General features: G+C 46.0%; 3 protein-coding genes across 5 annotated transcripts; 1 reads left to right on the plus strand and 2 right to left on the minus strand.

Moving 5' to 3' along the window:
* The first annotated feature begins 3312 nt into the window (after nucleotides 1–3312).
* DLGAP5 (DLG associated protein 5) lies at nucleotides 3313–23576 on the plus strand. Of its 2 annotated transcripts, none has more exons than XM_027704072.1 (20): nucleotides 3313–3406; nucleotides 4027–4074; nucleotides 6005–6254; nucleotides 7302–7510; nucleotides 7969–8073; nucleotides 8903–8987; nucleotides 10863–10967; nucleotides 11728–11798; nucleotides 13425–13717; nucleotides 14114–14235; nucleotides 14321–14438; nucleotides 14830–14915; nucleotides 15492–15652; nucleotides 16759–16851; nucleotides 18273–18468; nucleotides 19513–19741; nucleotides 20104–20164; nucleotides 21239–21404; nucleotides 21653–21702; nucleotides 22367–23576. In XM_027704072.1, the coding sequence occupies exons 3-20, from the start codon at nucleotides 6014–6016 to the stop codon at nucleotides 22487–22489; spliced, it is 2514 nt and encodes an 837-aa protein (XP_027559873.1). In that variant the 5' UTR covers nucleotides 3313–3406; nucleotides 4027–4074; nucleotides 6005–6013; the 3' UTR covers nucleotides 22490–23576. The 2 variants fall into 2 exon arrangements, with proteins under 2 accessions (XP_027559873.1, XP_027559872.1); XM_027704071.1 differs by having other exon boundaries at nucleotides 3314–3406; nucleotides 14318–14438.
* A 995-nt stretch (nucleotides 23577–24571) lies between these two features.
* On the minus strand, nucleotides 24572–29376 carry LGALS3 (galectin 3). Its single transcript, XM_027704034.1, has 7 exons — nucleotides 29321–29376; nucleotides 27031–27084; nucleotides 26892–26914; nucleotides 26142–26582; nucleotides 25893–25981; nucleotides 25461–25629; nucleotides 24572–24826 (listed from the first exon to the last, which is right to left on the minus strand). Exons 3-7 carry the CDS (start codon nucleotides 26907–26909, stop codon nucleotides 24671–24673), a joined length of 873 nt encoding a protein of 290 aa, XP_027559835.1. The 5' UTR covers nucleotides 26910–26914; nucleotides 27031–27084; nucleotides 29321–29376; the 3' UTR covers nucleotides 24572–24670.
* Nucleotides 29377–40382: 11006 nt separating this feature from the next.
* MAPK1IP1L (mitogen-activated protein kinase 1 interacting protein 1 like) lies at nucleotides 40383–52669 on the minus strand. 2 transcript variants are annotated; one of them, XM_027704030.1, is made up of 4 exons: nucleotides 52569–52669; nucleotides 44854–44881; nucleotides 43601–44314; nucleotides 40383–43154 (listed from the first exon to the last, which is right to left on the minus strand). In XM_027704030.1, exons 2-4 carry the CDS (start codon nucleotides 44875–44877, stop codon nucleotides 43143–43145), a joined length of 750 nt encoding a protein of 249 aa, XP_027559831.1. In that variant the 5' UTR covers nucleotides 44878–44881; nucleotides 52569–52669; the 3' UTR covers nucleotides 40383–43142. The 2 variants fall into 2 exon arrangements, with proteins under 2 accessions (XP_027559831.1, XP_027559832.1); XM_027704031.1 differs by lacking the exon at nucleotides 52569–52669 and adding an exon at nucleotides 45840–48363.
* Nucleotides 52670–70232: the final 17563 nt, after the last annotated feature.

The raw sequence follows: 70232 nt of genomic DNA on the forward strand, positions 1-70232 counted from the left end.
TATGTGCTGATCTAGGTGGTAGAGAAATACCCAGGAAAGGGAAGACTCTCTCCAAACCCATCCAGGTGAGAGTCCAAATGTCTCTCTACCTGCTTGGACCATGCCCTCCTCCAGGCTGAGGCATTGAGGGTTTGCTGGGTGGTTACCTCACACTCCTGGTAAAAATGGGCTGCAGCAAAAAAATAAACCTCAAAGAACACAGCAAGAGGCTTAACTGTGTTTCCTATTTGTCGTAAGACAGGAATTTCGCTTCTATTCGCCCCTACAATTTGTTCTGCTTTTTAAACTAGCGACCATTTCAGGTGAAAAGCCTGAGCAAAAGTGGGGACAGCAGCCAATGCATCATAATGATTCTGCTGTTCAATCCTTGATTGAGAGGTTATCAATAAAATTTGGCAGGAGGACACTCTGTGCCCTCTGCAGCATCACAGTTTGCCTACAGAGGATTTTCTTTGACTCCATGCAAGTGGCTGCGGGCTACAGCTTTATAATTCCATTTGCCTGAACTTTCACCAAAAATACATTCAGAAAATGTAATTATTTCAGGGTTAAATTTAGGGATAGGTTTCCCTACACCTTCCATATTGATTTTCATTTGTGCAAGAGTGGGAAGAATCACCCTCACAAAGAACAATATCCCATGTGAAGGAATGAAGAGCAGAAAGAACAAGTTAGCAGATTGCCACATAATGATCTCCTCAGTACAAAATGTATCTGGTAATGACAGTTATATTGCCAAGGAACAGAGAAATTCAAATTGGTTCTCAAAGCTTCAATGGCTAAAATGTGGGGATATTATCATAAAATCATCAGGTCTGTATGAGAATGAGGAGTTTAACCTTCCAGGCATGTCTAATATCTGCACAGGATAATGAGTTCAGAAATTTATATCACTTGTTTACCTCTATTTAATGCTATTATGTTTATTCCTCTTAGCACAATATTTCTCTTAACACAATAAAATCAGTTGCAGTCAGGAATTTGGGTGAAAAACACCTGATTAACGTGTTATATCTTAAAGTGACATTGCGATACTTTAAAATCTTGGCATTACCCAAACACACCGAGACCCGTGCGGTGACCTAAATATTGTCAGTGGAAGGTGTCACTGCAGCATGTTAAGGAAACCCATTCTGGCTGTAACTTACCTGGCTCAGGTAACACCTGCAAAGCTGCACAGCAAACCCTGAGCCTGCCAAGGACCGAAGTAGATAGTCAGGTTGCCTCAAAGGGCACACAGATGTGTTATCGCTGATGTTGTTATTTGAGGTCATGAGATTAAGCCCAGGCTGTACCACAGCTTCCTAAATTCAGCATCGACATCCACGTGAGTGGAAAGTAGCAAATGTGCCAGTTTGGATGCTCAGAGGAGCAAATAAGTATTGTTTCAGCGTGAAGATGGAGGTATGCAGTAAGAAAAAAAATGATTTGGGGTTGGAAGGACACTCCTAAACTTGCTTTTTCTTTAGAACTTGTGTATCAGCACGGCTCTCATCATTGGACTATATCATGATATAAGGTAGAACTTCTGAATGACCTCAGATTTCACTGCCATGGAGGGAAAAGTGGAGTAACAAAAATCAACAAACACTGAGAACTGCATTGGATTGAAGTCTGGACAGTCTCTAAATCTGAGCTCCTGTAGTTCTGTTGTTTAATTGGATCTTTTGCAAGCCACTGGGAAACCTGGCAGCACTCAGTAAACTCCATGCTGATTTTTTTATTATCCATAGCAAATAAATGATTGTAGGATGAGCATTGGTCAATGTCTGTGGCTGTGCTGTAACCTTTGTCAGTCTGTACAGAAACAGGGAGTGACATTTCTCCAACTGCTGCATCCTGGGATGTGCAGGCACTGACTTTCCAGTAATCACTGCCGTGGGGAAACAGCTCTGTGCTCTGACAGAATGGCCTTTAATCCATTTATTGCTGCACTAAAATCGTGTTTATAGGCAGAATTATTGATATATTTCTGTAACTCCAGGCGGAGGTCCCGCATTTTCAGGCTGTTGGAAGGGCATGGCTGTCCTCTGCCGCTGACCATCGCTCCTGCTGCTCAGCAGTTTCCCGTTTGCCAGCACTTCTTTTATCCCCACGCCGTCCACATTTTTGCAGTGCCACCAAGCGGATGGTTCCTCCGTTACCGTTTTAGTTTCACACGTTATCATTTATAAACAAACGCAGAACTGTCCAGTAGCTGAGAGTGGTGATGAGCACAACCCACCCCAGCAAAGCTGCAGGGTCAGTACGATGTGGTATGGGAGGAAATACAGGGTCTTTAATGAAAACCCTTTAATAATGTGTTTGTGATGCTTTGAGGCCTGTAGAAACGTGTCTCTGGCTCCTCAGGAGGCAGCACAGCACAGTCACTGAGGTGTGGACATGCACCTTCTGGGCTCCTCAGTGCAAGAAAGACATGGAACTCCTGGAGTGGGACCAGGGGAGGGCAATGAGGATGATTAAAGGACTGGAGCCTCTCTTAGGAGGAAAGGCTGAGGGAGCTGGGCCTGTTCAGCCTTGAGATGACTGAGAGGGGACCTCATCATTAAGTATAAATATCTAAAGAAGGGGTGCCAGAAGATGGACCAGACTCCGCTCTGTGGTGCCAAGCAACACAAGAGGCAATGGGCAGAAACTGATGCACTGGAAGTTATACCTGAATATGAGGAAGAACTTTATCGTGTGGGTGACCAAGCACTGAACACGCTGCCCAGAGAGGCTGTGGAGTCTCCCCCACTGGAGATATTCCAGAACCGTTTGGATACAACCCCGTGCCATGTGCTCTGGCATGACCCTGCTTGAGCAGGGAGGGGGGCACCAGACGACCCACTGTGGTCCCTTCCAGCCTCACCCGGTCTGTGATTCTGTGGGTGACGGGAAGGCAGCGCGAGGTCTGAGGGCTCATCACACTGTCCCTGGGTCGCGGTGGGGAGTGAGGGCTCCGTGACCCGGACCACCGCCAGGTGACCCCTGGGGCCAGGTAATCCCTGTACCCAGGTAACCGCCAGGCCCAAGGAACCCCCAAGCCCAGGGAACCCCCGGGTACAGAAAAATCGCGGGCACACCTCCCCCAGCCGCCATCTTGGTGTGCCCCCCCCTCCCTACAGCCGGGCGGGGCCTCAGGGCCAGGCCTCGCCCCCGCGCGCTCGGCGAGTTCACCCCCCTCACCCCGCCAGCCAATGAGCGGCAAGCGAGGGCGGGGAAACGCTGGGAACAGCCAATGAAAATTAAACGGCAGCCATCGGGCGGCCAATAAGCGGCCCGCTCCGGGATATGGGCCCTGCCCATCAACGGCCGATTGGAGGTCGCGGGCGGGCGGGCGGGCCGGGAGTGGCCAATGAGCGTTGGCGGGTGAGATTTGAAAGCGAGGCGGGGCGGCGCGCGCAGGGGGCTGAGGGCTGCGCAGGTAATGGAGGGGACGGGGGCGGAATCCGGGGAGTCTCGGGGGGATTTGTGGGCCCTAAAAGGACTTTAAGGCGCCGGGAATGGGCTTCGTGACGGGGGGGGGGTCGTGCCTGAGGAGGGGGCTGTGGTAGCGGTGCCTCCCCGCTGAGCTGGGCTGGGAACGCCCTGAGGCGCTGAGGGGACAGCCCTGTTGGCGACCCCTCACAGCGGGGTCTGGGGGTGCCCGGCAGCTCGTCCCGACCCCCGGGGTCCGTCCCGAAACCGTTGAGTCCAGGCCTTATTCAGCGTTAGACTTGCTGCGATTAAACATAGCGGTGTTTGCTCTGCCTGCTCTGATTTCTCGCTGTTCGGGCTAAAAGTGCCGACTGAGCACCTAAATGTTTTTATATCTTTTTATTATTATCCAGTTATTATTGCCCTTTGGTTCTTGTGGTGTTCCTGGTCAAAAGTGGCTCTTTTCCCTCACTTTTATTTTTAAAAATAAATTTTCAGCTTTAGTTTTCGGTAGTTATATGTTAGTCACTCACAAATCTTTTGTATAAGCCTTCTGTCCCTTTCCTGATAACGGTCTTTATTTGAATTTATGCCAATTTAAATCCCAACTAATCTTTTAGGCTCCAGTTTGGGCGAGGTACCACACAGGAACAGTAACCTGGAGAGAAGAGACAGGTATGTTTGTTCTAAATATAACTAAGATATTGAGCATGTCGTACATTTTTAATGAGAGATCATTGGTAACTTCCTGCACTGCTTTTACTGACCTGAGAAGTGAGTTGGGAATACCTTTGTGAGAAGCTCTCTGCGTGTCTCTGCTTATATTATATTTGCCTTCTTCAAGTTTCAGTTTAATTTTTATGCAGGATTTCTTACTGAGGTGTTGATCAGTTGTTCATGAGTCTTTTTCGTGGGAGAAGGTCCTAAGTTCTAGGAGGTAGACAGAAGGAATGTATTCCCAGTGTCTTCTTTATGGCTTTCTGTAATTACAAACAAGATCTGTAATTAGTAACAATTCTGTAATTACTGATTCTGTAGTTACTAATAAGATCAGTTAAAATATGATAGTTGGAGATTCTCATGAGTTAACCTCAATCAATTAAATGTAAAGCAGGGTAACCATTTAGGTTTCTGACTCCTGCATTATCTCCAGTATCTATTCTAAGAGCTTTCAAGTGGTTGTGCAGATGCTGTGCAAGGTACTCCCTAAAAGAACACTGCCATGGAATTAGGAATAAGGAGGTGCCACTGCCAGCACTGGTGGTGTCTGAACAGGCTTGGTCTGTATTCCTTCTTCCAGCAACTCAGGTTCTCTCCATGCCTGCTTTTTCCATGAGAATATACAGTTTATTTCTGTACTCCTTCTATTTTGGTGCATTTTTCTTCTGACATTTGGGGTTTCCAGTTAGGCTGCTGGTTGTGTTTTTGGGTTCTGGTAACAAATGGATGGGGAGGGGATGGACTTCAAGAAATCCCCTATACCTGTTGTCAAGGCTGATCTTTTCAGTCCAGTTCACTGATCATTCCTTTAGTTTAATCAGAGCTTGCTGTCTTGAAATGAAGAACCTCACTAAATGACCAATTTATCAATAAATTAGTAACTGTTGGGTGTTTAGTTTAGCTCTATCACCCTGCTTACTGTAGAGCTGTTTCCTGGAAGTGGTGGAAGATGAGGTGTCTGAAAGACCCTGCTTGAGGTGGAAAACCCTCAACGAGACAGGCTTCAGTGGGATGCAGGGGATAATAGAATCCCAGAACGGTTTGGGTTGGAAGGGACCTTAAAGATGATCCAGTTCCAACCCCCTGCCATGGGCAGGGACACCTTCCACTATCCCAGGTTGCTCCAAGCCCTGTCCTGCCTCGCCTTGAACACTTCCAGGGACTGGGCAGCCACAGATTCTCTGGGAAACCCGTGTCAGGGCCTCACCACCCTCACAGCAAACACTTTTTTCCTATTATCCCATATAATCCTGCCTTCTCCCTTATCCAAAGCCCCTCCCCACCTCTCCTGCAGCCCCTTTAGTTACTATTAGCACAACACGTACAAACCAACTGACATTTGCCTTAAGTCTCCCTCAGGTTTAAAAAGCAGGGAGAAATCCTGCTTGAAATAACCACTATTGTATTGCAGTTGCATCCTGGAAACTCGGTTGGGGAATGGTGCCAAGTACTCTGATGCAGGACAAAAATTCCTTGCCATCAGATAGGGTGTAATCCAAATGCTCGGTGGCAACTTCCAAGTTGCTTCCAAGTATTGTCCTACAGCCTTGTCATGGTCATCTTCTCCCTCATCTCCTTAACGTGGAAAACAGCTGTGGTGGGAATGGACCTGCTGGCCAATCTCAGGTGGGGCTGCAGTGTCCCCTCCTAGTTCTGTGTCAGACTTGTTGACCACTCAACAACCGAAGTAGCCCCTGGAATTAATAAAATAATGAGAAATTACTGAAAGGGTCATTGCTGAAATTATAATTTGAGTGTTTTTCTGGTACGTGTACAGAAACAAAGAACTTGGGGCTTTGCTCGTAACGTTAAAACTTTTATGAAAAAGGAAAGAAAACATGACAGTTTCCCCCTAATCCCCTAATCATTGTGATCTTTCTCTCAGGTCCTCAGGATGGCTGCTACCTCCCAGTTTGCCAGTCGATACAAGAAGGATTTGAGCACGGAAGCCCTGAGGGCCAAAGTTGCCCGCAGGAGATCGACCCTTCAGAAGGAGAACAGGCACAAGCAGTTTGAGAAGGGCCGGCAGCTCGGGCTGGCAGATCTCAATGTTCAGCTCTCCAAAGAGAAGGGAGTTTCTCAACTCAAGGAAACAAAGGAAACATGCTCTCAAGAGAGCAGCAGCATAAAACAAAGTAAAGACTCGTTATAGACCTTTTTTTAAATGTTAAAAATGTCTTTAAGTCAATTTAATAACATTATCAAATGGACCTAATTGCAGTCAATGTTTTAATTTGAAGAAAAGGTTTAAGATTTAAAACCCCATAATTACCAGTCCTTCTAACTGTTAAAATCAAGAAAATAAAATCTTAATACAGGTGTATCCTCTTCCCTGCTCTGGTGGTGCAAGTGAGGTTTTGCTCTGATTTGGATGGAGCAGCTAAAGGAAAAATGCATTTTGCTATTAAGACTCAGTGGGAAGTCTCTTAATGATTGCTTTGTTCTTCAAGATGTGAAAAACTCTGACCTAAAATCTCATCTAACATACAACTGGTGTCTGTCATGTCCTTGAAGTGTGCTTAGAAATGGGCAATTGTATATTATAATTATATATACAATTACTAATGGGTAAATGTGTAGCATAATTTTTTTATTTTAAGAATTGCTAGCTTTTGACAACTCATCTTTCCCCTCAGAAAATTAGGCCTGCATATATACTGAATTTTACCTCCCTGGCTCTCCTGAATGCTTGTGTTTTAAGAAATTAAGTTATCCTTTTAAAAAGTTAACAGATTTCTTCAGAAATATTTTTACCTTCAATATTTTGATAGCAGAAGATTGTTGGAGGATAGACACTTATTGGAAGATAAGTGCAATTTGTATTTAATAATATCAAGTATGAAATTTAATAAATTTATCTTTATTATCTTTAATAAATTTCAACTTTAAGTGGATATCAATTTTTCAGGTAAGCATAAAATTCAAGTTTGGCATCATTTTAAGGTTTTAATATTTCATATAATTTCTACCTCATTTATTCTCAGCCAGAGGCAGACTTCAGTATCTAAAGCTGACCTAAAGTTCAAAAAAATTCAGAGATTCCAGACAGTTTTCTGCTCTTTGACTTAAGATGTTCCTCTTCCAGCTTGGAAAAATTTATTGCAAGTTCCTGACTTGCTTGTTGTTGGCTCAAAAATACCTTTGTGGTTTTAAAACACGTCTGTCTTCCCTCTTTGCTCCAGAACAACCTGTAAGTGCAGCCACCAAGAGGATGAACGAGCGCAGGGAGATGCTCCAGCGCTACAAAGAACAGAAGGAGCTTCGGAAGCTGGTGGAGCAGAGAGAGAAAGCCAAGAAGGGAGTGTTCAAAGTTGGGTTGTACAAACCAGCTGCACCTGGATTTCTTGCACTTGCACCTGAGGATCCAGCGGTAGCAAAGCCAAAAGAAAAGGTAAGAAGAGTAATATTTAATATCTAAGTTAATTACATCAGTAAACTCTACTAGAATTTCTGCTTGTGTACAAAATCTGTGTGCTGTTCCAAATAAACAGTTTATTTTGAAAATGCTTCACTGATGTTTCTGTTATGGGAAGGAACAATGAAGGAGTAATTTGGCTCATTTTTTTAAAACAAAACTAGAAGTACTACTAGTGATATGCGGATTTTTGTATTTATGACTCTGTTCAGTTCAAAAACTGGAATGATTCAAATGAAACAGCTAAAAACTATTTTAGAACTAATAACTTGCTCCTCTCTCATCCACTTGACTTTGCAAGTTTTTCAGGTTACACACTTGACCCATTTTGCATGGACATGTTGTTTTTCCACATTTATGCCTCTTGCTCACTCTCACAGTGATGAGAGGGAAAATGAGTATATTAACCCTTGTTTCCTTGGGGATGTTTCCAGGCAGCTCCTGCTTTCTCTGGAAGGTTGACTCGATCAAAGGCCAAGATGCAAGAAGGGAAATCTCTGATACCAACTCTGATACCAACAGCACCAAAGTCTTCTACGGTTTGATTTTTTTATATATGTATATATAAACCTCAGTGAATAAATTTAGAGAGAAGGATGCCATTTCAGACCATAACTCAGGGTTGTATCTTTACAAGTTCTGGATCAGTTTTCCAATCAAATTTTTCAAGATACTGTAGCCAGCCAGGACTGCAAATGTGTAGAGGTGGTGGTGAGACTGAAGTTACAGACTTTGGTTTTGGCTTGGGGAACCCAGTGCAATCTCCTTGAATGCACAAACTGTCACGAATGCAGATGATAACAATCAGTTAATTCTTCACACATGCCAGCACTAAAGTAATTTTTATTTTTACTGTGGAGCATGGCAGTCCCTTGTGCTATTAATTTTATAAAAAAAGTAGGTTCTGTCGAGGAATTTCACCAGCAGGAATCTGTAAAAGAAGCTGCATTTTGAATCTTGCCTTACAAAACTTCAGTGTATTTGAAGGAATTCCAGTTGTAACTTTACAAAGGGACAACTGAGTTAATATTGATTTTTTTTTTTAAAACTGATTTTTGAAACACAATGTGTATTAAGATGTGGCAGTAATTGGCACCTCATCTCATAATAAATATTTTAAATATTTTTCTTCATTCTTTTTCTGACAATTTCTTAACTAGTTGGATAACGGATGTTAACACATGTCTAAACCAATCTGGTTTAGTTATCAGTAGTGTCTCTTTACCTTTTAAAGCCCTCTATGCCAAATTATTTGACTTTCTGTTTTACTGTGAGCTAGAATAGAGAGATGAGGAAGGAAATTGGGCTGCTGAATTTCTGGAAATCTGATATTTCATGAAGGAATGTTGTGGTTTTTTTTCCTTGTAGGTCAGTGCCCACGGGCAGAGCGCGCGCCCCACACAAGCAGGACGTAAACAGATGGGTACAACCAAAGGGGCTGAGAAGGAGAAAGGTATGGAAGTAGCATGATCCCTACATCTGAGCCTGTGAAAGGATGCTGCTGGTTTGGTTTTGGGTGTAGGAAATGAGGAGTTTTCAAGGATGGCCATTCCTACCAGCTGGCAGATCATCCAGGGATCTCATGTGCTTGTTGCCTCCATAGGCTGGAGGAAATGGAATGCAGGGTACTGACATTCCTGGTTACTGATTATTCACCCCAGGAGAGGGAAAAGAAACAGCTCAGTGGGCAGGATTGCATGACTGCCAGCTGCCTTAGCTCCTGGAGCTGTGCAGAGCTTTCTGTTTGCCTCTGAGAGGAATATCACAGGTAGCAACTGCTGCTGTCACAGAAGAGCAGGAGACTTCATCTGGAAAGATGGAAAGTAGCTGACATAAGGAAAATACTATTTTTCCTTGGTACTGTGGATAGCCTGAAAAATAGCTGTTTGTATGAGCTGTGAATATTTTCACTGGGATCTGTCTTCTGTCTGTACAGTGATGTCAGATCTCTCAGTGCAAATACTGGTGTAATTCAGCATTGGAAAAGGTTTGGAAAAGGGCAGCCTGCTGGTAAAGCACATCAGCATAAGATGTTGGAGCCAGGAACCCAAACTGCTGGTGCACACCAGGGCAACTGAGTGAATGTGTGATTGTCTTCTTCAAAAAACAACAAGTACAATCTTACATTTTCGTATTTTGAAACAGTCCTTTCTGTATCTGTCACTTTCTGTGTGACAATTAAATATATTTCTTAAGGAAAGAACAGCTAAAAAAATCCATGCCACCTTTAGGGGAGTAGAATAGCTTTGATTAGAAATTCTGCCTCACAGCCCAGTGATATCTGTGCCTTAAGTAGACACAGCCAAGTCATGTGGAATATTGATGTTAATGCAAGATATTCACTAATTCAGAGTGAAATGACTTTCACATCATTAATCTAATTAAATCAGCAAGCAGCAGACCTTTATTTAAATAAATTTCAGTAGTGCCTTCAGTGAACACTGAAAAGATCTATTATCACTGTTTGTTCTAACAATTAAAATGTTTAAATTTGGAAAAATTGTCATCCACTAGAATTGATTATTCCTTTTGTGCTGAATCAAGGATATTCAATATATGTATTTAAACTCCTCTGCCCATGACAGGGGGGTTGGAAAAAGATGATCTTTAATGTCCCTTCTAACTCAAACCATTCTGTGATTCTATGAAACACCAGTATAAAAACGTTCGTGAAGTGAATGTTTGATAAATCAAATATTATAATTATTTATCTAGTAATTTTTTTCCCCAACTTGTCATTTTAGCTTCTGCAGAATGGCAGCTGGACATTAAAGACATGAATAGCAGGAACCAAGTGGGGCTACTGGATTTCAGGCAGAGTGTGGAATAAAGAGCCCCCATGAAATTTTTCTGTGCAGGAAAATGCTGTCATTTTTAAAGGCTACTAGAAACAGTACTAAAACACAAAGATGAAAATGATTAAGATGGGCAATATGGTGCATGAACTTCTCATATTTTACAAAGTATTTCAGAGGCAATTAGTCTTAAGAATACTTTGTTAGCTTACATTAAATTCTGACTTTGGAAATCTGTCATATAATAGCCAGGGCATCACTTTGTTACACTGATGGTTTGCTTAAGCTTCCAGCTGTGCAAATAACCATGGCAAAGTTATTATTCTAGAAAGCTTCATCTGTACAACAGGGATGGCATTGACTCTGATTGCAGGGAACATGGAGAAGGACAAACAAACCCAGCCCTTTTCATTCTGGCAAACCAATGCAACTGATAATTGCTTGTGTGCTTTTCTGATGTCTTCAAAATTTGAACTTTCAGTTATTACTTGAGTGCAGCTTCCTGAAAGCTCTGGAATTATTGTCTCTTACAGTGTTGCAGGCTGCAGCCCAGCCAGCCTCAAATGTGAGGATCACCAGAGCAGCTGCCTCTGCAGCCAGGCAGGTGCTGAAACCAACAGCTACTGCTGCTCCTGCAGGTAAGTGAGGCAGTGAGTTGTGTGGCTCAACTGTACTTAGACCGTGCCTAAATCCTGCCAAATTGTCAAGTAAGAAAAGGACTGAACAGTCTATCACTTAGACTCTCATCTGGAACTCTGTTCCAATATTTAAACCAAGATGTTGAAACCAGCGTTGGACAGTTTCCCATAAAATCCATCACTGTGGAGCATCAGTGTCCATGTGGTAATTACAGACTCACAGAACAAAGCCAGAGCTGGTCAAGATTTGCCACTTTGGTGCATTGCTGTTTATGGACATATGATTATTAAATGTGGGATCAGGAACAGATACCTCTGGGTGAGATGAGAGCCTTTGTTCCTCAGGTCAGGAATTGCTCTTTGTCCATGTTTGCCTGTTTGCTAGAATTTAATTCACCAACAGAAATCCATATAGAAATGAAAAATCTGAACTTGAATTGGCCTGACATTCTCTCTTCAACCTTTAAGGCAATAAAGTGACTTTTATATTTAGTATATGACAACATCTAAAGACTAATGACTTAATAAATCTGTTTGTCTTTCTTGATAATGCATCTCTTACTAGACTATTAAATCCTAGGCCAGATTTTCTTTTGAATGAACTTTCCCAATGTTCTTTCTTCCCTCCAGCCACCTCCCACTTAAGAAGAAAAGCAATCTCTCCCTGTCTTTAGCAATTGGATTTTTATAGCAGTCTTTTGGTGAAAGATTTACCTTAATCAGGTGCCTTTTTGACCTCTGGGACTTTCTCTTGTTCTAGGTAACCAGTCACAGAGAAAGACAACAAATGTAGGGAAGCAGAAGCAAGCTGTCAGACCCAATACCACGAAGGTAGGTTGTTTAATATCTGAAATGGAAAAGCAGTAAAACTGATTTAAGAGCCAATAACAGTCAGTGTCATTGTAGCTGAAATAAATGTTCAAGCATAGATGTAATAAGTTCACTAATAAGCTAGATTTTGGGAAGAAGCTGTATGTGTTTATTGAAAATTAAGCTCAAATTTAGTGCTTATATAGAATTATAGAATACCATGAGTGGGGAGAGACCCACAGGGATCATCAGAGTCCATCTCCTGGCCCTGCACAGCACAGTGCTAAGAATCCCACCATGTACATGGGTGTGATTGATGAATGACTTGACTACTAATCAAGATCTGGACAATGATTTAAAAGAGACAAGAAGTTCTTACATGGCATATCTCACATTCGATGTTTTAACTAGTAAAAAAAAAGAAAAAGACTCTTTTGCTGATTTAATCAAGCAGTTGTGAATTTTGTGCAGTTGATTCCTTTTTGAAGCATGCCTTGAATCCCTTCCATCTTGGGTAACAATCTGAGACTCTAGAAGCTAAGAAATAAACACATTTTTAGGTTTTGAGCCATCAAAAAATAAAGCTGAAAATGCTATTCTCTGCAAGGCAGACAAGATTTATAACTCAAGGCAGTCATTGTGGTTCCTGGTGTCATCACTATGACAATGTTTCTGCCTCTATCAATGATTTTTCTCCTTTGCACTCCACTGTTCCCTCTCACACATCCCATCTCTGTTCCTGTTTCCATAACTGCACCTGTGTGTGCTCTAGTGTTCTCTTGAAATTGTGCAATCACACATGAACAGGAGGTAAGAGCACTTATATCTTCCTTAGGCAAGTGCCTCTTCCCAGGCAGGAGTCCCTGCCAGTTGGTAAACTGGTGCTGTAACCACAAAGTCATCTCCTTTGAAAAAGTGTGTTAAAAGCAGAATTCAAGGTTTAAATTCCTACCAGGGGTCACTGAAGTAAAACAAGACTTTCAATGGATTGAAGATGCCTATTTTCTTCAAAAACAGTCAAAGTTCTTTTGGCTGATTTGAGCTACCAATCTCTCAATTGGGTATCTCAGAAGTGTGTTCTGTGTGACCATCTGTCCACACATCTCATAAGAATGTGGATTCAACTTACTGTTTAATTTTTTTCTCCTCTAATGACATTCTGTGGAACCAACTGCACTTGTCTTGGGCTACATTCCTCAGCTATCAGCCTATTTCAGCTTGTTTTTCAGCCTCTGGATTGCAGTATGTGGGTAAACTGTGATTATTCAACAGGCCAGTTGGATTTGGAGCCAATAATTCTCCTCTTGAGGAGTTTATCACCTTACAGCATTTTTTCTAGCAGTGGGAGCAAGCATTTTCTAATTGTAATTATTGTTTTGGTAGGTGAGGTTGTTCTGCTTTAGCCCCTTGAGTGGATTGTTGCATTCCTTGTAGGGAAGTGCTACTCCTGTCTCTAGAATGATTTGCAGGTGTCAAAAATGTTGGTAAATCTTCACTTCTGTAGAGGTGTGCTGTTGTAGAAGGTGACCTACCTGAAACTGTTCCCTTCCTGGTGGCTTTCAGACAGTCATGTTATAATTCATGTTATAATTTCCTATAGCAAACGATTGATGTGATAATTGGATTTGCCTATTTATGCTGTTACAGGTAATTCCTTCTAAACGTGAAGTGGAGAAAAATGCTCAAGTGGATCCAGGGGTGAAAGGTCCTGCAGCTGATTCCAAACATTCAACACCAGTAGAATTGGAGCAAGAACAAACCTCAGTGGAAAACAACAATTCTGCTCCAGAGAGACCCAAAACGTGCTCTTTTGCACCTGGGAACTTCGTGTTTCAGCCACCGAGCGAATTAGCGAACTACAAAGTTAAACCCATGACTCCTTCAAGTGCAAAAGCTTTTTTGACACCCACTGCTTTCTGGAATTTCTCAAAATCTCCAGTGTAAGGTTTTTTTTTTCTTCTAAAGGGGCCTAAAATGCAAGTCAACCTTTCTGTGTGTTGACACAAGAAAAGATTCGTGTGAGATCCACTGTGGAACAAACTGTTGTGGGGTTGTAGCACCTGATCATCATGGTTGGTCTCACTGATTCAATGTGGACTTAATACAGCAGCAAATGTGGATATAATCCTTAATTCTGTCCATGCTGTAGAAGCAGCTCTCAGGGACTCTGCCTTATATCCCTCTGCACAGATTTATTAATTTTAATAAGATTTGCTTGAGTTCTCTAGTGCTGTGTGGAGGGTTGCCTTCTAAACTGCATTTCTGTGTATTTGGCCATATTTGATACAAGCTTCTCAATGTGTCTTAACTCTAAATGTACTTTTGTTTCTTTGCAGCAAAAGAAATGAAAAATCCAGTGAAACTAAAGCACAAAAGCCTAATTTAAGAAGTCGAATTCTACCTTCTGTTAAAGGCATTCAAGAACAGCAAATGACCACAAGTTCAGAAGGAGAAGAAGGTAGGAAGTTCATGTTTAGTTTGTTGTTCCAATGTTTTTAATTATCACTGGATTCTGAAGAAATTCCTTCCTTATTTTTCAGCAGGTGAATCAGATGAGAAAACTTCCACTCGGAGATCAAATGAAACAACTCCTGTCTCAACAGCACTTGAAGGGAAGTCAGATGATACAGGAGAGCAAGAACACGATGTGCCCTACTTCAGGTTTGGGTTCACTTGTTTCACTTCTCTGATGTCCATTTGAAGGTCCTTAACATGAGTAACGAGACAGCTTGTAAAGATCAGCTTAATTTAGTGGTGATGGGTGTCTGTCAGCAGTGACCTGAGCAGGCACATATTCCTGTCTTCCCTTTTGTACTCTTAGTGCAAGGAAAGAATAGAAAATTCTGGAGACTTAACACCTTGTCCAAAGGAACACGAGCTTGAAAGCAGTAAAAAAGAAATTACCTCTGAGCCAGTCAGCAAAATAAAACAATCTAATGGCTTCTACTCAAAGACTGTGGCTTCTCTGAAAGCAAAAGGACAGTCACCATTAACAGCCACAAGTCAGGAAATTCTCCAAAACGTTGTTTTTTCTGTATCCCTTTATTTTCAGAAACATTCTTCAGACTCAGACTGAGAGGCTGCTGTCTCAGTGCCTCCAGTGGGATGGAAACCTTGAGCTGGACATTCCAGAGGATGGTAAGAGTGGGCTGCAATAGGCCTTAAAAGGGGTGTTATGGGAACTGAAGGGGACAGAGGGAAGTACATGTGTCTGCTGCTTGATAAAGTAGCACTGTCTGCAGCACTTAATAAAAGCTGTATTGGATAAAGTTTAGAGCTGTATCTGCCTCGAGACAAAAAGTCATGGTCTACTACTGCTAAAGTTTGTGTAGCACTTGATGGGATGTTGATTGATGAAGTGAACAAAGTGCATATCAAAATAGTTGTTCTGTTGTCAGTTTGAAGTGTATTTAAATGCATGAACTCTAACCAAGCTGATTTTTTTAAAAATAAGATTAGTTTTTAATGTAGAATGAGTGCCCTTGTCTGGGAAAATGAAGGTGACTCATTAATGCTTAGAGATTTTTTTGAAAGAAGCAAGTTTAGAGCAGATCAGTGGGTAGGGATGCTCCATCTGAATTATATTGCAGGTTTGCAAGAGAGGAACATAGTTCAAACAACAAACAAATTCCAGACTCTTCAAATACTCGATTTAAATCAATTGTGAAATGAGGGATTATTCCAAGATGCTCTTTTTTTTTCCTGTTGCTAAAGCTAAAGACCTGATTCACACCACAATTGGTCAGACAAGACTGCTCATAGAAGAAAGGTTCAAACAGTTTGAAGGGTTGGTTGACAATTGTGAATTTAAACAAGGTGAAAAAGAAACAAGGTGTACAGACCTGGATGGATTTTGGGATATGATTAATTTTCAGGTATGTACTTGCATGTTGACCCACTAGAATAAAACTGATGGAGTTATTTACAAACCATAGATTGAAACTGTTTTAATATTCAGATTGGTTTTTATTTTTAATGTAAAAAATGCAGATCCTTGTTTAACACTTTCTGACAATGAATAATAGCAGTTGGTCTACTCTGATTTATAATTCATGGACCAGTTTTTTGTTGTGTCTTCTTGTGGCCTGTGTATTTTGTCTGTCTCTGGAATGAGGGTTTGTAGCCAAATTTTATTCTGGTTTGGAGTGAGGCTACAGTCATTGTCTATCTGGATCAAAAGCTGGGAGACTTTGGAAAATTCCTGGAGCTCACCTGAAAAGTAGGAGTTCCATGTTTCAGTATGAGAATAATGCAGAAACTACAAGAACCCTATTTAGGGATGAGCTTAGGTGGTAGAAAACCCTCATCTCTTTTCCTCTGTTGATGCTTTCATTGATTTCATAATGAAACATAATATTCTAAATTATCAAAAGGGCTCTCAACAGTATTTGTAAATCAACATTCAACAAAGGTTCAGCAAAGGAATTTGTAACTTGTTAAATTAAATGCAAAGATGGATTTGTTATGGTCCTGGTCATAGCTTTTGAATTCCCTGCAGAAATATTTGATCTTCTTCTTCAGAGATATGTGAGATATTGTTTCCTGCAGAATGGAAACTGTTCTTGTTGGGATAAAGACTATTGTGCAATGTGTTCTTTTGCTTTCTTTAAATGGGACCATTGTCAAAGGGCTTGGATTCAGGGTGAAAACAGGGTGTAAACCAGAATCAGCTCCTTCATTTTAGATCTTAAACCAAGCAATTCTAGACTTCCCCTACAAACCTTCAAGCTACAGAAGTGAGACCAGGCTTGCCATCCAAACTGAAGGTTGTGTAGGTGGTGTGACCTTCATGTCAACTGTAGGAGAACAGTTAATGCTTCCTATCAGTTGGTGGCTGAATTGGCTTCTGTATTTCAATCAAAAGTACTTGAATGCATTAACTATGCTGGAAACTCTGATCTGATTTTATGAAACACTGTTCTGCTGCAAGCCTGGTAAGGCTTGAAAATGAAACCTGGACTTTTTCTGGGCTTTCCAATAGATCGAAGACGTGAATAAGAAATTTGATAATCTGAAGAAGCTTCAAGACAATGAATGGCAGCCACTTGATGTCCCAAGCCAAGCAGTTGTCAAGGTATGAATAGCCCCTAAAGCACGTCTTGTAGGGCTTCTTTAGATGATAAATTTCAAATATTCAGTGAAATTCCTCCCAGGATGCACCTTTCTCCCTTGCATCTCCCATGTGCACTTGTGTCAGTTGGTGTTTGTAGGGCTAGTTTCCTCTTTTGGCTGGGAAGATTGAAACTAAGAATTAACAATGACTTTTTTTGAGTCATTAGATTCTGTGCTACTAAGATAAATCTTAAATTTAGGATATAAAGCTACCCTTACACTTTATCTGGGCCACTGGCATTGACACTGACTTAACTGAAAAGGAAACCACATGGAAATTTGGGAGTGACTGCAAGTTTTGAGCAGGGAATGCTAAATTATCATGGTGTCCCAGCAAACCAACACCATAAGTAGCTTTAAACTGCTACTTCTCTAAGCACAAATGGATCTGACACAATCCAAAATAAGTTATTGCTTATTGCAAAATGAGTTGTTTTATCTGCTCTTTGGTTTGCAATATTTAATTGCTTCTGACTGAAGCAAGTTGTAGTTGCATTGCCTAAACTCTGTCCAGTTCCTGGAGATTGCTTAATTGATCATAAAAGTGATACAAAGGCTGATAAGAAACTCCAGGCACGGGAAACTGGAGGGATTGTGGTCTGTGGGAGCTGCCCATAAATGCCAGAACCCTACAGGTGGTAGAAAACAAAAATTCCCTTGAAAAATTCCCTTGAAAAACTGAATGCCAGGAAAGACTTCACTGCCTGCCTGGAGTCTGTCCTGTGGCTGCATTATGTCCCTGCCACTAGGAGTCCCTGCATCCCAGTGTTTCCAATATCTTACTGGATTTGTTGGGAACAAAAGTTGTATTGGGTGTTTCTGAACTGCAGACTCAGTTTGAAAAAAATTCTCAATATTGTCATCACAGACTAACCTTAACAGCTGGTGGGCAGTCCAAGAGAATCTGGAGATGAGCAGAGACCTTGATGCATAGAATTGTTGAGGTTGGAAAAGCCCTCTAAGACCATCAAGTCCAACTGTTCCCCCAGCACAAGTGGGGCCAAGGCCACCGCTGACCCCAAGCGCCACATCCACACGGCTTTTAAATCCCTGCAGGGATGGGGACTCCACCCCTGCCTGGGCAGCTGTGCCAGGGCTGGACAACCCTCTCAGTGAAGAAATTTTTCCCAATATCCAATCTAAACATCCCCTGGTGCAGATTAAGCCCAGTTCCTCTCATCCTGTCACTTGTTACCTGGGTGAAGAAACCAACCCCCTGCCCGGCTCCACCCTCCTGTCAGGGATTTGTGGAGAGCGAAAGGCCCCCCCTGAGCCTCCTTTTTCCTGGTGCTCTCTGTGGGACCAGCAGCTCTGTAGGTGTTCACATGTAATTGCTTCTATCCAAAGCTTCCAGGTGTGACCTGGCCTTTCTTACCATTCCAGAAAAAGGCTGTTCCAGTTGGAGTGCCTAAAGCAAAGCTGGAAGCAGCTGCAAGAGCTGCTGCCCGGAGCCGCCTGGCTTCTGTAAAGGCAGCCATGAGGGAGAAAATGAAGTGTGAGGGAGCGCTGCCACAAGCAGAAAAAGTGGTTTTTGAAGCGGGATTTTTCAGAGTTGAAAGCCCTGTGAAAAACTTTTCAGGTGGGTGAAACTTAATCATGATTTCTGTGACCTGAAAGTACTGAAGAAGGTTTAATGCATTTCACTGGGGAGAGGAATTGGGCTGTTTATGCTGGATACAAGTCCGGGGTGGGCACAGGATTTTCAGTGCTGGACACAGTATTTCAACCAGTGCCTGATTTTACATCAGGGCTCCAAAGTAAATTGTTGTACATGAATGTGGTGATTTGAGTGGTTATGGCAGCATGAAATCCCTGCTTAGACAGAGGGGTGAAATAGCTGGTTCATTTTTTTTCCAGCATAAGTTTAATAATGAAATTCTAATCTCAGTGTTCCCAGGTTCAGCTGACAAACCTCCCCATCAAAGTCAGTGCCAGCTGATGTCCTCTAATTGTAAGACAGGAATTGGGATCTTTTATGTTTAACTAAACCTCTTGCAGTGCTGTCTTCACAGCTGCAAATAAAGTCTACCCGTAATCTTTGTTCATGGTTAACAAGATTGTAACATAATCCAGTTTGCTATAAAAGCTGTTTAATATATTGGAGGTTTTAACAGGTGCTCAAAATAAAACTTCATTTTAAGTATCTTATTGACATCTATGTGCAGCCAGTATTTGCAGTAATTCTGGACTCCTTGGGAGCCATTCTGCTTCTCTCCCATTTCTAGTTCACAATTTGACTTTAAATTCCTCCTTTTTTTATTTTGTGCAGATCTCTCTTCTCATCAGACAACTAGCAATTTTTTCTTGTGTACCTCTTGTCAGTAGAGAACTCCTGAAAAGCTCTGAGCAACACTGGGTTTAAGCAAACTCCGGCAGAGAATCTGTTATAAACATCAGTTCTGATTCTTTGCCTTTCTAATTCTATTAAAATTACCAAATTTGAAAGGTGGAAGTTAATAATTTCCATTTCTCCTTGCAGGGTATAGAAGATTTCAATATAATATTTGCATAAGACAATTCAGCAAGCAGAAAACAATCATGTTTCTGTCTAGAATCATAATGATCAGTTCATTTCAGCTTCTGGAAACTGCTGTAGTAATGAAAAATTAAACACATTTTTCAGGCTTGCTTTCAAAGACCCCTCACAGATCTTCCCAGAGGACTCCTGGAAAACAAACAACTCCAAGATCATCCCGTAGAACTTTGCTTCCAAACACTCCTTCTGCTCTCCCTGACCCCGAGGATGCAACTGCAAAGCAAACACCATTTGCACAAAATCTGAAAATGGACCAATTTCCCACTGCAAAAACTCCCCCACTGGATGAACTCCCCGATGGTGTTCTTGAACAAAGGTAGGCATGTTAAGGCAGCTTTTAATTAACCTTGTACAAGTAACTGTGTAGTTTTGTCTGAAAGACACAATATTAATACCCTTTAAATGTTACCTTCCAATTTGGCAGCGATGAAGGTTGCAAAGTCCTTGTGACTTTTCTTTCCCTTAAGTAAATACAAAGAGCTTTGCCCAAATGTAATTTTGCTGCTGGGGTAGAAGTTAATTGTTTGCCCAGAAAGTTTGATATAACTCACCAGTGCCAGCCATGCCAGCACAATTTGCAGAACAAATTGTAATATCAGGTGGGCGAATCAAAAGATGATTGAAGGTGATTGATGAAGATGATTGAGAAGAATGAAAATATTTTGGTTTCTCTTCCAGCATTTCCATGGTTGCAGAAGAAGAAATCTGTCCTGTTGCCAGCAGAGCAGAGGGAAATGAGGTAAGTCATGCATAGCTCATGTACATGCTTTAAATACTCTATTATTATCAGCAAAGAGAAAAGTTCTGTTGATTATCCCCCAGACACTTGGATTTCTGATCAAATCCTCACTTAGATATCTTCTGTATTGCTTTGTCCCTCTCAGTATGGACACAGGTAGGGACTGCTGCAGTTTGGAGCTGTATTTTGGGAGGTCCTGGCTGCTGCATGAGGACACTTGGCACTGGGCAAGCAACGTGAAGTCCACTGCCTGTGTTCTGGTGTGAATTTTGTAAATGCTTTTGCATTTGGGGACCATGGCTAAACACAGCAGCACTCTTGGTCCTCATGCTGCCCCAGCACAGCACTGGGCTGTTATTCTCTTTAAATTATAGTAAGAACTGTGTTACTGATCCAAGGATCAGAAATCCGTGTCCTGAAATGTCTCGAGGACTTGGTGACATCACCTGTGCTTTAATAGCCTTAAAAAAATTTAAAAAACAGGAATGCAACCTCCATAGTTTATGTGATACTGTGCTACTCAGTGAAAGCCAGTGCTTTGGAGTTAATCATCCTTTAGTACCTTTCATTGGAAATGGAGTATCTTATTTTTATTTGTTCCTGCTTGGATCTGTGCATGACTGCAGCAGTCATTGCCCCTCCCATCCCCATATATATAATATCTATCTATTTATATAAAAATCTTGGTCACTGATTTTTTTCTTATGCCTTTTACTTCATCTTTTCTCTATCAAATGAGAAACTGTTGTTGGTGTTGTCACTCCCTGGGGAATCAGCATTGCTGATAGGTTTTCCTTGAGGAAAAGTCTCAGCAGAGAACATCCTCACAATGTTTTTGGCACTTGAAGTTCAGAATCTTCCTTTCCTGTGGAAGAGCTTCCTTATACTTTTGAAGGGATTTTCAGGCTTGGGGAAACATTTCATGTGAAATGGATCACTGCCTGTGCTTCGTACAGTCCCTGGAGTTAAAACTATTTATTCTGAATTGTCCATAAAACCTGTAGATTAGATGGGTGGATTTGTTCTGACATAACAATGACGTGGCTGGGGACAGTGAAAATCCCTGTTTTTCAGGTGCTGGAAAATTCTAGCAGTGAATCCAAAGCAATGGATGGCATGGAAGAGATGGAACTCTCTACTGCAGAGCAAGAACAAGACGTTGCCATGTGCAGCCCAGAGAAAGATTCCAGCACAGAGACAAACTTTGCTCAGTCTGAAGAACCAAAAATCCATCAAACAGGTGCATTTCTTAGAGCTGCAGAGCGTGGTTTGGGTGGGATTGCTGGGGCCTTATGGTTATTCCAAGGTTTTATGATAATCTAAATATTATCTTTGAAATCACTGTCAGTGTCAGCTTGTTTTATGTGTGCTGTTAGCAAAACCTCCTGTGGTTTCTTTTAAGATGCAGAAAATAATACTGGGGTTTTTTTCAGCTCTGGCAGCATCAGACTATCTTCTTTTAAAAAATGAAATATTCTTATTTTTCAGATGTTTCGTGTAGTGATGTGACATCCAATGACAGGAATCCTTTAGATATGGTAAGTTGACCTTCAGGTTTATTTGACTAAGACAAGCTGCATGTTCCAGTGCTGTTAACCTTTGCTACAGAGTCGGTTACTGCACAAAGAAAATTAAACTCCTAAAGATATTATCAAGGCAATTCATATAACTGGGAACACAAACCACAACCCAGCTGTCTCCCTGCTCACAGTGATATATTCCTTATTGCACATGATGAGTGTAGGATGAATCAAGACATTTATAACAGAATAACTTCCGATTCTTATCAGATTGATCCTTTAAATTATGTTTCTTGCAAATTTCCTTGTAGATATTCATTAACATAATGAACAGACTGGTTTTTCTCCACTTTCTTCCTGGAATTTTTCAAGTCTGTCCCAACAGGTTTTTTTTTAATCACTTTAACATTTAGGGCTGGAAATGAGATTCAACAGGGAGAAGTGTGCAAAGACTTTCAAAATAGAATTTGGGTGTAGAATTTCTTGTGAAAAATCCTCTTTAAAATACTCCTTAGTGATTTAAGTAAGGAGTGCCTTCAACACAGACCGCGTGTACTCACTTCTTATGGCTTGAAATAAGCTTGTAAAATTCCTCATAGCAAAGTCATGGTACTTCCAGTGGTCCAGGATTCTGACTAACTGTTCCTCAAGCACTGACTCCACACTCTGATTCCTCCCACAGCCAATGCTGGGTGCTGAGCTTCCCTTCACTCCAGTCAAGACCAAAGCCCAGAAGTTTGCAGCAGCTGAAGTGTTCAGTGACCTCATTGTATTTTCTCCTGCTGTCCCCTCTGGGGGTAAATGAAGAGTGACTTAAAATGCAAAATACATACATTTTATGAGCGAGAAACCCACAGGGGGTGTCTGGAACACACACTGCTACCCAGGAACTGTGTTGGGAGTGAAGGGGTACCTGTAGTCATGGATCTGATAATGGGTTTTGCAAGGTTTCGTGGTGCAGTTGTTGTGCACCAAGCACTGCTGTATGTTGGTAGTGGGCTGTGTTCTGGTAATACCTGCTTTAAATTCTGACTGCAACCTGAAATACCTTTATGTTGGTAACATTTCATGTATTTCCTCTGTCCTTCAGGCTGTAAAACTCCTCCCCTCTAAACTTTTATGTCCTGGCTTTACCTCATGATTTGTTGTTATTACAAGGTGCCTACCAGACTGGCTGTGCCTGTGCCCTGTTCCTGATGGGAGGGCACCTTCTGGGGTAAGACCCAGCCTGTTCCCTCCCCAGAGCACTGCTCCATGCTCTGTCCATGCTCTGAGGGTTCCCTTGCACCCTCAGGCTCCAGAGTTTGGTGTGTGAACAGCTGCCTCAGCACCAGCTGTGGTGGTGTTGGACGCATGTAATTCTTTCCTGGGGGAAATTTTCCTACTGGCTTTGTAATATTGGAAACTGTCTCAGAACAAGGATTTCATAGTCAGATAATACCTTTTCTTGGCAATGTATTAAAGTGGACATTGTTTATTATTTCCTTAAAGGACACAGTTTTCTATTGAGCATCTTAACTACCTTCAAGCCAAACTGTATTTTCTCCTTGTTTTTGACATGTTTAAACTCAACCTCTTCTCTCATCTTGTTCCTTGTGCATTCCCTACCCAGACTGTAACATATTTGTGCATAAGGAGCATGTCAGTTATAGAGACTTTGCATTTGGGGGGGTAGTATTAAAATACCACCAGTTGTTGTATTTTTAACAAATACCTCACTGGGCTTCTTCTTGTACAGGTGACCTTAGTGTAACACACACATTCTTCCACCCAGCCTTGATTCCAAACCAAGCAGAAATAATTCAACCCCTCACCAGAAAGGGTTTAGTCTGGTCAAAGTTTTAACCTGGAAGCTGTGTACTGATTACACTGAAATAAAGAGAGGAAGCTGATATGTGCTGGAATCCACTTTTTTGAGTACTAAACTGCAGTTATACAGATAGTTTCAGGTAGCTCTTAATGACTTGCCTGCTCTGGTCATTCATCAGCACAGTGAGAGGGATTCTTGGCATGTGGAATCATAGAATGGTTTGAGTTGGAAGGGACCTTAAAGATCATCTCATTCCAACCCCTTGCTTTGAACACTTCCAGGGAGGGGGCAGCCACAGCTTCTCTGTGCTGATGGTAGCAGACTGCTGCTCTAGGCTGCAGGATCTGCTGGAAATTTTAAGGACTCTCCTTGTAACTTGGCATCCCCAAGGATTAAAGAAGCAACTGTGATAAAACACTATGAGACACGTCAAAGAGATCTTTGGAAACTTCAGTAGTGGCCGTTGTGCTGTTCTTGTTTTCCAGACAAGGCTGGAATGACTCACAGCAGAGGGAACATACTTCTGTTTTCTTTTTTTGCCAGCCTGACTCACGAGGTGAACTTTGCCAATAAACCTCCCCACCCTTGAAACCGGTCTGGACTCTCCCGGGAGTGATGAGGGGAGAGGAGCACAGGGCTCGTGACCTGCTCCGTGGAGTACGTAACACTTGTAGGAATTGGATCTCCCTTGGGAGGGAGGAGTAATTGGGAACACCCTGGTTTGGGCCACCAACTGTGCAGATGGGCCTTTGGAGCAGAGAGGGGGGACTTTCCAGCCACAGTCTAATGGAGAGATTTTCCTTCCTCCACCTCTGAACCCCCTCCTGAAATACCTCGTTCTGGTCAGGCTCAGAGGCTCTCGAATTATCCCTGTTTTCCAGTGCTTCCTAGAGGATTGCTGCCCTAGTTCACAGGACAGAATGCCACAGGCTCCTTTCCCAAGTGCTCCTGAGTAGAAATCAAACTGCTCCTTGTTGTTCCTCTGTCTCTACAGAAGGAATTCAGCTCCTTCCCCAGCTGAACTCAGCTGGCCCGGAGGGCGTCGCGTCTTTGGAGATCTCATTGAAAACAAACTTTACTTGTGAAAACGTTTTATTACCTCAAAGTAGTCACATGAGAAGGCACTTTTGTTACACCACAAAAGGAGCACCAAGGGGACATGGAGTGCTCCCCTGGCTAAATCATGGTGGGCACGACGCTGGTGAGGGTGATGTCCCCCGCGATGCAGAGCTTGGTGACCTCGTTCAGCCTCTTCTCGCGGAAGTTGTACTGCAGCAGGTGAGCGTCGTTGACGGCCACCTTGAAGTGATCCACCTCGCAGAGGATTTGGAGCTGAAATTAAAAAAAAAACAAAAACAAATCAGCCAACAAAACCCCCACGTTGGATTTGTTCTAGGAGAGGTTTTAAGCCACAAACTCGAGCGGGTTGGCACTGGCTGGAGGCGGCTGCCAGCCGAGTCCAGCCCCATGGCATGTGGAGGAGCTGGTGCGGCAACTCTCAGCTGCAACACCAGTGACCTTTGCCTTCCCCAAAACTCGGATGGGCTCTTCCTCCTCCGTGTTTTAGCCCACTTTGTTCCTCCTCCTGACCATGCCAGTCACTGGAAGCAGAACTCAGAGTAAACCTACTTTGCAGGAGAAAAAACTCAGGAATGCCAATGGGGAAAACGCATTATAGAAACCTGTCCAAAAACTGCTGCAGGACGACTGTACATGAGGAGGATTTCATAATCCATGGGAATAACAGAAGTGGGGAGGTGCAGAAGGGGATCAGAATGCTGGGAGGGTGCTGTAGGACCTGCTGTGCTGGACAGCCAGGGAAGCACATGGGGTGGCTGCCCCAGAGGCACCTCTGGGAGCTGATTCCTGCACAAAAGCATCAAGGTCCTTACGTGGATCTTGTTGCCCAAACCCTCCCGGAGGTACTGGCACACTGAGACTGAGCTGGGAGGGGGTTTTTTGGTACCTTGAAGGGTTTTCCAGCTTCAAATGGAAACCTGGGAGCTGTCCTCTCCTCCTTCCCCCAGTTTTCCTGGAACTTCGAATTGCAGACGATGACTTTCTTGTGGTCTTCGTTGAAGCGGGGGTTGAAGTGGAAGGCAACATCATTCCCTCTCTTGAAATCCAGTGAAAACCTGCCAAGACGATAATGGATTCACTGCTTTTTCCACAAAAGCCCTGGGTTCTGTTAAAGGGCTTCCCAAAAATAGCAGAAAGGAAACCCCACACACCCTGTTGGGCATCAACAGGGCATTTACACACCTTGTTTAGGGTAATATTTGATGGTACACCAGACAGGTGTTATTCAGGAATGGAAAGCAACTTCCAGCCCCCCATGCTCCACCCAGCAGTGCTCTATGGAAAGCCCTCCGCCCCCAGTGCTGGACACCCCCAGTACCTGTTTGGATGGGGATTCACAGTCCCAGTGATGGTGATGAGCAGCCGAGGGACGAGTCCTGCCTGCAGGGGCAGCTCGAAGGGGACTTTCTGGGAGACAACAGGGATTTGGTGTTAGCAAAAAAAACATGTCAAAAGCCAAATCCCACCCCTGCCATCACCCAGGCACAGCCAGCCCCAGGTCCTGCCCATGGCCAAGCAAAATCAGGCACTGGAGACAGAAACCCTTATAATATGATGGAGCTGTTACCATTGGAGGAGCTGGTCCTCCCTGCGGAGGAGGAGGCCCAAATCCAGGGGCACTGGGGGGTTGTCCTGGGGCAGGAACCGGCCCAGGTGCTGCTGGCGCTCCGGGGAATGCTCCAGGTGCTCCCGGTGCTCCTGGATACGATCCATGTCCTGCTGGTCCTCCGGGATATGCTCCCGGTGCTCCAGGATACGCTCCTGGTGCTCCGGGATATGCTCCTGGTGCTCCTGGATATGCTCCCGGTGCTCCAGGGTAGGCCCCTGGTGCTCCAGGATAGGCTCCTGGTGCTCCAGGATAGGCTCCTGGTGCTCCGGGATATGCTGGGAATGCTCCAGGAGCCGGTGGCTGGTTCCCCCAGGCCGGCCAGCCCTGGGCTGGGGGGGCACAGGGGGCTGGGTTGGCACAGGGGGCCGGGTTGTTGCTGTTGGACAAGGCGTCAGATAACTGGGAACAGAGGGAGAGGAGCAGGGTTAGGTGGGGAGAGTCATCCCGGGATCAGGTTGAGTTCTCCCAACATCCACCCTTTTTATCCTGCAGCGTGTCCCAGGGCAAGAGCTCAACTCTAAACTGCTCCCCAGGTGAGTGCCTGGGCTGGGGTTTCCAGAAACTAGTAAGGGCTGATGTAACTCGAGTGGATTTTGGGGATTTACACAGGTTAGCAAGGATGTGTTCCCATCCTTTCCAGAGGTTCCCACTCCAAGGTGACACTCCAGGCCTCCCCCCCTTCTTTTTTTTCAAGAAATCCATACTCACAGAGAAACCGTCCGACATTTTTCCTAAAACAAAAAGACAGGGGGGGTTTCAGTCACTTTTAACAAGCACCATCTGAAAAACAGATTTTTGAAGAGACTTACAGTTTATAGTGGCAATTGTTGGAAATTGTGTCACGTACCTGCCTGTCAGAGCCGAGAGCTCCGGTGCCACAGGACAAATCCTGGCTGGATACCTGTGGGATAAATGGGGGTTATTGCCATGAGCAGCCTGAACACTCGGGGGTGAATCCAGCCCAGACGCCCTCGGGATGAAATCCACCACTGGGCTTACAACACTGCCAGTGTTATTCACTTCCCCAGCCCTTAGGTACCATCCAGGAAAAGATTCCCATAAAAACCAGAATCCCTGGGGGGGGCTGAAGCAGGGAACAGGAGCTGTGTGGGGGCTAAAAACCAGCACAGCACATCAGGGACACACAGCCACCCCACACCACGCAGGGTGGAGGCCTGGAATGCTGAGAGGAGGGTGGCAGCCATGGATACAGGTCCCCTCTCTCCTCCAGTGTATCCACAATTTCTCCATACTGGCCGGAGGGCACCGGAGGAGGGACACACTGGCCGCTCCAGGCCATGGGATAAAAGCTGCTTTACAAGTGTTATGAGTCCACACCACTGCAGGGCCAAACACACACCTGCCTGTGCACGGGAATAGCCTGAGCTGGGTTCCTCCCATCAAAGGGAGCATTCACAGGAGAAGAGAGGAAAAAAAAAAAAGGGAGAGGCAGAAACAGGGAGAGAAAAGGAAAATTCCAAATTGAAAACAGAGAAGGCAAATTCTCTTTGAGAGCAACATTTGGATGCACAAAGCTCACAGCAGATGTGGCTGCCCGGGCTCAGGAATAACAAAGCCCCAAGTTTCACAACCCACAAACAACCCCTTTGCCAGTAAAACACTCATTCTCCTGAGCCCACGGGGTTTTTAAGGCAGCCTTTCCACCAGCATCCAGCAGCCCGGAGTGTTTGGACAGCCCGTATCTCCCAGGGGTTTTATTTGCCTTCTGGGTTCTTTTCAAGCCCTTGGCTTTGCCCATTGGTTTGCCAGGTGGAGCTGGGGGTGCACACAGAGCTCCTGACAGCTTCCCTGGGATGGATCCAGATGGGTCAGGTTTGCTTGGCGCTGCTCTGATGGGAGTTCCCACATGATCCCCCTTTTCTCCTGTGATCCCTCAGGGAGAAGCAGTTTTGCTCCCTTCAGCCCTGGTAGGACAGGAGTGGCAGGAGTGTCGTGTCTCCTGGCCAGGTCTGGGATGGCCAGTTTGGTATTTGTAACCAAAGACTTTAAAACCCACTAATCCTCTGCCACCACGGTGCTGCCAGCTTGGAGCCTGGTGGTGACCCTCTTCTCTGTGCCACTGCAGCGCTGGAGCCCTTGGATCCAGCTCTCTGGAAATGCTCCAGTGGGTTTTTCACCTGCTGCCAGGGAAAGGGGTTTTCTTCCACCTTCTTCGGCAGCGCCTCAACGATGTATTCCATAGAATCACGGGGTAACTGAGGTTGGAAAAGCTCTCCAAGATCACTGACTCCAAATGTTCCCCCACTGACCCTTGTCCCCAAGTGCCACATCCACACGGCTTTTAAATCCCTCCAGGGATGGGGACTCCACCACCGCCCTGGGAAGCCCGTTCCAGTGCTTGATAACCCTTTTGGTGAAGAATTTTTTCCTAATATCCAATCTAAACCTTCTCTGACACAACTTGAGGCCGTTTCCTCTTGTCCTGTCCCTCGTTCCCTGGGAGCAGAGCCCGACCCCCCCCGGCTCCGCCCTCCTTTCAGGGAGTTGTAGAGAGTGAGAAGGTCCTTCCTGAGCCTCCTTTTCTCCAGGCTGAGCCCCCCCAGCTCCTCCTCATCAGACTTGTGCCCGAATTTCCAACAGCATTTGAGCAGCCGAGTTTGAACTCACTGGATCTCTCCCCCCACACAGTTCTCTGAGCTCTCCCCGACCCGAGGGCGGATCGGCTGCAGGGAACATCCCAGAGCCAACGTCCATAAAACCCCCCGAGTATTCCCTATATTCACACCAAGTGGGAAACCCTTCTGTTTGGGAAAGAACCACAGGTTTTCTCCCCGTCGACGCTATTCCCGCAGCGCGTTTCCCGGGTGTGTCCGGGCGTCCCCAACCTCCCGCGCACCGACACTCCCTCCCACCCCTCCCCGTGGGTTTTGGGGCACGGGCAGGGCCACCCCGCACCCCGCGAGTCGCGAACAGCCTCGTAGCTCCTTAATAGTCACCACCCCACCATTATCCCGAGCATCCCCCAAAACCAGCAAGGGCTTTCTCCGCATCCCTGGGAGCGAACGCGCGTCCCACCTCCCGCTCCCAGGGGGACGAGCGCACCCTCAACCCATCCTTTTCGAGGATATGTGTGCCTTATCCCCCCCCCGGGATGCCCCCGGGGCCCATCCCCTCACCTGCGTGCGGCGGCTCCCGCAGCGTCTCTGCGCTCCCGCACCGGGACACGGCGGGACCCGCCCGCAGGGGCGGGGATGGGGCGGGCACCGGGAGCGGCCACCCACGGGCTGCCCACGCCGGGGAGACCCGTGACGGGTCGGGAACAGCGTCTTGTTTCCCTTTATCAGGCAGTGACACCACCAAGGGTCGGGAAGGGGGAGAGAATTTACAGGGAATCACTTGGTTTCCTCGCGGTTTGTGCCTTGCGCGTCCATTCCACGCGCGGCTCGATCCCATTTCCCTGCCCTCCCCGCTTGGAGTCACTGCCGGGTGTCTGTTCCTGCGAGAGATTTGTCTGTGCATGTCGCGGCTCCACTCCCCGCCCCCAGCTTTAGCGAAGCTCAGCAAAACACAAATTGGCTTCTAAACTTTGAAAGTTTTCTGCTTCTCTCTGAAACTACCAAAAATAAAATCCGAAAAAAAAAAAGCCTGGGAGCTGGCAGAGAATGGGTTCTGGGAAGCTGTCAGAGGCAGCTGGAATTTCAACAAGCCCAGTTTTATTTGAGGTTGAGGGTGAATCATCTCCAGTTTGCTCAAGCAACGGAGATGAAAAAGGTGGTTTTGTGCTGAAATTCTGATCTGCTGCACCCTGCTCCTGGGGGAAGGGAAGGAGAAGGAGAAGAGAATAAGAAGAGAAAGAGAAGATTAAAATGGAATGGAAGAGAAAAGAATAGATTTCATTTGGAAGAGACCCACGATGATCATCTAATCCACCTGCCTGACCAATTCAAGGCTGACCAAAGCTCATTAAGGGACCCACCCTTTAATTGGTGTCATTACAGGTGTAGAAACTGCTTCTTCAAGGCAGCAGCTGAACTGCTGGGTTTAGCTGACAGCGCAGCTGATGTTCAAAAAAAAAAGGGAAAATCTGTTGACTTTGGTCTAAATGAATTTTAATATAAATTATTCTGGCTCAACTCTGCTTGTCTAAAAGATTGGGCTTCAAAGAGAGCAGCCTCCTCTCCACTGGGGCACCAACCTGGATTTTAACATCCTTCAGCTTCGTGTAATACTTGTCACAGTGATTCAGACCAAACTTAAGTGTGTAAAAATGCAGGGGTGCCTGTGGGAGTGGCTGGAATTAAGTATTTCGGGGAAATATATATTAATTACTTAATATATATTAAGTAATATATATTAAGTGTATTAGTGTATAAGAAATATACTTAATCAGGGAGTGCTGCTTCACTTGCCTCTCACAGTGCCCAACCCACCCCATAGTAAATAGACACCACGATGTCTTGGGGGGTGTTTTAGGGTAAAGGGACCCGGAGAGGATTTAAGCCAGTTCTGCTGAAGGATCCCTGATACATGGCGTGAGGATCTGGAGCTTCCCAATTCTGTAACACAGAAGGAGATCCCTGCTCTTCAGAAGGACCCTGCAAGTCCTTGTTCCAACATCTCCCTAAAACAGCCTTTCTGAGAGGACATGAACCAGGTGCACAAGTGAATTAAAGTGACTGGCACCAAGTGTTTATGAGCAGGTTTTGATGGGACAAGAGGAAACTGCCTCAGGCTGCACCAGGGGAGGGTTAGATTGGATAGCAGGAAAAATTTCTTCACTGGAAGGATGATCATTGGACAGACACTGGAACTGGCTGCACAGGGCAGTGGTGGAGTCCCCATCCCTGGAGGGATTTAAAAGCCATGTGGATGTGCCACTTGGGGACATGGATTAGTGGTGGCCTTGGCAGTGCTGGGGGAATGGCTGGACTCGATGGTCTTAGAGGGCTTTTCCAACCTAAAGGATTCTGTGATTCTGTGGTTTCAGGTACTGGTGACTTCTGCCTTCACAGACAAGGCTGTCCTTAGTGCACAGCTTTTTCCCTTCCTCCCTAAGACTCCCCCCAGATGTCTTTGGCGAGGGAGATTTTCATCAAAAGCCTCTATTGCTGTTTTCAGGATTTCACTTGAACGCTCCAAAACTTACCAAAAAGGTTTGCCTGGCTTTTTTTCCAGTTCCAATGCCATAAACTTTGTGCTTCCAGTTATGCACCAGGCACGTGGTATTAAAAAATTACTCGACCACAAGCCAGTGAATACACAAATCAAAATGTGAGCTAATTCCTTTATTTAAATAAACCAAGTTGCAGTGAGGACAATGAGTGAGGTCAGACGGGGCTTGGAGCAACCTGGTTTAGTGGAAGGTGTCCCTGCCCATGGCAGGGGGTTGGATTGAGATGGGCTTTAAGGTCCCTTCCAACCCAAACCATTCTGTGATTCAGCATCCAGGGGGGGGAGAGGGGGGTGCTGAGAGCCCTTTGCACGCAGAGCTAAAAAGTCCAACGATGTCCCCACGTCATCTGAGTCACCCTGTGGTGACTCACACGGCCCGGGCGAGGTGTGGCCACTGTGGTTTTATGGTTTTGCCTCTTGGGATTGGGAAAAGCGAGCAGCTGGTTTATTGCCAGGGCTCTGAGCGGGCAGGGCAGGGCGGGGCAGGGCAGGAACACCCGGGTTCCCTAACTCCCAGTTACTCCCAGTAACTCCCAGTGATCCCATCCCTCACTCGCAGCGTTGGGATGCCCGGCTGAGCAACCCCGGGCTGGCTGCTCTTCAAAAGTGGATGAAGAATTTAGTCATGCTTTAAAAAATGAGCTTATTCTGTGGGTTTGAATTTTATTTTTTTTAAAGCGCTCCTAATTATCCTGTTTGCTTTAGAGACCCTCAGGGTAAAACACAGCCCTGCTCAGCGCCACGGACAATTTAAACCCACCAGGTGGGAGATGGAGGACCCAGGGAGGCAGGTTGGCCACAGGAGCACCCCCATTCCTTAGGGATGTGCTCTTCACTGCAGCCAAACACAGTCTCTAAACACAATTTTCTTTCCCCCCATTTTAAAATGCCCAACATTTATCCAATAGCAAGGGCTGAGTGATATGTAACATTGGCTGGGGGAGAGTTAATGTTCTTCCCTGGAGCTGGTAGAGGGCTGTGGTTTGGGTTTGTGTTTGAAAGAATTTTGGTAACACAAGGATGTTTTGGTTCTCACTAAGCAGTGCTTACACATGGATTCTCTGCTCCTCGCCCCACCCCACCAACAGGGAGGCTGGGAGGGGACACATGTGACTCCAACTGGCTGATCCAAGGGATATTCCATGCTGTATGGTGCCATGCTCAGTATATAATGTTGGGGCAAGAAGGAGGAAAGGGGGGATGTTTGGAGTGATACCGTTTGTCTTCCCAACTCACCGTTGCATGTTGGATTCCTGCTTTCCTGGGGATGGCTGAGCCCCTGCCTGCCCATGGAAAGTAAAGAATGAATTCCCTGTTTTGTCCACTTGTAGGTGGCTTTTGCTTTCCCTATTAAATTGTCTTTATCTCAGCCCATGAGTTTTCTTACTTCTACCCTTCCAATCCTCTGCCCATCTCAGTGGGGTAAAGCGAGCAAGCGGCTCACAACAAACAGCCTCAGAGTCATGGGATCACAGAATCACTGAGGGTGGAAAAGACCTGTAAGATCCAGCAATAAGGCCAGAGATGAGCCAATTATCCCAGTTGCACAACGGGCTCAGGGTCAGTCCAGGACTGGGGGTAACTCACCCACCAACTCCGGGTCCCCAAGGCACTCAGGCCTCGACTTGTGGTCACATGTAAATGAGTTTGCAGTTCCAGCTCAGAATTATCCACCCTTCACTTGGTTCCAGTGCCCTTTATGCTGACTTACACCAGGAGTTAGTGTCTTCTGCATCTTCTGTTCTTGTGGATACTCGGTCTCCCAGAGGCAAAAGACCCCACCCCAATGGATAATCAAACTCTGTGAAGTTAAATAACCTCAAAGCAGCAATTTCAAACTATTTAGTGGAAATTGATAACCAGAAAGCTGCTCTTCTCTGTTTGATCATAAATTAACTTGAAGGAAATCAAATTAGAGGGCAAGAAGCTCGATGGCACAAGAGATCCACTTCCCTTCATGGAGCAGAACAACCCACATCCACATGATTGTCTCAGTCTCATGATTTTCTGTGGCCTGACTCGTGCTGGGAGCTGGCAGCACCCCCCTGTGCAATGTTTGGGCTGCAGATCTGCCACTGAGGCCGAGCTTGGCACAATCCTGAAGTGTTAAACTCGGCCATCACCTCTCCTTCCTCCCTGTGCGACATCCCAGGCTGGGGAACGGGAACAGTGACAATGTCACCTCCTTCCTCAGAGCCAGGAAAGAGGTTCCCAGTGCCACAGGTGCCTCTGTGGAGCCCCACACTGCACCTCCCTCAGGGGTAATTGCACTCTCAGCCCTGCATTCCAGTGGCTGAGTCACCTCCAACTCTCCTCAGCAATAAAAAAGGGCATTGCAGCAAAATCAGGCAACGGGAATCTCCGGGAATCTCCTCCATGACCTGCCAGATTTGTGCAATGTCCTTCCAGGACTTCTGATAACAGGGGATTGAATGGCACATTCCAGAGCTTCCTTGGCTGCCCCACTCACCTCCCCCTCTCCAAACATCACCTTGCCCCAGCACTGGCGAAAAACTCCATGAGAGGAAGGTTGAGACCTTCAGCAACTCAAGTTTGATGGTAAAGAAAGGCAAAATCAGCTGATAAAGAGCCCGGATCTCACAGCACCACCCCTGCTGCTCACATGTACCAGCAAGTCTGGCCTCGCTCTCTTTATCCTCCTTTTATTCTCTCTTTATAAAAGCATAAAGCAAAACTCCTGCCTTTGCAGCTTCCCCCTCCTCCTGAAAAACAGAGGAGTTTCACTGCAGCTCATCCAGTCCCCTCTGGCTCTGACTGTGCCACGAGAACAGCAAGCCCAGTCCATTCCACCCCAAAAAGCTTCACCCAGCTCCTAACCCTGGTGCTGCAGATGAGCAAAACCCTGCTACAGTTTTTTGAAGCTTTTATATTATTAAAGAAGAAGAAATGAGAAGCACTTTGGTGCCGGTTTGAGCACTAAGTTGCTTTTCAAGCGTTAAATGAGTCTTGTAGCAAATTGTGTCAACAGAGATTTACAAAAGTCCTCAAATCCCCCCCGGCTCCAAACTTCACAGTAATTACATCCTCCTCTGTGCAGACTGATGCCCAGTGGTCCTTAAAGAGGATCCTTCATCCAAATGTTACTAAATAACTGGATGAGAAACGCCTGCAGTGACCCCAAACTCCCGAGCAGATGAAACACCCCTGGGGCTTCTTGCCATCAAAACCCGAGGTCCTGGTGCTTTTCTTGCCCTCTCTCTGTGCTTGCCCAGAGACACAACTGACCCATCCAACCTCACAGAAACTCATCCATCCTAAAAAGCCCAAAGGAACGGTGCTGTGCTGCAGGAGGGGTTTGAATCAGTTCAAACCAACACCCACCAAGGGGAGGGTGAACCCCTGTTGTCTCATCAGGTGTAGCACCCAGAGACCCAGGAGGCAGGTGGAGGGCTCACACAGCCAGCTTGTTGCCTCCAGCTTGTCCAGATCCAGCTTTGCCAGGGGAAAGATGCTCCATGAGGAGAGTAAAACCCCCTGTGTGACACCACACTGAGCACACGGGGCTGGGAAGAAAATATGAGTGTCAAAGAAAGCCAGGACAGCTCAGCCTGTCACCAAAGAAAGAGAGAGAGATGTTTGCATTATTTATGGCACTACAAACAACATTTAGGACATTTCTGATGGGACACGCAGAAAGCTGCAATATCACCCACTCTGAAGAGTTTAAAATAACTTTATTACACAACAATCATAGACTCACTGAGGTTGGAAAAGACCTTTAAGATCATCAAATCCCACCTCAGCGGGTGGCTTTTGTAATAGCTCAGGAAAACAGGAGAGATAGAAAGGGAAGAGCTTTGCAGGAGTCCCTTTCTTTCTTTCCTGCACGAGGTGTTTGCAGAGCACAGAAATTCATTCTCCTGTGAAACCTCACACTAAACAGGGCTCAGATTTAAATCCCATGCACAGCGTTTGTGTCCCTCCTGCAGCAGTCAGACCTCAGGCAGTGCAATAAAGCACATGCAAAGATGCAAGAGAGTCACTGAAATGTTGTTTTCCTCATTTTTTTAATCAAGTTCAGTGTTAAAAATAATTCATACGGGATACAATCATCTCTGCCTGGAGGCCTCGCCAGGGGAAGTGGAGCAGCAGCAGTGCCCTCTGCTGATCAGCAGGACGGTGGAGAGCAAAGTCCAGAGGGACCACATCGGGCTTGGCTTTTACACAGAACTCAGCAGCTCTTTTTTCCTACATCTTAAATTTTTGGCCCACTCAGAGCGGGTTTTGCTCGGTGTCTCTCCATTTCCAGTCTCTTTTTAGCAGCTCCTTACTCCGACACCCGGGAGAGGAGCATCAAGGCAAGGATCACAACCAGGCAGCTCAGACCTACAGATGTGATCACCCTCGTGTTCCAGGTTATGTGGTGCTGCTCACACTTGGAAAACAGGACAAAATCCGGGTTGAAATGCAAACATGAAAGCCTGAAGTGGAAGCTGATGAGACTTTGAAGTGCCTGGATTAAAAACTTCCAGGACAAACAACTCTGTCTCCTCGAGGAACATCGATGAAATCCTGCCTTACACAGCCCAGTGTGCAGTGAGAACAGCACCAGGGGATTAAAGCATTAATTCTTCCCACTTTCAGCAAATTTTAAGTTATTCTGCCACCTTCTCTCTGCTGGAGGGTGCTGCCTGTAACTGATGGGAATACAGGCAAACTGGAAAGCAGGGGATTCACAACCCCTCTGAACCATTTCTGTCACACAAAACACTACTTTTCACATCATGCAAATTAAGCAGGTTCTTGTGAAAAGGTACCACAGTACAGTTTTACTTTTAATTATCCTTTAACAGCTTAGTGAAGTGGAGCATCCTGATAAATGCCCCTTGTAGCAGACACTGGGTTCCCACCAGAAGCCCCAGATCTACCCCAGGACAACACTGCATTCATGAGCCAGAGGAATCACAGAATATCCTGAGTTGGAAAGGACCACAAGGATCATCCAGTCCAACTCCTGGCCCTGCACAGACACCCCAACAATCCCACCCTGTCCCTGAGAGCTTTGTCCAAACACTCCTGGAGCTCTGGCAGCCTTGGGGCTGTGCCCACTGCCCTGGGGAGCCTGTTCAGTGCCCAACCACCCTCTGGGTAAAAAAATCTTTTCCTAATATCCAACCTAAACCTCCCCTGACACAGCTTCAGGCCTTTCCCCATTCATGCCAAGCCCAGGAAGTCATGAATGAAATGCAGTGTCATTTGTCACCTTTTGAATTTATTTGGAGAAGGGATAAATTCCATGTTTGCTTTTAATCAGGCACAGAACAGAGTGAATTTCTTAAGAGCCATGGGGTGATTCTGGTGGGAAGGAACACCAGGAGGTTCCTAATTCCCAGTTGGAGCAGGGCCAGACCTAAAGCCAGCCCAGGCTGCTCAGGCTTTATCCAGCTGGCCTTCAAAGCCTCCAAGGATGGAGACCACATAACCTAATGTTAAATTGTCCTCATGGGAAAAGTTTCTCCTTGTTTCTGGTCCGACCCTCTCACTTAAACTCATCCCATCACCCAGACTGGCAGCACCACGAGCTCATCTTTGCTTTAGAACACGGTCTCCACCACCAACAGGAAGTTTTCCTCTTAAAACCTAAAAGTAATTCCCCCCATTTCACACTGAGGACCCCAGCTCCAGCCTAAATGTCACTGGGAACAGTGACAATAACAGGACAAGGCACAGCAGGGTACCCACAGAATGGTTGGTGTTGGAAGGGACCTTAAAGACCATCTCATTCCACCCCTTGCCATGGGCAGGGACACCTTCCACTAGCCCAGGTTGCTCCAAGCCCTGTCCAATCCGGCCTTGGGCACTTCCAGGGATGGGGCAGCCACAGCTTCTCTGGGCAAAGATCCAACCTTTAATAGTTTAAACAGCTCATGCTCCCCAGGATCCCCCTCTAGCTCAGAGAAATGAGTTCCTCTGAGGAGCAGGACATGAAATGCTGATGGTGTGGTTGTGCTCCTGCTCCTCTTCTGGATGAGCTTCCTCCTGCTGACAAACAGCCCAATCCAAGGCTCTCCCCAAGGCCATGGCCCCACTCACACCACTCTGCAGCAGCCTTGTGCTCTGCCCCACTCAGGGTTAACTGCAAGAAGGCACCTGGCTTAGAGGTAACTGTGGTGGTGGCAGAGGGAAGAGAGGGACTGACAGGGAGATGTTTATCAAGCCATCACTGCTGCCAAGACAAATTCAGTGACTGACAGCACAGACCGATGCAGGAGTTTGAGGGTTAATTGCTACAAGAATTGCCTCCCCTAATCACAAGCACAGGAATCTGCAAGAGCAGGGAAGATCTTGTGCAGACAACGTGAGGAGGACCTGAAATGAAACCCGAGGTGTGCCAGTGACTGCTCAGCACAGCCCTTCCCTGCCGTGTCGTGAGAAAGTTGGGAAGAGGAGAGAACCACAGGCTTCGTGATTTTATCTCCCCATCTCTCATTTAACAGGGAGGGTTCCCTTTGGGGAGTGATAACAGGGAACTGCAGCGCTCTACTGCTACACTGACTATCCCTGTTCACTTATCTGGGTGTAACTTGTAATTTAGCTGTATCGTAACTCATGATCTGCTGCACAGAGGATACAAAGTTCTGGTTCTCCCGCCTTCCCTGTCATCAAATGGGACAACTTGAATAATCAGTGAATCTCTGAAACAAAAGTATCACAGAACCATGGAATGGTTTGGGTTGGAAGGGACCTTAAAGACCACCTACTCCATCCGCCCTGCCATGGGCAGGGACACCTTCCACTATCCCAGGTTGCTCCAAGCCCCGTTCAGCCTGGCCTTGGGCACTTCCAGGGATGGGGCAGCCACAGCTTCTCTGGGAAACCTGCTTTCAACATCCCTGAGAGATCCTGCAGGCAGGAGTGACCAAACAGATGTTACCTCGCTGTTACCAACTTACCAGCAGGGGCGTTTTCAGTTCACTCAAATTCCACTGAACTGTGAGAGCAGAGGGGAAGTTGCAGCAGGTGCTCCTGCTACAGCTACCTTGGAAATGGGAAAACTGGGCCAATACTGAGTGAAACAGGGAAGTACGATATCCATGGAGCCTTTTAGACCGTGGCCCTCAGTACCATGAGCTCTGCCCAAGCAGCAGCACACACAGGGATCCACAGGGATCAGTGGCTCCAGGTGGAGCCCGGGCAGTGAGTGCAGAGCACACTCCCACTGTCACAAATACCTCCATCCACCCACGGAGCACATCCAGGTCCAAGTCCACTCGGGATCATTCCCCAGGGGTGAGCACACCCTGGTGTGTAACGTGGTGACAGTTATTCATCCAGCATGTATGAGCTGACTGGAAGCTTTAAATGAAAGTTGGAACTTGCATTTCTTGATTTGCCAGATGACACCCAACATACCAGTGCCTGGAGAACAACAGCTGCTTGGTGTGTAGGGAATTGCACCCCAACAACCGGAATTTTGTGCTTAACTTAGAAACAGGCAAGCCAATATTAATGAAAATAGGTATAGGACATTTCATCCTTCCTTAGATGCCAAAGGGTTCTCACTGCACAGAGACTCAGGGCAACCTTCCTATTAAGGGGGAAGGTGTCCCTACCCACAACAGGAGGTTATAATGAGATAATCTTTAAGGTCCCTTCCAATCCAAACCATTCTGTGATTCCATCTCTCCCTCTGGACAGTGTGGAGGCAGTCTGGACAGGCTGGTCAGTGAATCCATGGCAAAGCCTGTGCACAGAAATGGGTCTGGACTTGGCTGCAGAGACTTTGGGCACCTGCCTTCGCAACAGGAGAGCAGAACTAACACATCCTACAGCGTGGTCTAACTCTGCACTCACCACTTGGCAAGACCCCCTGGAATGGTTTTTCCAAACCTAAGAATTATGTAGATAAATATCACTTAGAATCATTGAATCATTAAGATGGGAAAAGCCCTCGGAGACCATTGAGTCCAACTGTTCCCCCAGCACTGCCAAGGCCACCACTATCCCATGTCCCCAAGTGCCACATCCACATGGCTTTTAAATCCCTCCAGGGATTGGGGACTCCACCACTGCCCTGGACAGCTTGTGCCAATGTCCCACCATTCTTAGAGTGCATAAATTTTCCTGATATTCAATCCAAACCTCTCCTGGCACAACTCAGTGTCCTTTCCTCTCGTCCTGTCCCTTGTTCCCTGGGAGCAGAGCCCAATCCCCATCCCGGCTCCCCCCTCCTGTCAGGGAGTTGCAGAGCCAGAAGGTCCCCACTGAGCCTCCTTTTCTCCAGGCTGAACCCCCCAGCTCCCTCAGCTGATCCTCCTAGGACTTGATCCCCCCTAAAATATTCAACCCAAGTGTTTTGCGTTTGCAGGACCCCAGCAATTAACATAACTGGATCAGGATGCCCATGTTTCATCTCTACCAGTGCACAGGAGTTGCAGAGACAACTCATCTGAGGAATCCAGAGGAATGGAGAATCCCACAGCTGAAGTCAGGATAAAGCACTGGGCACACACTGCACTGTTCTGCTCACAGATGTAAGGATCACTTTTGGACCATGGGCTAAGAAGAGCTTGTTCTCAAGCCTTCAAGTGGGTAAATAATTTTGTTTCCACTCTTCACTGCTGCCATTTTTACCTCCCTGGGAGGGTGAAGGTGTGAGCAAAGGCAGCAGCACTGGCCAGCTCAGTGTGAACTGCCCTGCAAGCCTCTCTGTGGAAATGTAATCATGAGTGATGCCCAAACTTGGGACTTCACACTAATGCCAAGTCCTGGAGTCTGTGTTATCCACCTTATCCCATCAAACTCCTGAAAAGTGTATAAAAACACCAGTTTGGGGGTCACTTACCACATCCATGTGGGCCAATCTAGCACAGGGATTGTTCAGAGGCAGGGAAAACTCACAGGCGAAAAACAGTCCCACTCCTCCTCTGGAACAAGCAAGACCAGATCCCTTCTCTCTTAATCACTAAAGAATTTGTGAACATGCAACACCTGAGGCTGACATGCTACACCAGAGCCATGGTTACATCCACATTTAATATCCCTTTTTTACAGGCTGCAAAAATCACAAAAAAAGGAAGAGGAAAAACACTCACAGAAGTCAAGTAATTCTGATTTTATATTCAGGCTTTGCAAAATCAAGGATGTCCTATTTTTACTATTCATTCAAGGCAAAAGTCTACACAGGCATGTCAAAAGCAGGAATTGAAAAACAGTGAACACAACAGTCTTGAAAATACGTTTAATGTCTAATCTTATACAAAAGTGACAGCATTTTCAAAAAAATATCAAATCCTGTATTTATAGCTTCTCACTATCATACAGCAATATTTGTTTCATCTAAAGAAAATACAGCAGCAGGTGATAATCTATACTTTAAAGATGTGATTGCTTATATTCTGTATTGTAAACAAATGCAGTATGTCAACCTCAAAGCACAAGTCAAAACGAACTTCTCAGCAGTTGAACTCAAATGATGCATAGAAATGTACAAATTCCATTGCAAAAGCTTCAGGCCAGAAGTTGCTCACACTTGACATAACATGTGATAAAGTTACTACACGGTATATAGTGACACCTTGAGTTTTTACACAATAGATTAACAGGAAATACCCTTTTCACTGCTATGCAAAGAACTCTGCTCACAAAAACAAAGGGGTTATGAAACAGTTTTCATGACCTCAAGAAATACGAATATACATTGAAAAACATCCCATATATATTGAATTTTAGCCTAAATGTTCCAGTAATAAATCCTGCCTATTTCAGGAAGAACCTAGAAGTCTAGTTACTTTTACAAAACCCCTTTCCAAAAAGCATTACTTGCTACTTTTGCTTTATCCTTTCCTACCTCTTCCCATTCCCTGCAGAGACATACGGCCAGTGCAATTCCAGCTGGAGTGCTGCTACTGCATGATCCATTCATTTGGAATAAATGTGTTTTCATTACATTGATTTATACTCTAAGGCTGCAGGTATCAAAAAAAGCACTTCAGCAAATGCAGTCCATGTTTCTTATGTTAGTTTTTAGTTAGTCTTGCCAAGATCTAAGCCAAGACTGCTTGGGGGGGGGCAACTGGGGTTTGTTTAAGGTTAGTGGAGACTCGTACTTTTGGTTCCTATTCCTAAGGTTAAGTTGCTGGGTTTTAGGTTGAAATGTTAAGTATTTTTGTTCAGCTCCAGTATTGCCTTCCTAAAACAAAAAATGCACATTCCTTTGCTATCAGCTTTCATGACGTTAAGATTAAAACAGGCATAGCTCAGCTGGCTGCTTCCTCCTGCACAAATACTGTAGGATTTTGCCATAAAGGCTACAACTACCAACAAGAGTCACCACCAGGTCACCCCACGTGTTTTTAAGGTGTCCATCACATGCATGCAGGAAGCCACGAAGGTACTGGAAGAGAATTAAACTCATTTTCACAGTTCCATGATACAAAGACTCCCTAATGAGCTACCATGTGAAGCGAAAATCTGTTCCTAATTCTACCCACAGAGGCTAAGTTAGGAGATCCCCCAGCTGGGGATGAAACAAACTGTCTGTGGCCCAAGCCTAGGCCATGAAGTACCACCAAGAGGGCCAGGGCTCCTGGCTGACACGTGGCTGTGTCTTGGCAAACCCCTTGGATGTGCTTTGCACAGATATGGCAAGAACACGAAAACTCACGGCAGCGCCCCTTCGGAGGCCGGGGGGGGGGCAGCTACACAGCAGTGCACAGGCTTCCTGACATTCAATCTCTCCCAAATTCCACTGACTCCGTGAGGTATGCACACACCCAGGTGAGAACAGGGGGCTGCTCCCAGGATAACATCCAGCAGAGCCCCAAGGAGACCCCCCTCGTCCTCAACAAGGATCTCTGTAGCCGACGGAACCGTCGCGCCAAAAACTGCTGGGAAGGGGATGGTCAGGGTGGGGGGTTTTTTTTTCACCTTTTAAGCTCAAGTTCAGTTTCCAGGGATCCGAAACAGTCTGCTGGGTTTGCACAGCCCAGCAACCAAGTCAGAATTTGAAATGACTAGAACCCAGGTCAGAAATAGGGAAGTACCTACGAGGGGATCGGTTTCTCTTTACACGGACCAAGCCAAACTTCCAACCACCACAGAATGAGAACTGGCAACGGGAACGTCCTCATTGGCATGCACAAAAAACTCACATTTGCTGATTCAAAGTTAAAACTGCACATCCAGGTTATTCCACTTGCACAGAAATGCCTGTTTGGGAAACACCAACCCCCCGGTGGCTGACAAGTCACACCGAGGGTCTCAAACGCGGCTCCTTCTCCTCCGTAGTCCCAGACTGAGGAATTGGTTTGAGTATGTACAAAATGCTGAGAAAACCTCGGAGTTCACATGCTCTGTCTCGTTACAGTTACTGTAGCACGTTCAGGAATTAGGTTTCTTGACTAAAATGTTGAAACACCTTATTTATTGACATTTTAGAATAACCTGAAAATAGACAAAATATGACTATCCATCCGTTTGGTCGCCAGCACGAGTCTGGCGACAAGACTTAAAGCATTAATGGAAATTTAAGAATTAACTTTTTGTTTTTAACTCCGTGGGCCTGATTCTTTACAATCCTTACACGGCAACTCCCGTTTTGTTTTTCCAAGGAATGCTTGCAAGGTTAAGAACCACAGATGTTAGTTGACTTCTTCTCTTTGTAATTCGCTTTATTAAACCAAACAATTATGCCAGCATATGAGCAAGGTAAATTGATGTAAACTGCTCCTTCATACCTCAGATGCACATACAAGAGGCAATACTCTTCATAGCCCCAAACATTACTGAAACAAAAACTGTAAAAATCTCTGTAAGTAGTGGATGAAGGTGGAAAACTACAGTATTTTGTTGCCCAGAATGTGTTCAACGGTAAGGCTGCAAGAGACAATAACTCATGGTCAGTACAGGCTTTTCACACAGCAATACATTCACAGTTATAAAAATTCTTAATTAAGAAGAAATTTATGCTCATAAATTTGTTACCCCCTCCCTATGTGCCTTAGAAGCAACCTCTCTAGGTAAAAGAGACTGGAACACCTTTTATTTTTGAAATTATTACAAGGTTTCCCCTCTCCCCCCATTTTTTGGCTTTTAGAGGCTTTCCAAGTAGTGGAAGACCACTGTAATGAGAGACATGCCCCAAAACTTGACATAATATCACTATTCTAGTATATATCATATTTAAGAAGTTGGCTGTTATCCCACTGACTACAGGAATAACACAGGTGTGCTCAAATTCCTTACCTGCACTAATAGATTTGTGCTACTGAACTATAAAAATATTAATTCAGAGCAATTCAAGACCAAAACTAAATACTCACATGGGGGCCACCAGGCATTGACGGAGCACCAGCAGGACCAGATGGCACTTGAAAAGGATTAGGGGGCGTAGGATATAGTCCTGGAGCTGGATATGATCCTGTGGGTGGAGGGAATGGCCCTGGCGGTGAAGGTCCCCACGTTCCAGGCGGGACCGTGCCCCACGGCACCGTCGGCGCGGCCCCTGGAGTCTGGGTAGGAGCGGAATATGGCCCAGGGGGTGGATATGGCATGCTGGGAGCAGGATACTGCCCTCCCATTGTTGGTCCCCATGCTCCGGAGGGCATGGATCCCCATGGCCCAACGGGAGCAGGAGGCGCAGCCGGCTCCGTTGGACCTCCGTAAGGTCTTGGAAGCTCTGGAAAGGGCATATTTGGTGGCGGATACTGCCCTGGCGGGACAGGACCTGGCACAGTTGGGGGTGGATACGGACCACCAGGAGGAGGGCAGGAGGGTCCGGTAGGAGGAGGAGGAAATGGAGCAGGCGGTCCCGGGGGCATTGAAGGATACATTCCCGTGGGAGGAGGTCCGAAGGGCACACTGGAAGCGGATGTGTTTGGTGGCAGTCCCGTCGGTGTCATAGGGGGGGCGCTGGGGTTATTCCAAGGGTTGGAAGCCGGCCAGCCCTGCGGAGGCTGCCCGGGCTGCTGGCCAGGCTTGGAGCTGCTCACTTTGGAGGTTTTAGCAGGCGACTGGTCTGGTAAAGCATCTGCCAACTGGAAGACAAAGCGCCGGTGAGAGCGGAACGTGCCGACCGGAATTCCCAGCTGCAGACATCCCGCCCACCGCGTGCCCACGCTCCAGCTGCCAAAATGGGAGGAGAAGAGTTCTCTGTGGCTGCACAGACATGGTTACATTCATCCTTGTGCAGGTTCTGTCACTAAGGTAGCACAGGGCATTCTGACTTGCCACAGTTAGAAATCCAAGGATAAAAGGCCACCTACCACACGGAACAACAAGCAATTGCAGCACAAACCTGGGAACATTTTCCTATGTTTCCATTACAGCTACTCTGATGCCTTTAAAGCACAGCTCCTTTGTTAATGTCACAGAAGAGAACCCACGAGGCACCCAGCAGCTTCCAGTGTTTAGTCCAGGGATTGCTACATTTACCCAGAAGGAAAACACCACGACTGCAGTACAGAGGAAATCACCTCTCAGCTCTCAGCTCCCCTTCTCCTCCAAAAACTGTGTCAGCTTTTAGAAAGAAGGAACACAACTGGCTGATCTTCAGGAAAGAAAAACTGTTACTTACCGAAAAATCATCAGTTCCAGACATTGTGCTGAAAAGTAAGGTAAGATAAAGTGAAATTTGTTGAAAATAATAGAGGTATTTTTAAGCAAGAGTTCATGAGACGCCTACGCTGGTCTCGCTGGAAGCACAGGAAGTGTGGAACTGGCAGCACCTCTTGGTGCCTTGGTTTCAGTGACTCTGGCCCACACCAGATCCAAGCTTAGCAGTGTCCTGTGCCCAGGGGATGCTTTGGGGATCCCTGGGTACGAGGTAATGGAAATAAAATTTACAGGGATGCCTTGGAAGTATTCCGGGTGTTTTCTAAACTGGGATTTGGAAAAGGTATGGCAGGATTCTTGCAGATGGAGTCAATGCATCTAAACCAAAACATTATTAAATCACAGAATCGTGGAACGGTTTGGGTTGGAAAAGACCTTAAAGATCATTTAGTTCCAACTCCCCTGCCATGGGCAGGGACACCTTGCACTAGACCAGGTTGCTCCAAGCTCCAAGTCCAACCTGGCCTTGGACACTTCCAGGGATGGGGCAGCCACAGCTTCTCTGGGCAACCTGTGCCAGGGCCTCACCACCCTCACAGCCAACAATTCCTTCCCAACATCCCATTCAATCCTGCCCTCTGGCAGTGGGAAGCCATTCCCCCTTGTCCTGTCCCTCCAGGCCCTTGTCCAAAGTCCCTCTCCAGCTCTCCTGGAGCTCCTTTAGGCACTGGAAGGGGCTCTCAGGTCTCCCTGGAGCCTTCTCTTCTCCAGGTGAACACCCCCAGCTCTCCCAGCCTGGCTCCAGAGCAGAGGGGCTCCAGCCCTCGGAGCGTCTCCATGACCTCCTCTGGACTCACTCCAGCAGCTCCACATCCTTATGCTGGGGAGCCCCAGAGCTGGAATCCCCACACAGATCTTATTGTCAGAAGTGAAAGAACTATAATTTGCTGATGCTTTATCCTCCAAGTGTTCCACAAAACACTAAAGGCAGTGGATGCTCTTATTTACCTTCACTGGCTCCAGCAGCTGACCACAGGCCTGGCAAAGGTGTCATTAATGTGTAACCAACTTCCAACCCCTCCACACTTCCAAGCAGCACTGAAAACAGGAACCACTGAGCCATGTTCTGCCTTTTCATGAAGGCAACTACTGCACTTGGGGCTTTCCAGAGCTTCACCACAGTGATCCCTGACTGGCTCTGTCAATCCTGACGAGCCACACAAAAGGGCAAAGTTCTGTTTGGTTTGACTGACAACAAACACTGACTAGAGGTGAGGAACTGTTAAAAAGGTGACCAAGAGCAGGAGAATCAGGTGGACACGCCAGAAGGTTTTAGGGGAGAGTGTAGGAGACAGAGAGGAGCATAAGAGGAGGAAAAATGCAAAAATATAAGTCAAGAGTACAAGTACTACCGCCAGGTTGACCCCTGGTCTCCCTTGTTGATGGTGAAGACCTGACCCCTAACACTGAGAGGGGTCTCAGGGATGGAGGCAGGGACAGACAGCCCAGATCAAATAGGTTTATAAGCTCCATTAGGCTAATGAATATGCATATTATTTGCATTATGTGATTTATACAATGTGATTTATACAGTCTCCTCTGAAACTGCACTGTAAGTTTATTACTGCCTACACAACTTCCTAATATTAGGATAGTTCTGGCCATTTAGCTCAGCATCCCATTTCATCTTAACAATGACCCCTAGGGAGGAACAAGAACAGGGATGGCAATCACCCCAACACTTCCATGATTCCAAACTCAGACACTTCCTAAGTTACAGGCAATTTGTGTGGAGTAACAACCCTCAAATAACTCATTTTTCACAAAGGTGTCCAATTACCCCAGTTGGATATGGGGATGTCCCATATCCCTGCCTCAGTGCTGTTCCTAAAACACCCACTGACAAGGAACTCCATGGGCTGCTATTTGTTGCACAAAAAGGCACCTTTTTTTTGCTCTAAATCTGGATTTTACTGGTTTCAGTTGTTGCTCCTCCAATCTTGCAGGGTAGGAAATCAAGTCTGTCTGTGTCCACCTTTCCATGTGGATCATTATCCTGCAGATTTTTAGCACCTTCTTTCAGCTGTCCCTTCTCCAGGCTGAGCTCCAGCTCATTCCACTGACCCTTGTGCAGCAGCTATTCCAAGCCTTTCATTATTCTCCCTGCCTCTCTTTGAGGCTTTTCCAAGTCTTTTGTATCTCTTGGGATGAATGACAAGGAAAAAACCACAAGAGAACTGAAGATGTGGGATAACCAGTGATTTATACAGTTTCATAGTTATGCCCTGGTTTGTCTTCTATTTCCTTCCTAATACTTCTTAATGTTCCATCTGCTTTTTGATTCCTGTGGAACTGACACTTCTGTGGCAGTATTTCATTCCCCGGTGTTAAGGGTCAGCCCATCATTTTATATATGAAATTATATGCACCACTCTACATTTATCTACTCTGAATTACATCAGATTTATCACCATTGAATTATATCTGCCAATTTATTACCTAATCCTTACTTTCCTGAATGGCTTTATATCAACAAGACACTGCTCATCCCATTTCCCAAGTTATTTATGACCACAAGGAGCAACCCAGACCTCTGTGGAAACACAGTGAACTTTTCAAGTTATACCTAATAATTTAAATAAACCTTTTGAGAAACACACCTAATAATTTAAATAAACCTTTAAGAAATACCCACTAATTTAAATAAACCTTTCAGGAAATACCCCTTAATTTAAATAAGCCTTTTAAGAAATACATATCTACAAAGTTAACACCTGGGTGGAATTCAGTGGCTAACTGCATCAATCTGAAGGTTTGTTAAAGCTCCAGCATTAATTTATAATAGCAGTAGCTCCTTCAAGTAAGGAATCTTTGTCTCAGATCAGGGACACTGTTCAGATCAATGACTACTTGCTTAAAATTGAGGAAGCAACTGAACTACATCAGGAAAGTGGTTTCTGCTCCCATTATTACCAGCTCAGATGTTCCAGAGACATCAACCAGAAAAAAACCCTCAATTTCTCCTCAATAAATAGCTTTTAAGTCAAGAGTTCATTAGTTTTTGCAATGATCCACACTCAAAAATAATAAGTTGACATGTGCTTTTTAGTGGCACTGGAGTTCAATTTACCTCTGTGGGCACAGAAGTTATTTAATAAAACCCACAAAATATAAGAAATCACTCATTAATGTAGATACAAGTAAAAAAACCCCATAAGTGCACATGTAAATGTAGTAGTGATAATAATAATAATTAAAAATCATGATATCAAAAAGCAACCCCAAAACAGGCCAAGAGAATCCTCCTTTCTTTAGGGAGGTGGAGAGATGGGATAAAACCAACTGAAAAACAGATCTACAAGAGATCAAAAAAAAGCCCTGAGAAGAAGTTGGAACATTTGCTGCAAAGGGGAGAAGGAAAAGAGGTGATAAACCTAAAGGAGAACTCAGAAGAAAATCCTGTGATCTGTCACAAAAGTGACAGAGAGGAGTAAATTCAAGCCAAGCAGTGGATGAACACAGCTGAAACAGGCCTGATCACCAAATATCAGCTAATATCCCCAATAATATTTGTTAGCAGACAATTCCCAAATATTTCCGTGCCATGAAAATGAAGGGAACAATTCTGCTGCACGATTTATGGGGGAAAAAAAAAAGGTAGTTAAGCATATCTTATAATGAGATTTAGTGGCTTTTTTACTTTGGCAAGCAGACAAGAGCAACATTTGTTGGCAACATTTGGGATAACTGAGCCCATGCCAAGCATGTCAAGGATCCTCTTGCAGACAGGATGGCCTATTTCAGGGATGTTTTTTAAACAGACATTTAATCTGGGTACTGCCACCTTCATTTCATAGGAAAGAAACTGAAATTACCCCTTAGACACGTTCAGACAACAGATGAACTCATCTGTACTTGAATCTGGAATCTATATTCCATTCAGGTTGTTCGACACCAAAAGAATTTCGGTCGAAACCTTACAGAAATATCAATTATATTCATAAAAGTATTGCCCAAGGCACTCACGTGCTCACAGATTACTCTGCCAGACTGCAGACCTACAAGTAACTAAATTTTGAAGTCCCTCCCTGGTCACAGGTGGGCTCAAGAGTTTAGGAAAAACCCCACTGAGTGGCGCCTTGATGGGATTTTTAGGGTCAGTGAATTAATAAATGGACTCTCATTTTCTCTCTAAGCTTTCCTAGTGCACTGAGAAGAGCAGAGAAAAGCCCATTTGTGTAACAGACTTTAAACTCTACCCCAAATTATCCTTTCCTGGAGTTGGGATGAAGGAAGAGCAAGTGGAAGAAGGAGGGTTCAGCTGGCAGGGAGCAGAGAGACAGCAGAGTTGGCAGCACTCAAACCCAAGTCCTGCTGCATCCACTGTGCTGTAAGATAAGATTTCCTTTGTTTTCCCAAGGCCAACGCCCCTGGAAACATCCCTGGCTTTCCAGAAGCCCAGAGCCTGCCAACTCCAGGTCCAGCTGGTCAGGGCACCACTTCCCAGCCACCTCTGAGGACACACATGGCCAGAAGCACCAAACGGAAGAGAAGGATGGAGAGAGGTCATCCACGTCTGCAAAAAAAGGCCTCCAGGAGCTCAATCCCTCTCATCCTTTATCCTGGAGAGCCATGAGAGGGATGAAGGACTTCACTGCACCTGCCCAGAAACCACACACAGCAAAATCTTCAGGCCACAGGCCAAGGCCTCTTGGACACCCAGGAGCTGCTCCCGAAAATTAACAGCAGGGAGGTGAGAGGAGCGAGGCTGCTGGGCTCTGTGCCACAGGCTGGGAAGAGAAAGGCTGGGAAGCACAACTCCAACATGGCACTGGCAGGAGAGTTCGACCAACAGTGCTCACAACCAAGTGGTGACCTGCTGAGAGGTCTGAAATCCCTGTTTCTGGAAGTATGGTGCCATGTGTGCTGTGCTAAATCCGTCCTACAAACAGCTTCCACAACAAAACAGCTCCACAGTGTTTTTGGAAGCTCTAAACCCTCTCTGATCTCATCCATCCCACCAAAACTGGTAGATCTAGTAGCACTTTTTCCCATGCTCTCCCCTTTCCTGGCTTTTATCCACCACCAGTCCTTAGGAACTCTCATTAGAAAGAGCTGTCCAAAGCACTTTTTCTTCCTTACCCAAAACTAAGCATCAACTGCTTTCCCATTTCTTTGAGTTGTGTGACATTTTTCCAACACTTGATGTGCCAGATTTAGTTCCTGTCTCCAAGATCATCTTTCAAACCCAGGAAAAAAAAAAGGCTTTCTGGATGCAACAGGCTGTGCTGCATTTCCACTGGGTGGCACAGCTCCCTCGGCAGAGAGGTTCCTTTGTCACTCCAAACATGACTAATTCCTACCAGCATAACCTCATCCACAACAGGATTCCTGCCCACATAAGTGTAACTACCCAACATAGCACTCGGAGAAAATGGAAGAGACACCAAATCTTTGACGGCTTCGAAATGTTTTCTAAAATATGCAAATTTCTGCAGCTTCAGGCGTTAAATATCAACACTTTAGAGCTGGCCTTTATGGCATCATGGAATGGTTTAGGTTGGAAGGGATCTTAGAGATCACCCAGTCCAACCCCCTGCCAACGGCAGGAACACTTTCCACTAGCCCAGGTTGCTCCAAGCCCTGGGCTGGAACACTTCCAGGGATGGGGCAGCCACAGCTTCACTGGGCAACCTGTGCCAGGGCCTCACCACCCTCACAGCCAGGAATTCCTTCCCAATATCCCATCTCACCCTGCCCTCTGGCAGTGGGAAGCCATTCCCCCTTGTCCTGTCCCTCCAGGCCCTTGTCTAAAGTCCCTCTCCAGCTCTCTTTTATCTCTCTTCAGGTACTGGAAGGCCACCATTAGCCTGGAGCCTCCTCTTTTCTAGGCTAAACAATCCCAATTCTCTCAGCCTTTCCTCATGGGAGAGGTGCTCCATCCCTCTGATCATCTTGGTGGCCTCCTCTGGCCCTTTCCCCAACTTTAATGCTTCCTCATATGCCATAAATCCTTTGGTCTGCCCTGGGTGTTTATCCAGTGGGAAAACAAAGTCAACTGGCAAACTAAACCAACAGCTACATCATCAGTAGCTCCATGAGGTTTGGTGATATTCCTGCTCCTTCCCATGTCTGTTCTGACTGACAAAAAGGGACAAAAGGCAGACCTTTAGTTTTCAGACTTCCAGGCTGGATTTCAGTAGGAGCAACAACCCAATTGTGGCATTTGCTATAAATTATCAACCACCAGAAAAAAAGTCTTCCAAACAGAGGTCCTGGCAGTTTCCAAGAGCTGTAAGACATAAAGCCATAAGGATCTGTGATCTGTTCCAGCTTTCCAGCCACAACAGGCCACTCAAGTCACAGCCCTGATCGCTTCCCTGGTCCCCACAGCACAGCCAGCTGGTCCCACACCCTGCAGACAGGGATCCCTGTGGAGGTGCCTTGTTTGTGTGCCAGCTGGGACACATCAGGGCAGAACAGAAAGTCCCCACTGCCAAAGGTTCCTCCTGTCCACAGCATCCAGCCCTGTGGATCCTGCACAAGGTGCATTAGTCCAGCAGCCTGGAATAACTAAAACTGATCTTTCAGACTTGCCTCTGAATTTTGTTGAGAGCTACAGAGCTCATTCTCATCCCAGAATCCCAGACTGGTTTGGGGTGAAAAGGACCTTAAAGATCATCCAGTTCCACCCCCTGCTGTGGGCAGGGACACCTTCCACTAGGCCAGGTTGCTCCAAGCCCCGTCCAACCTGGCCTTGGACACTTCCAGGGATGAGGCAGCCACAGCTTCTCTGGGCAACCTGTGCTAGGGCCTCCGTACCCTCACAGCCAACAATTCCTTCCCAATATCCAATCTAAATCTACTCTCTTCCAGTTTTAGTTAGTAAAAACACCAAAACCATGTGTCACATCGCAGTTGAAGCCTCACCTCTGACACACAAACCCCACAGAAACCTTTCTGCTCCTCAGCAAAGGGTCCTTCACAGGAAACCTCCCCCTTTCCAGGATCCAATCTCACAACTGGCACCTTTCACATCTCCCTCTGGCACTGCTAGAATGCACTTGGACGAACTCAAGCTCCAAGAAGAACATCCCAAATGCTTTCCAGGAGCGGCTGACATTCCCCACGGGTTTTTCCATCAGCCACAGATCTCCGGGGCCTCGGGAAGGGCAGTTTCAGGGCGTGTCAGTTTTGCTTCAAAACAGACAAAGCAGCCTCCTTTGTTCCGACATCCCCTGACAATGAGGCTGAGCAGCCCCGGATCAGCACCGAATTCACCCGGGAACAAGTTCTCCCTTGGAAATTAAACCTGCCAGGCCGGCAGCTCTCAGGAGGCACCGATACCACACAGTGCTGGCCCGCCCTAGAGCCTAAAGTATACGTGAAAATTTGATAAAATCAACCAACTACGAAACCCTGACTTTCCTGAGCCCTCCCTTAGGGAGGAACCTCTCAGTTAAAACCACTTGTACGCAGTTTACGCTTATTTATAAATTACGACCAGGCAGCACAAATAAAAGCTGACGAAATATCCCACCCAGCCAAGCCAGCGCCGCCACCAGTGCCACAACCAACCCCCTGGTGCTCCGCAGGGCCCGGCACCGCCCGCCCCCCGCATCCCGGGCGGCACCTCCAGGGGGGAGGGTGCGAGGCGGGGCCGCCCCCCCCCCGCCCCTCCGCGCTGCCTCCCGCGGGCGCGGGGCCCGTGTGCGCGGCGGGGCGGCCCCGCGGTACCTGTTTTGGGGGAGCCGGCCCAGGCCCGGAGCGACGCGGCGGCCGCAGCTCCACCGCCACCGCGACGGCGCCGGAACCGGAACTGCGTCACGGGGGACACGCCCACACCGGGGGGCACCGGCGGCGCGCTCGGGCACGCCCCCTCCGCGCCGCAGGCCCCGCCCACCCACGGCGTGACCACGCCCACTCCGCATCCCACCCATTCGTCTCTGAGTCGTTGGCCACGCCCATCGCCCTCTCACCACGCCCCATTCCCTCATAAGCCGCGCCTACACCTGAACACGCCCCCTTCCCTTAACATCCATTCCATAGGCCACGCCCATCGGGTTTGACCACGCCCCCGCAGCAGCTCTGTGTCTGACCACGCCCCCTCTCTCCTCAGGCCCCGCCCCCTCGGTCTTGGCCGCGCCGCCTCCCCCCCTGAGGGGGTCACGTAACAACGCGCGAGAGCGCGCGGGGGGGGGGTGGTGTCACGTGACTCCTCCCCTGAGGGGTGGGCGCGGCCCCTGAGCGGCCCCGGCCCTGGGTTCCCCCCCCGGCCTTGTCCGTGAGGCTCTGTTTTCATCCCTTTAGTTTTAATAAAAAAATTAAGTAGTAACTTGTGTTTTTTTGTCCCTTGCCCACCCATGAACCAAAATCTGTACAGTTCAAGACCAAGACCAGTCACAGAAACCAAAAACAAACCCCCAAAAAGACCCAAGAAAGCAAAGCGCTTGCGGTTCTGTCTGTTCAGCGCCTTAGGGGGAAAAAAAAAGTCAAGAAATTCAAGAAATTCAAATTTTCTTCTTATGTACGAGCAAAATGGCCGCGGATGGTTCCAGTAAAAGCACATTGGACATTGATTTCTCCAGACCTGTGTCCGACAAGCACCAGCGCAAACACTTCAGCAGACCCCTGTCATGTTTAACAGTGCAATTAATAATCATATAAACTGCTATTTCTCATGGATCTATAGTACTGCTGAAAATCCGATCCTGATTTTCTTTCTTCCCACCCAGTAGGAACGTCTGAAGACCATCCCGACAGTTCCAACATTCCCACCATGTCCCTGAGAGCCTTTTCCAAACGCCCCACGAGCTCTGCCGGCCTTGGGACTGTGACCACCGCCCTGGGTTTTCCCTCAGCTTGCACAAAATCCCACCAAATTTCCATTTAAAGTTACCCCAAATCATCCCGTTTTCACATTTCAGACTAAAGCCGCGCCTGAAGTCCGGGCGGGTTTTCTCCCAGCGCCCTCTCCCTGTGTGCCTCTGTGTTCCCCAGCCCCTGTGGCAGGGCCCAAATACACCGCGTGGTTCCCTGCCCTGCCCTTCCCAGCTATGGCACTAATCCCGAGCCATTCCATGCCCGGATAATTCCGTTAAACTCAGCAGAAACGCGGGCATGGGCGATGCCCAGCACATGCCGATGGTGGTGTCCTGGGCTCTGGCGCCCTTCCCTTGGGAGTGACATCTATTTGTGCATCTCAAGGTCATTATTCGGCCTTTTCTGAAGTAACAGGAAAAAATCGTCACCAGGATAAGGATCCAGGCGCTCACAGCCCAAAAAGCCAAGTGTATCCTGTGCTGCATTCCCAACTGCGTGGGCAGCAGGGTGAGAGGGGAATTCTGCCCCTCTGCTCTGCTTTCCTGAGACCTCACTGGAGTTCTGGGTCCAGCTCTGGGGTCCCCAACATAAGGAAAACATGGAGCTGCTGGAATAAGTCCAGAGGAGGTCACAGAGATGCTCCAAGGCCTGGAGCCCCTCTGCTCTGGAGCCAGGCTGGGAGAGCTGGGGGTGTTCAGCCTGGAGAAGAGAAGGCTTTGAGGAGACCTTAGAGCCCCTTCCAGTGCCTAAAGGGGCTCCAGGAGAGCTGGAGAGGCACTTGGGACAAGGGCCTAGAGGGACAGGACAAGGGGGAATGGCTTCCCACTGCCAGAGGGCAGCCCCATTAGGAAGAATATTGGGAAGGAATTGTTGGCTGTGAGGGTGGTGAGCCCTGGCACAGGTTATCCAGGGAAAGTTGTGACTGCCCCATCCCTGGGAGTGTTTCAGGTCAGGTTGGATGGGGCTTGGAGCAACCTGGGATAGTGGAAGGTGTCCCTGCCATGAGAACTAAGTGAACTTTAAGGTCTCTTCCAACCTAAACCAGCCTGTGACTGTATGATTCTGTGGTAGCTGTAACAGGCATGAAACTGCAGTCTTTTTACTTATTGGTTTGCATAAATCATTACTACCAAAACTAAAAGGGTATTCACTATAGACCCCATCCCATGATAACATGATAATTCAGTTAACCTTCCCTCTGAATTTAAATAAAAGCCATGGAAAACTTAGGCTGACTTCACAGCTCTTTCGCAATTTCCTTTCTGAGTACAGCCATTACTGAGACCTCCTGTCGAAACAGCCCTTGTGGCTGTGGCCTCACTGGGAGGAATGAGCAAATAAAGAGTGAAATCAATCCTCCTCCCAGCTGTGTGCTGGGCATCTTTGCTTTTCCACCCTTGGAAGGGCCCTGCCCTGAGTGGCTGCTGCTGTGTCCTGACTGCCAGTGGTGACAGCAGGAGTCCCCAGAGCAGGAGGTTTCTTCCTGAGCAATCGGGTAGTTAGAAATCCTAATTAATGAGCAAACATGTGGCTGACAGCATGTTGTGGTGATGTCTCACTTTAAATATCAGACTGGGACTGTAATGGCATTTTTAATCAATAACCTTGCCAGCTAACCTTGCTGAGCTTCACGTTGGCACACACGATGTGTAGAAGCAGAAATGATGATGAACTTTTGAATTTTTTCCCCTCCTTTGGGTAGATGCAGCTCGTCTTCTCTGTGTATGTATATGCTGAAGGCTGTCAAAAGAGATGCAGACACAACTTCACCTAATTTCATTGAATCGTAGAATCCCAGAACAGTTTGGGTTGGAAGGGAGCTTAAAGCCCATCTCGTTCCAACCCCCTGCCACAGGGACACCTTCCACTATCCCAGGTTGCTCCAAGCCCCGTCCAACCTGGTCTGGAACACTTCCAGGGATGGGGCAGCCACAGCTTTTCTGGGCAACCTGTGCCAGTGTGGCATTTATGTTCAATTGATTCATCTTAGTGCCAGGAATAGAACTCAGGGTGCGGGTAACATCGAGTCATGGCCACATCCTATTGGAAGATGTTACTTTGCACACTAAATTATGCAATGGAAAACAGAAGTTGGGATGAAATTACAAATTTAAATTATCCAGAAAGGCTGTTTGGTGTAACAACGTGAGGGCAGTTCGTTATTCCAGTCCTGCGTTGCAGGGCCTGTGCTGCTGTCTGTGCGATACAAGTATTTGCCACTTTGTTTTTAGCTCAGCATCGTATAAATATTTGGGTTGGAAGGAAGCTCTGGTCTAACCTCTGTCTCAAAACAGGGGTAGCTGGGAACCTTGTCTGCCTGAGTTCTGAGTGTGTCCAAAGACGGAGATTGCACAACCTCTCCGGACGTTCAGTCCCTAAATACGGTCCCTGTGAGTGCTGCCATTATTCCCTACATCCTGTCAGACTTTCCCTTGCTGCACTTGGGGATTTTCCTTCCTCCACCTACCTCTGTGAAGCATCTACCCGCTCAGTACCAGCCCCCTGGGTGGCTGGAGGCTGTGGTGAGGTCCTTCCTACCCTCTCTCCCAGCTCAAAATTACAATTTCCACAGCCTCTCTTCACACCCCTCTCTGTCCCCCAACCCTGCCAGTGCCTCCCTGCTGAAATCCCTCCGGTTTGTCAGCATCTCTCTTGTCTTTCAGTGACAAAATTGGGCATAATTGCCTGCCTCAGCCTTTGTTTTGGGGTAAAAGACCAAGAGACAATACTTAAATTGTCCAATTCAGTACTTTTCAGGGACAATAACACAGATCTTGGGCTGTGACAGGCATCAGAGTCAGGAAAATTTCTCTCACCCGCAGGGCTGTTCATGCCATGAACAGTAAATTCAGGGGAACAATAACAATATCTTTTTTCTACCTCCCTTTTACATCAGCTAGTCAGGAGGAACCGAGACACAGTGGAGGCATCCCTTTTCTATCCAACCCAAAAATAAAAGGATTGGGTTTTATTATTTTATTTTTTTTTATATAACGAGTTTAAAATTCTGGAATGTAACGTCAGTTTTCATTAAGAAAATGCCAGTCTCTTGCTGATGAGCCGGAACAGCGAGATATAAGATATTAATCTTCAGTTCCAGTGTTGGTTCTTTCAGGGCGATGTCACTCGCTTTTCTATTCATGCCTCACTGTGCTCTGTGAACATCAAGCACTCTGAAGAATTAGCTGAGCCACCCTGAAGCTAGATTTTAAAGGATACCAGATGGTATGTTCAATGCATGTGGTAATCTTTTATATGCTTTTCCCCTATGGCCAATCACTGACTGATCATTTATTTCAAAACCCTCATAAAATAAATCACTTTGAAAACTACACTGTCTCTAGTTAATAAGTGCTCTTCCTCAAAGCAGAGGCTTGTTGCCATGAAGATAAAATCATAAAACTGGTTCAAAGTGCATGGGGATGGCAAATGCACCCTATTGAGGAGAGGAGATAAACTGGATTGAACTGGAAAGGAAGCGTTGCTGTCTGCTTGTTGTGAAATTATGAGCAGGTGAACTGTCATTAAAGACACTTCGACAGTCACTTTGGTACTAACACATGAGCTTTCTGTGACAAGGAGTGAATTTTTTTGGGTACATTTTCTTCCCACAGTGGTGGATATGTAGAGCCTTGATCATGTGTCGAGTTACTGCGTGAGTTTGCTTTCAGGTTTTGGAGTTAGTGATTATGACAGTTCTTCACTCTTTCTTGGATTTTTGTGAATTAAAAGTAGGAAATTCCTCTCTGCGTGACACCAGTGAAACTCATCATCTGTCCTCTCAGAGAGGTGCCCACCTTCTCCCCATGCCCAAATTGAGAACCACAGTTCCCCAGAGGATCCAAGCTTTTATCATTCCTCTATCTCACAGAATCACAGAGTCACAGCATCATTTAGGTCGGAAAAGACCTCCAAGATCACTGAGTCCATCCTGTGGCCGATCCCCACCTTGCCAACCAGCCCAGAGCACTGAGTGCCACATCCAGTCGTTCCCTGAACACCTCCAGGGATGGGAACTCCACCACCTCCCTGAGCAGCGCATTCCAATGCTTAACAACCCTTTCAGTGAAGAAATTCCTTCTGATGTTCAAAGAAATTCCTTCTGATGTCCAAAATTCCTTTTGATTCTGATTCCTTCCTCCCCTTCCCCTTTCCTCCACATGCCCAATCCCGTGGTGGTGTTGCAATCCTCGCAGCCTCTCAATGAGTTTTGTGACATTTGCTGTTTGGCTGACAGCCACAGCTCCGACAGGCAGATGATAATATGGAATTATGGCCCTTCGTTCTCTGAAGGATCATGTTTTCAAGTGCTCACTGCTGTGGAGAAGAAGCTGGAAACCCTTTTTATTCAAAAGCCTGAAAAACAAATAAAAGTACCCCTTATTTTTATTTTGCTGTGATGTTGCAATTTTAAATGAAACTCTTTTCTTTGGAGAGGGAGAAGGAGGTGAGGAGTAACTGGCTGTGGACACTTTGCCCTGGCAATGAGGGCAGAGTTGATTTTCCCTATTGCCCAGATTTTCTGATGGATATAAACACACAGGCACACACAGATGTCCCAGGGGGAGAGACTTCGGCATAGTCACAGTGGGACAGCCCAAAGCTCCAGCTGGTCTTGAGGCCCAAGTGATTATTGGCAACATCAGATTCTTGGGAAAAGGAGAAAAAGAAGGAATGTGGAGTGATCCTCCCCTTGACAAGCCTCTAAGCCCCTGGCAGTCGGCACTCTGGGGTTACATCCGCAGCAGCAGCCCCGGGAGCCCCATCAAAGGTGAGGCCAGTGGTTGTCATTCATCCCATGGGATGCCTGCCGGTGATCTCTGCAATCCTGTGAGCAGCTCCTGGCAGGAAGGCCATCCCTGGATTGCTAAATCTCAGTCACTCCATTTTTCATCACTTCCCCCCTGATACCGTTTGTGGCCGTACCTTTGTGCCTCATTTTATCCTCCTGTGCAAAGCAGTTGGGATCCATTTGTTCACTGAGAGATGCTTCCATACTCGGGCTTTTCTCCCTGCAAACCCGTGAGGGCCTTTGAGATGCTGGTTTTGCACAGCCTTGGGGACGTGGCTCAGTGGTGAATGTGGCAGTGCTGGGATAACACTTGGACTCGATGATCTTCGAGCTCTTTTCCAACCTAAATGATTCTACACGTGCAATTAATTGTTCAACACTAAGTTGTTCATGTCTCTGCTGCAGATGGGTATTGATGGTGCAGCCATACTGCCGAGGTCAATGATCCACTGATTGGTGCCAAAGAACACATTTACAGTCAAATGGCTTGTAGAGATGCAGGGAATGATCATTTGAGCTCGTGAAAGATCTCTTAAGTCATTGATACGACAAAGGTGCTGCTGAAGGGCGTGTGATGAATTATCGACAAGATTATTCAGTATAAAACATTGTGGGAAGTGTTACACCCCGAGCTGATCTGGGGCAGCATGAGCTGCATTCTCCACTCGTGTTCTTTTCAGTAGTTTCAGGAATCTCTCAGAGTGGGGTTATTTCCCCGCAGCATTTCTACGCTGAACTGGGGTGGGCATTTACCACGTGCCCAGTGCAGCTGTAGGAGTTTATTCCGTTTCAGGATCGAGTTTTGTATCTTACCTTGGCCCTCCCTGCTCTGGGCAGGGATTTATTTGACGGCTGCAGTTGCCTTGTCGGCTTTGGGCTATCCCACTGTAAGAGCAAAAATTTCCTCCACTGCAACTTCACACAGTTAAATCTTGTCCCATCAGCTAATGGCCATTTAATGCTCCAAGAAACTCTGTGAGAATAACACCCATGCCATTCCTCCTTCTTTTCAGCTCTCAGGCCCTGATTAAGCAAATAGCTTAAATGCTGGGCTGAAGGGGTGCCTTTTAGTTGCTAATGCCATGCAAAAATGCCCTGAGAATAAAGCAGTTTTCATGATCGCTGTTAAGAATCCGCTTCCTTCTTTGGGTCTTATTTTTCCATCAGCCTGCTGGAAGAGTACAGCCAGAAAACAGCTTAGCTCGGGAAAGACTTCTCAACTAATAAACACACCGCAAATACACTTCTTAGTCATATTTTAGGTCAAATGGATTTGTCGAGTCAATAGTCACCCAAGTATGAAGGAGTCCTATAAATAAATGAGACTTAAATATTTTGAATGTCTGCCTGACAGAGCTCCTTTAAAGTGCAAATAAAGCTGGAATGAGCTGAAGTCAAGATCATTTCCAGAGTCATTAAAAAAAAAAAAAGAAAACAATAATTTGAACTTTTTAACCTTGGGGTTGTTTCCAGCCACATCTCTCGCAATGATAATAAATTCAGAAAATTCCATGAAAATCTCTATTCTTTGGACTCTTGAGGCATTTAGCATAATGTTCTCAGTTCCTCTTCTCTCTTATAAAAACAGGAAGAAATTATGCAGGGTAGTAGCTGTTTAAATACTAGAAATTCTCCCTGGGGAGAATGACAGCCATTTCAGTGATAAATTGCAAGTGAGATAACGGAAGACTTGGAAGGAGCCTGATCCAAACCTCATTTCCAAGCTTCCTCACTGATTTCAGGGCTTTTTGGATGAGGTTTGGGACGAGGAAGTCTCAGCCCGGCTGAGTTTGGGTGGCAGGTTTGTTTTTGTGCAGATTTACCCTGGGGAGTTCCCATTGAAACAGGGCAAGATAATGTCAATCCAGCACTGAATTTTTTTTTTTTTGCATGGAAGTCCTACATCCAGCCTTCATCCTGAGTCTTCCCAGCAGCCAGGCTGCTCTTCCCTCCACCGGAGCAGAGCCTTACGGCTCCAGGCTGGGAGTGAGCATCCTCCCTTACCTCAGCCCGCCCTGCCTGGGGGCCAGCGCTCCCCCTCCTCCTGTAAATGTTTGCAATATCGTCTGAAGAAATGGACTCCAAATCCCCACCGTAAGCTCTTCGCCCCCCCAGGGGCGAAGGCATCCTAATTAATTAGCAGGAATACGCCTCAATCCAGCCATTTAGAAAGCGAAGGGACCGACTGTTGTGATGAAGTGTATCGCCAAACATTCCGGGCTCTGCTCTAACAGCATCGCAGGGATCTGAGGACATAATTGCCTTGTTATTTTCGTGCTCCCCAGGGCTGTGCTGGAGGCAGTTTAGCAGAATGGGCACTTAAAAAGTGCCTCCAGCAAACTCCGCTCCCCGCTGCCTGCTTTCCCAGATCCCTCGTTGCCTTTGCTCCGCTTGGCAGGAGCTCGTTTTTCTCCTCCTCCTCCGGGAAATTCCCATCCCATGACTGCTGCCCCGGCCTCTACTGCAGAGCCCGCTCCGCTCCACCACCGCTCCTGCATCCATCCGTTGTTTCCCATTTTTAATTTCTCCGGGACGCGGAGCATCTCCTTGTTTTAGGTTCGGGGTCGGGCAGCACCGAGCGGCTGTTGCAACACAAATAACATGAATAACATTTCCTGGGTGATATTCCAGCCCGTGTCACAGCGCCCAGGCCGGCTGGTGACCTGAGCAAACCAGTCTCATTCTGGACCGTGTCACTCTCCTTCCTCGGCGCTACTTTATCCAAACACATTCTGGGAAAACAACAAGATATGCTGCCAAAATAGCAGAGAGAACCAACTCCCCAAACAGGAGGCCTTCCCCGAGCTCCACGGGTTTAATGAAGTAACAGGAGGTAAAAACAACCAGTGCAATGCTCTTTAAAACTTCTGAATAGCTCCTAATCACACCCATTGTTCCTGAAGTACAAGTAGGTAGGAGCAAGGATTGCAGGATCGGACCCCTGCAAAACGATTATGCTGAACTGGAGGGGAAAAATGAGTGGACTTTCCCTCAAAGATTTCACAGCCAGCACTGAGGTTGGCTCTGCTACTGCTAGAAATTACTTTTCTTGTAGACAACATATAGATCACATGCCTGCTAAAACGTATTTTCTTAACTAAAAATGAGCTGTAATTAGCAAATGAATCAAGTGCACTTTTGTGGAGATCCATTCTCATTCATTCACCGATTTGCAGTCAGTTGTTTGCAATGACTCTCCCTACTGACAGAAATTGAGACACGCTATAACATTTAGCCTGTAAATCCAGAATCATGAAATCACGGAATATCCTGAGTTAGAAGGGACCCACGAGGATCATCAAGTCCAACCCCTGCCCTCTCCTGCCAACTCCTGGCACAGGACACCCCCAACAATCCCACCATGTGCCTGAGAGCCTTGTTCAATACAACACAACCTTTTAGTGTTTTATTCAAAATAACTTCATACAGTAACACTTATTTTGATTCAGAGGTGAGTAAAGCACACATTGCCAAACCAGGCTGGCCACTGCCTGAGCTCTTCTTCCTTGAGCATTCACTTGTGGCCACTGATGGACTTTTGACCCAACCTGGCACGGCCATGAATGTGTTCTGCTTTTCTATAGAACTAGATAAGTAAAAGTCTCATACTGGAGTACAAATATGATAAAGCTGAGGGTGGAAGGGGCAGTGACAGAGGGAATTTTGGATGCTCATGGCAGAGCTGCAGCCATCAGGAGATGGAGGGAGGTGTATGCTTTTTGGATTTGCTTTACTCCCTCCCCCTGAGCATTTCAGGTTTAGGTGGATAAGTCCCACTTGTGATTTCAGCTGTCATGGTATTAAATTTCGGGTGCTAAAGCCGCGTGTTATTTGTGTGGCAACAAACGAGCCATTTTTAGCTCATAAAGTGTTGAATGAATTTATCTGGAATAATTTCTACCCTAACGTGGCCAAACATTTGGCAAAGAGGGTTCCAAAGTGTGCTTTCAGGAGTGCTCTTTGATGACGGTGTGTGGGTGTCAAAATAATTAGGACAGGAGATTACAAAGCAGGGACACAACAATACTTTGGGAAGCCTTTGGAAAGAGGTGACTCCGGTTCCTCAGTTTCCCTGCCTCCCTTTTCCTTCCCTTTCAGTCTTCTCCTTCCTCCTCCTTCTTTCCCCCCTCAATAATCCTGCCTGTCTGGAATCACAATAAAAGGAGCACATCGGATAAGCCGAGGGATTATTTCCTTATGCTTTTGCTATTATATGAAGCACAATATCAAAGCATTCCGTGCATCCTCCCAGCTCCTGTGAAAGAAAGGGTCCTTTTATTCCTCGGGTAGCCTTTTGTCTAGCCAAGAATCTGCCGCCCACTCAGGTAATTTGTACCAACAGATCATACCTGTGGTAGCAGAAGATCCTGTCAGGAGGGAATATCCAGCAGAAACCAGGCATTACTCATGTATGAGAAAGGCTGGTAGGGAAAGGGGGGAGAGCTGATTTTTTTTTTTGGACTTATTAGGAGGAGAGGTAGACTTGGGAAGAGGCTTTTGCTCCAATAGGGAATTTTTTTTTCTTACCTTAATAAATGTGTGTGTTCTTAGTGAGTCAGCAAAGTGCCTCATCCAGCTGGGTGCTCGAACTCACACCCTCCCACTCAGTGCCCCCTTTATATCTTCTCTAATAAAATATTCTATTTCCCCTTCACATCTGCCCTCTCCTTGGGCACAGGACCAAGATTCCTGGTCTACAAGGATACCAGAGCCAGCAACATCACTCTGAGATATAATTTGGCTTGGACAGTATAAAAATTACAGGATGTCCCCGTGGCCAACTCTGCGGTACCTCGGTGGCAATGGGATCTCTAGTCTGATGCCAGTGGTTCTGCTGGAAAGAGATGGACAAGGACAGTCTTCAGCTTGCCCTCAGCTTCCAGCCTGCCAGGTCAAAGATGTCCTGAAGAATGAGGAAAAACAGGAGCACCCTTTGTCTGTTTGAAGCATTAGAGGCCTCTGCAATAACACCACAGTGCTGATGAAGTAAAGAAATTAAGGTTGGGTGGCTGCTCATTTCTAATATGCTAAAACCATCCAAAAATATCCAAACCCTTGAAATTATCTAATTTTGCAACTGTGCAAATGTCACTTTTAGCAGAGCTACTCTTTTCCCCCTGCCCTCTCTCCCCCAGAATTTCTAGAGACCTTTCCTGCTTCCCTTAAGTCAGAGCACAAGAAGTTTTGGATGGCACCAAACAACACAGACAGTGCTCAGATTGATTTTTCTTGACTAAATTTGCTTGATTTTTTTTTTCTTTTCTAGGCTTTGGATATCAATTAAAAGAACACAACTCTTTTGTCTTGTGTGTTGCTCCCCTCAAAATAATGAACTGTTTAATACACTAGAGGCAATTTCAAATTATCTAGTTTAATGAGGAAGGTTGTGACGGAAGATTTATTACCCTTTCTGATCTGCTAATGTATTTTCCCAACCATCCCAGCAGAACCAATCACTGTATTTTCATTATACACTCTATTTTCAGGGGTTCATTAGTTGTAGACTAAAAATAACAGCGAAGGTCTCAGTCTGAAAGCTAATCCAATTTTTTTTAATTGGAAACAGAATTTGATCAGACAACTTTCTAATCATAACAGCATCAAGCATCAAGACCCTGACGAGGTGTTTTGTCCAATTTGAAACTTCATGTGGCTACACATAAAGACTTGACCCAGAAATACAATCATGGAACTGCTACGAAGGACAAACCCAGCCTTTTCCTTAAACAAAAAATCCCAAATTAGCACAAGCCACGGACTGTGGTCTAGTTCAGTTGATGCACATTAAAAATAAAAGCTCTGGCAATTAACCTGTTCAGCTGAGACAAACTCAGAGATGCTCTGAGCTAGTGGCTGAGTATGAGACTTTAGAAATAATTAAGTTTTTTTTTTTTTAAATAAGATGGAAGAGCTCCCAGATAGCCAAAGGGCCTCCTACCTCAAAGCTCGATTCAATCTTAAATTGGCATTCCCGGAATTGCCTTTGTGCTGTTGGATTACAGTATGTAACACTGGCTGGTGTTTTTCCTGCTGCATCATTTTGATACACAAGACCCACAGGAATAACAAAGAGAGAGACAAGGAGGTTTGGATTTTACAGGGGATGCTCTTTGCAAAACAGTGTCACTCCTGTGGAGTGTGGGAGTGTGGCAGCTGCCCTGCAAGGCCATCAGCCTCACGTCTCTGCACCGGTAGAGGGAAGAGGGATCTGTATTCCCAAGGACCAGCTTTAGCAGAGGGACCTTGACTTTGGTCCTCTGCACAGGCCAGACATCCTTACAGGGTGATGAGCCTGCTGTGACCTTTAATTATGTTGTGTCTATATTCATCATAGAATGGTTTGGGATTAGAAGGGACCGTAGAAATCATCCAGTTCCAACCTCCTGCCATGGGCAGGGACACCTTCCACTAGACCAGGTTGCTCCAAGCCCCATCCAACCTGGCCTGGAACTCTTCCAGGGACTGGGCAGCCACAGCTTCTCTTGGCAACCTGTGCCAGGGCCTCATCACCTTGACAGGAAAGAATTTCTTTCTAATGTCTAATCCAAACCTACTCTCTTTTAATTTGAATCCATTGCCCCTTGTCCTGTCATTCCATGATCTTGTGAAAAGTCCCTCTCCATCTTTCTTGTCGTCTCCCTTCGGGTACTGGAAGGCCACAATCAGGTCACCACGGAACCTTCTCTTTTCCATGCTGAACAATCCCAATTCTCTCAGCCTTTCCTCATAGGAGAGATGTTCCATCCCTCTGATCACATTGTGGCAACCACAGGAGCTGTGCTCGATCCAGGCATCCCTGACACTGCTCCCAGATCCATGCCTTTCAAGGGATTCTCCCCAGCAATAAAATAACTGGAGTACCCACACGAGGATATCAGTGGGGCACTTGTGAGTCATTCCTAACCCTGGAGGATCCCTGAAGGAACAGGTTTACAACGACCTGCCTGGGGGGAGGCTGGGCTGAGGATGTGTTTTGGCCAGATAACACATCACCCAGACACCCAGGGGATTTTTAAAAGGGATGTAGGGAAGAGGGAAGTTATTGCACCTCGTATCAGCCCCACGCTATAGATTTCACATGCATAAATTATATATTTACGTTCAAAACTCTATTATTCATAGAGTTGAGTAAACAAGTATTGATTTTTACACTGTAGCACAGATGAGTATTTGTAGTGATGCGGGGGCTCCTCTTCCACCCTCGGTAACTCTGACCTCATCAGCGCTCCCTGGGCAAGGAATATCCTTTAACAAGGATGATCAAGTTTAAAACCAGTCGGCTGCTGCTGTTGGGAATGGAAATCAATGTGCATTTCCTTCTGAATGGACAACTCCTCCACCCACACCACAGTCATGTGAGGCTCTTTGAGATGCTGAACCAGACAGACACCGGCAGAAAACAAGAAAGGATGTGTGAAACCATCTCAGCTCACACACAGCAGCCTTAGCTCTCCCACTTGATGGGAAGAGGGAAAGACATACTAGTCCTGTGAATAAAGCAGAATAAATAAGCTTAAGGGCATTTAAAAAGTGATATTACTGCAGAGATCACATTCAACCCTTTGTAAAGGGTCCTATTATCAGTGTGTGAGCGTGTGTCAAGATTTCTCTCTATTAAATATTTCTCTCTATTAAATATTTCTCTCCATTAAATATATGATACCACCAGGCACATTTAGGGGTGGCAGAGAAAAAAACCCCTTTAACTGAGGTTTCCAGTGCTCCGTTATTTCAGAGGTTAACCAAAATCACTTACTTCATAGCTAACTTTGCTATATCGAATCAATGAACAAGTTCCTTATTGGATTTTTATTGCAGATAAAATTGACAGCGAAAATCACTGGGATATACTTAAAAATGGGAAGGAAATGTACGTTTACAATAAAAAGGTCTCTGAAGGTCTCTTGTTTCATAGGAAGGAAGCTGTCTTTATAGTGCATGAACTATAAAAAATGATTAAAACTGAAGAGAGACAGGAAGCTGATAATTTGATTTATCATCTTAATGGCTGTGATTCATGAATAAATAATATAATGGTTTATGTCTCTCTTGTAAAAGAAGTAGAGAAGAGCAATTTGTCTAATAAATGACTTCAAAAATTACAGCTGAGTCTTGTTTGCCACGTTTGTTCTATTTAAAAAGAATGAGTGAGTATCTTATTTCTTATTACTTACTAGGACATTTGCTGTATTATTTATAAGAGTCAAAAACCTTAACTAAAAGCCACTCATCTCTGACCACAGTCTCCCATTAGCTTTAAATTCAGGAAAGAGAAAAGGATTGATCACTAGATCAATAAATCTAACCTTGGATCTGACTAAAAGCTTCCTTTAACCTCCTTCCTCCAGCATCCTTTTTCAAAATTAAAGTATCCCCCTCTTTAATTATTTAAGAGCATGTCAATTTTACAGTAAGGCCCTGTATGGCTGCATCACGCAAGGATTTCTTTACATTGGAAGCACACCAGCATCTTTAAAAGGAAAGCATTTAAATCACGATAATTTGTTGTTTGTTTGGTTGTTTTTTTTAAAAGTTGGACGTGCTGCTATAGATACACGTGTCCTGCTCCAAATACGCCCTGGATTTCATCAAGACAAGCGCTGAGAATTGGAAAATCGAGAAGAAATGTGTATTCCCAATTATCAGACACACAAACTACCCCAAGCCCATCAATGACGCTGCTGGAGCTGAAGTCGCTCTGTATCGACGGCCCTGGGCCAACGACTGACATTGTTATAGAGCTGCAAAAAGTCACTCCAGGCAAAAGCAAACTCCAGAGGACACAATTAATGGAAAGAGTGTTTAATTTTTTTTTAAACCATCCTGTAAAAATAGCTTGTATATGCAGTTTGGCCAACGTGCATCAAGAGCCTGACCTGTTTTTTCCCCACTTACATCAAAATAATTTACCAGAATCGGATCTTTTCCCTTACCAGAAGCTGTTCACACCAACTCAATATGCTCTGTTTGTACTGCCCTGCTATGGGACAGCCTTCAAAACAGCACAAAACACATCATGCAGACACAATTCCTGATGCAAAGTGGGCTGGGTCCCCCAAAACAGGGGGCTGTGTTCAGCTTGTGGTTTTTTTGGCACATCTCTGCACCTTTCCTTGTTCCACATTTAATTTTCATCCTGAAGAACTTGGGATTTCTGTCTTGGCAGAATTTGGGCTTAGAAGAGAAGTTGTGGACTCCCCATCCCTGGAAGTGTTCAAGATAAGGCTGGATGGGGCTTGGAGCAATCTGGGATAGGGGAAGGTGTCCCTGCCCATGGCAGGGGGGTGGAACTGGATGATCTGGTAGGTCCCTTCCAACCCAAACCATTCTGTGGGATTCTATGATTCTAGAAATAGGAGATTCTTACCCTGTTTTTGAGGCTAATTTTTTAGAGGGCTTCAACACTGAACTTCAAGTCTTGGTTATCTTTGGATCAAGGTGTCCTACAGTGGTATTGGAATGAGCAGCACTGATAAGACTGTTAATAACAGCAGCAGGAGGAAAACTTTAGGATGACATTTCTTGGTATATTGTAAAAAAAAAAAAAGAGGGAAGGAAGAGAGAAAAAGGTACATGGATTTCAACACAATAGACCTTCTGAGTTCTTATCTTTTCTAAAACATGTGTAGTTCATGCCATGGATCTTTCACAGACTGCACTACTCAATGTCATTAGGGACCAATGTCACACAGATGGACAAATAAAACAGGAAAAAATAGGATGAACTTCCACAAAACCTCATTTATCAACACTTTCTATGTATTTCTCTAAAAAAATGCAATTAACTGCCCCACAGTCCAAAGGCACTATTTTTATGCACTGCACCTTCTTCCCCCAAATGCTGTATTATATAGGTCTCCTAAATTTGGAGTGCTCAAGATGTTTTTGGGGTAAGTGATGCATCAACTCATGTCAAAACAATGTAGGCTGCATCCAGAATGACACTGAAACGCAGTGCTTTGGGGAATGATACCCCAAAAAAGGTTCTCTCCTGGCCTTGGATTCTGAGGGGACAAAACCTTTGCTGAATGTGAAAATGATGGTGGCCTTGGCTAACTTCTGAAGTACAACTTTTGGTCCAAATCTATCTTTTGTGGTCTTGCCATAAAAATACTGCTGATCTCCAGCTAAAATTATGAGCTTTTTGCCCTAATTAAGAGTTTTCTGAAAGAGAATTTTAATCAAGCAGACTGCAAATATCTCTGATGTCACTCCAGAACTTGAACCAGATAAATTCTTTCGTACTGTAACCACCCAAGTCACAGCCCACCATCCCACCATGACAGTGGAAAAGAGCAGAGCAGCGATGAAACCTATGTTGTATTTAGAAAATAGAAGTAATAAGGTGAAAAATAAACTTATTAGTATAAAGCTGCCCTTGGTAAAATACACTTTGTGCAAAAGGCAGTGAATGGAAGGAGCACAAGGAAAATACTGCAGAAAAAAAGGGCAGTTTTTCTGACATCAGCCACACAATCCCATTTGCACAGGGGGGAGGGAGAATCTCAGCTGGTATGAGCCATTTTAAGTGTCTCCATGAGGCCACACTGATTCACAGCAGCTGAGAGTTTGTCCTGTAGTGTGTTCATCCATGTGCAATGCCATGGATTGATGTGTTAGCATTTTCTCCCCGGAGACTTCGGTTCAGAACCTATTTAAAACCCAGTGAAAACCAACGGGCTGGTCTCTAGGCAGATGTCCCTGGAAATCTGTTTGCATCATCACAGTGGCAGCAGCTCAGTGGAGAGGGTTTTATCTGCTCAGGTGGGGGTAAGGGCAGGGTGGCAGGTCCTCAGTGGAGTTGCATGGCAAAGCTTCCTCGGTAACTCCTGAGCAGCCAGCTTTGCAGGAGGGATTTGATGTCCACAAATCTGTAGGATTCTGTGTAAGGTGAAATTAAAAGATTCAGGTAGAAGTATTGCTTAGGCTGAGTCTACAGCCTCAGAGAGAAACTCTGTGCTCTACCCCTCCTTGCCCGCACACAGATTCCCAAGGGATCAGTGATGGGCCCATTTTTGTTGGACTTACTCATCAATTACCTGGATGAATGGACAGAGTGTACCCTCAGCAGGTTTGCTGATGGTACAAAATTAGGAGGAGTGGCTGATACACCAACAGGCTGTGCTGACATTCAACCAGACCTGGACAGGCTGGAGGGACAGGCAGAGAGGAACCTAAGGAAGTTCAACCAGGATCCTGCACCTGGGGAGGAATAACCCCCTGCACCAGTCCAGGCTGGGACCGACCTGCTGGAGAAGGACCTGGGGGTTCTGGTGGACAAGTTCACCATGAGCCAGCAGTGTGCCCTGAGGGCCAAGAAAACCACTGGTATCCTGGGCTGTATGGAGAAGAATGTGCCCAGCAGGTTGAGGGAGGTAATCCTGCCCTTCTCCTCCACCCTGCTGTGGGCTCATCTGGAGTGTTGTGTCCAGTTCTGTGCTGCCTAATGCAGGAAAGACAAGGAATTACTGGAGCAGGTCCAGTGGAGGAGGGCTGTGAAGATGATGAAGGGACTGGAGCACCTCTCTGACGAGGAAAGGCTGAGGGAGCTGGGCCTCAGCTCTGGAGAAGACACAACAGAGAGGGGAACCTATTAATCCATACAAATAAATACCTGTCAAGAGAATGGGAACAGACTGTTTCCAGCAGTGCCCTGAGACAGGACAAGGAGCAACGGGCACAAACTGAAATACAGGAAGTTCCATCTGAACATGAGGAAAAATTTCTCTACCATGAGGGCGACTGAGCCCTGGAATAGGGTCAGAGAGGTTGTGGAGTCTCCTTCT

This window comes from Neopelma chrysocephalum, unplaced genomic scaffold (genome assembly GCF_003984885.1).
Source record: "Neopelma chrysocephalum unplaced genomic scaffold, ASM398488v2 Primary Assembly neopelma1_253, whole genome shotgun sequence".
NCBI classification, from domain to species: domain Eukaryota; kingdom Metazoa; phylum Chordata; class Aves; order Passeriformes; family Pipridae; genus Neopelma; species Neopelma chrysocephalum.

Bases quoted from the DNA above. Each gene is read 5' to 3' on its own strand.
- LGALS3 (XM_027704034.1), bottom strand. The intron at 25,630-25,892 runs GTACTGGGGGTG...TCGTCTTGGCAG, and splicing joins GTGAATCCCCATCCAAACAG to GTTTTCACTGGATTTCAAGA. The intron at 24,827-25,460 runs GTACCAAAAAAC...TTTTAATTTCAG, and splicing joins AAGCTGGAAAACCCTTCAAG to CTCCAAATCCTCTGCGAGGT.
- DLGAP5 (XM_027704071.1), top strand. From the start codon at position 6,014: ATGGCTGCTACCTCCCAGTTTGCCAGTCGATACAAGAAGGATTTGAGC. The intron at 10,968-11,727 runs GTAAGTGAGGCA...CTCTTGTTCTAG, and splicing joins AGCTACTGCTGCTCCTGCAG to GTAACCAGTCACAGAGAAAG. The intron at 14,439-14,829 runs GTTTGGGTTCAC...CTTTATTTTCAG, and splicing joins CACGATGTGCCCTACTTCAG to AAACATTCTTCAGACTCAGA.
- MAPK1IP1L (XM_027704030.1), bottom strand. From the start codon at position 44,877: ATGTCTGGAACTGATGATTTTTCG. The intron at 44,315-44,853 runs GTAAGTAACAGT...TTTGTCTTCCAG, and splicing joins CTGGAACTGATGATTTTTCG to TTGGCAGATGCTTTACCAGA.